General features: G+C 37.7%; 1 protein-coding gene across 1 annotated transcript; it reads right to left on the bottom strand.

Moving 5' to 3' along the window:
- Positions 1 to 30,188: 30,188 nt before the first annotated feature.
- On the bottom strand, positions 30,189 to 30,992 carry POM121L12 (POM121 transmembrane nucleoporin like 12). Its single transcript, XM_045788538.2, has one exon. It carries the CDS (start codon positions 30,990 to 30,992, stop codon positions 30,189 to 30,191), a length of 804 nt encoding a protein of 267 aa, XP_045644494.1.
- Between the last annotated feature and the right edge of the window lie 41,097 nt (positions 30,993 to 72,089).

The following is a 72,089-nucleotide window of genomic DNA, read 5'->3' as shown; positions in this document are numbered from 1 at the left end:
GTTTCTTTTAATTTTTGATGGGGCACCATTCATTATCTTCCTTGTAGGTGAGTTCATCTATGAGATGAAGAGCCCCAAGACAGAAGAAGCCTGGGTCCCAGAATGAACTGATGAAGCAGAATTACCATACCGTTTAAAAACTGCTTCATTTTAGCTAAGTGCAGTCTACAGAGCAATGGCAGTCTGCACAGTGCTCCCAGCTCGCGATGGGAAAGTAAAACAAGTAAGAGTACTACATTTAGAAATGCTTATAGTCACTTGACTTCCCTGAGATATTTTTTATTGTGTTTCCCAAAGTGATCTTCCTGTGATGAATTGAAAAAAAAATTACTTGCTATAGTAGTTTAAGCAGCATTATCAATTGTTACATAAAAGAGAAAGACCCTTCTATATAAGGTAAGTTACTGTAATTTCAGGTCTCTATAGCATCCAACTGGATATGCATCTTAGCAAATACACTATACTAAGTGTATTTGATTTCCCTCCTTTTCTCCACAAAATTATTTTAATTGTTTAGTATCTTTAATTTTCCATTACTATTTATGTCCATACTCACTGTTAAGCTATTACCTGATTTTCTATTAACAGAAGTACTAGATCTCCCTCCTTTTCTCCACAAAATTATTTCAATTGTTCAATATCTTTATTTTTTCCATTACTACTTATATCCATACTCACTGTTATGCTATTACCCGAGTTTCTATTAACAGAAGTAAGAGGAACAACCTCTATGGAATCCTTCTCACTTTATATCATCAGTCACAGAAATAGAACTGCTTTGAAAACAATGTCATTCTAGATATCTGTATTAGTCAGAGTTCTCCAAAGAAAGAGAACCAATAGGATATATGTAGATATTTATAGATATATAACCAACAGCATATCTGAAAATTGATTATAGGAATTTAATATGAAAGCCAGAAAATCCCTTCTGGGATTTTCTATCTGCTGTCTGCAAGCTGGAGAATAAGGAGAGCTGGTGGTGTAGTTCAGCCCAAGTTTGAAGGTCTGAGAACCAGGGGAGTCAAGAGCTGAGTGCAGGAGAAGATGGATGTACTAACTCAAGAAGAAAGGAAATTTGCCCTTCCTTCACATTTTTGTTCTATTTAGGCCCTGAGTAGATTGGATGATGCCCATTTGCACCGATAAGGGGGATCTTCTTTACTCAGTCTACAGATTCAGAAGCTAATCTCTCTGGCGACATCCTCACAGACACACCCAGAAATCATGTTTTAACAGCTATAAACAACTAAGGAATAAACATCCTTAGTCCAGTCAACTTGACACATAGAACCATCACCATATCTCTTCTTCAGTCTGTGACTAATCCCCCCATTGTTGCCCTGGGATTGTCTCTGCCTGGCCTCTCTGTGCCTCTGTGTTTGAACTACATCCTACATTCCTCCGGGTCCTAGTTCATTCTATTTCATTCTTGGCTACTCCTTTCCTTTGACTTAACAATGTAATCCTAGCACTTCACTGAACCCAACTTCCTGAGAATGCCAATACTTTGGAATTAATCATTCCAATGAACACATTGGATCTTTATTTTGCTGGACCTTCCCACAGAACTGTCACTCTTGTCTGCTCTTGAGCTCTTGAAATAAATTCTTTCCTGGGGGCCTCCATCAGAGCATTCTCATGTTATTCTGTTCTGGGCACCATATATACATATATATATATATGTATAATATGTATATATGTATAATACACACACACACACACACACATACACACACACATATGTATATGTATATTTTATTTCCTAAACTATTCAGGACATTGCACATGCCTAGGAAATGCTTTTATCAATCTTCTTTAGTATTCTTCAAGTCCCAAATTAGAAGCCTTCCTGTACTTTCCTACACTGAGTTAGCAGCTCTGGCTAGGGACTTCCATCATAGACTTCACCTTCTATATAAGAGACTTATTACATTATCTTATCATGTAAGTTGCTTATTTTGTTCTGTTTGCTTCTAGACTGGAAATGGAACTACAGAAGGTCTGAGTCCCTCTGGTCAACTTCACTAGCTACAGTACTTAGCACAGTGCCTGGAACATAATATGGTTGATGAGTACTTGCTGAAAAAAAAATGCATTAATATTTTCAGAATTGAGCTGGGATGTGCACCCTAGAGTAGAGGAGGAGCTAGAATCTTAGAGCTGAAATGACTCAGGAGAACTGTACAACAAAGGAGATGCATACCCTTCCACAGCTAAATATTTATCTTATTTCTAATCATCCCTAATATACTTTTCATCACATCTGACTTATCCATTATATAAACCTGGTGCTTCTGGATATTATTTTCACATTGATTGAAAAGAACAAAATTTGTAGAAACAATATTACAGGGCTTTCCCAAAATTTTCTTTACATGAAAAAGAATGATCTAAATTTTAATGTTTTGATTTTAGAAGACACATCTTGTAATTGAGGAAGAAATCAGATGTGTTTTCTCAGTGAACACACAAACCCCTTGACCACAGATTTACTTCCTATTCACCAATAAATTTTTAAGGCAATTGTAAGCTATGGTCCAGTTGCTTTAGTCAGTAACATAAAATGAAAGATAAGATGTTTACCTAAGCTAGATGTAAAATACAATATGTGGATAGAAATGACCTGTAATATTTCACAGATGGCTGTGTACATTACATCTAAATGGGGATGCACATTCCCTCTGGCTTTGCTGTTTGTCTGGGGGATGCCAGGATGCACATTCCCTCTGGCTTTGCTGTTTGTCTGGGGGATGTTGGGAGCCAAAGGGGCAGATGCTGCATTTGTCACCTTCACATCTGTTTGCTTTGTCTCCATGACTCACTGCATCAGCTCACTGAGGAAAACACAGAGGGGAAAGCTTCCCAGTGTATGAGGAAATACTAGTGACACTCCCACTAGCCTTCATTCTTACAGCTGACATTTCCTAAAGAAGAGAACCCATCAAGAAGATAACAGCTGTGTTATCAATAGTGTTATACAAACCTATGAATTGGCAGGTTATGCTGACATTAAAAAAAAATCTCAATCCGACATTGCCTGGAAGGATTAAATACATGACCTCTTACCCTGCTGTGCACAATTTTAAATAATGTTCATACGAAACACATCTAAATGCATTTGTATCTTTACCAACCAATCTTACCCTCTGGAAATGTTTACAAATTGCTTTGGTAATGAGCTGATTTTTCATAGTTGGTCTTTGCAAGCATGTTTTCCATACATAGCAATCAATATGTAGAAATTAAATTATGTTAGAAGTGAAGCTCTTATCCTACTTGGCCATGCCCCAATAAGTATATTACATAATGTAGAAAATGCATTAAATCATAGCTATCATTCAAATGCTTATTGACTTGTATGGCACCTTATACAAGTTTCTTTTGAATGTGTATCAGTGGTATTGTTTTACCCCATGAGGAATGTTAAGTTCCATCAGACACATGTCTATTTTGCTTAATTCGCTTGCAGTGTGTTGTGTTACCTAGTACGATGTATGTGCTGAATGACAGTAGTTGGGTGAATAGATACATGTAAGAACAATTGCATCTCAAAAGAATATTTCCAGTTTATTTCACCTGATGTGCCCACAAGCAGGAAAATAGAAGTAATCTCTAAATATACGTGTTTTTTGATTCACAAAGACATGGAATATGGGGATCTTGTTTCCAGACCTGAATATGTCTGAATGTTGCCTCATAGGTTAGTAATGATTGTAAAGATCACATGAAAACATGTCCTCAAGGTTCAAAAAAAAAAAAGATGAGGTTATTAACAATAAACTGGAACGGACATAAGTTTTTAACACACATACATAGTATGAACATAGAGGATTTGAATAAACCGGAGCTTTTACATTATCTAAAAATGAAAAAGAGAAACAGAAACTTTCATAGGACAACATTTTTTACCTTCATGGTAAAGATATGTTTCTCAGTTGCGCCAGAGACACAGGGAGAGGCCGGCACTAGGGAATCCGTGTAGCTCTGACGTGTGGGAAGATGCTACCTGCGGTGGGTGGACCTGCGGTTACTGAAGTTGGCATTTGTAGATTGATTGATTGGTGGTTGATTGATTAATTTTTATTTTACTTTCTGCCTAAAGGAACCAGACTCCTTCAGAAGACTCTGAAGTCTCCCTCTCTGTAAATAAAATGGACTAATTTAAGATTTCATCTTTGAGCACCTGGGTGGCTTCATCAGTTAAGCATCTGACTTGATTTCAGTTCAGGTCATGATCTCAGGGTCACAAGATCAAGTCCCATGTGAAGTCCTGTGTTGGGCTCCATGCTCAGTGGGGAGTCTGCTTGGGATTCTCTTTCTCCCTCTCCCTCTGCTACCCCCCTCAAATAAATAAATAAATCTTAAAAAAAAAGATTTCATCTTAAATGTCACTTTTCCCCAAACTATTTGTATTTTCTTTTTTGTTGTTTTTTATTTATTATGTTCAGTTAACCAACATATAGTACCATCATTAATTTTTGATGTAGTGTTCAATGATTCATTAGTTGCATATAACACCCAGTGCACATCATAACACGTGCCCTCCTTAATTCCCATCACCCTGTTACCCCCTCCCCCAATCTCTCTCCCTTTCCTCTGAAATCCTCAGTTTGTTTCCCGGGTCCATAGTCTTTCATGGTTCTTCTCCCTCTCTGATTTCTACCCCTTCAGATTTCCCTCCCTTTCCCTATGGTCCTCCATGCTATTCCTTATGTTCCACATATGAGTGAAGCCATATGCTAATTGTCTTTCTCTGCTTGACTTACTTCACTTAGCAAAATGCCTTCCAGTTCCATCCATGTTGATGCAAATGTTGGGTAATCATCCTTTCTGATGGCTGAGTAATACTCCATTGTGCATATGGACCACATCTTCTTTACCTATTCATCTGTTGAAGTGCATCTTGGCTCCTTCCGCAGTTTGGCAATCGTGGACATTGCTGCTACAAACTTGGGGAGCATATTTTCACCCACCATTTGGTCTGTCTGTTCTACAAATTCTCTGAACTGTTTTTTTTTAAATAAATATTTTATTTATTTATTTGAGAGAGAGTGAGAGCATACATAGAGGGAGAGGGAGAAAGAGAAGCAGACTCCCTGCCGAGCAGGGAGCCCGACACAGGGCTTGATTCCAGGACCCTGAGATCATGACCTGACCCAAAGGCAGACAGTCAACCGACTGAGCCACCCAGGTGCCCCTCTGAACTGTTTTTTATGCCCTGGTCTTGCTTCCTCAATCATTTTGCTGATTCGTTATACTAACAACAGACTATATTTTATGTAGTCGTTTCAGGTTGTTTAACGAGGTGCCAGTTCTTAGGCATAGGATTCAAAGCCCCTGCATCCCTTTAGTTAGTTCCCACAGAAGGCCTGTCTTTCACCATGTACCCCCAGCATGCTTTGTGTCCCACCCACACATCACATGCCATCTCCCCTCTGGGTGATTCCAGGTACACCTGCCCCTTTGGAATGGAAGGCCTCCCAAATGACTCCTACTTACGTAGCTCTCTGTCTATGCATACCCTCTGTCTAAGAGTATCTGTTTGGTTCCACATCATAAAATAGTTGTATTCTACACACCCATTATTCTAAGTAATTTTGGAAATAATTAACAACGGCTCTGGTAGAAGTCTAATTATCGTAAGATTTAGAAAATGGTGAATCTATAGGCCATTTTCCAAGGATCCATGAGGAAGTATCTAGTTAAAGTAGTTTCTAATTGGAAGCAAATATAGCTGAAAGGCTCACTGTAGGATACCTGGAATGGGGGCAGGGGATCTTAAGCACATCTTCATTATGGGATCATTTGCATTATTCCATAATTAGCCCTGTGCTTTTACCTTAATGAAAACAGGTGATGTGAATAATGGTGTTAATGATCCCTTTCCCCAAAACAGATTTAAATCTAGTCCCATAAATCTAGTCCCACAAGAACTGAGTGATAAAATCAGAAAAATAACAAAACAGAAGTATAAAAGATAACAAAAGTCATAAAATCATGACTAATACATATTATATATTATATATATATATATATATATATATATATATATATATATATACACACACACACACATGCATAATATATGACATATAAGGATTTTAATTCTATATTGAGGAAACCAGGCAAGTTTACCAGCAGAGTCAAAGGATAAGTCAGAGAAATACATGTACCTCTATGCAGATATACGCTTATATATCCACATATAGATATGAATAGATATAGATACAGAGACACAGGCCGATTCACTGAAAATCACATCACCCACACAGAGGAGCCACACAGAGTCCCCACTGCCAGCCTCTCCCTCGGGACAGTTTTACGTCTCTTGAATAACTGAGAAACGTATCTTTACTGTGGAGGTAAACAATGCTGTATTCTGAAAGCATCCCTCCTTCTCTCTCTTTTTGTTTCATATCTCTATACGTCTATACTACATCATCTATATCTATATACAGAGAGAAGAGGATATGCATTTTTCTGTAGACTCAAAACTGACTTTTTTGGGATATAGGAGAAGGTTGAGGGATACTCCTGGATGGGAGGGTGAATAGAATCTCCAAAGAACAAATTAATTTATAAGTCCATAGCAAGAATTATATTGCATTGCCTTCGGTTATTTACACAAAATTATAAAATAGCTCAAAGGTGATGAAAGGCAACCTAAAAACGTATGCCCTAAGCAATGAATAATATCCCATTGGAGACATCTAGTGATCTTTTTGGCTTATAACAAACTTCCTTATAGAAATAAGAAAGTTACAATTTAATAAACACATTTCAGAGATCAAAGAATTTTCCAGCTCCAACTGAACTACATTAAAAGATGTTCCTGCTAATTGCTTAACAACTCACTGATTGTATTGTAACTAGCTTCAGCTTCCCCAAATTTGAACAAAGGCTGTTCAGGAAAGAGTGCTAGAAAATTGTGTTCCCTCCTTAAAGAAGTCACAGCAAATTGGGCATGACAATATTTTAAATACAACTGAGTAAATATGTGTCAGTAAATGCATGGAGTTACCATGCCTCAGAAAGAAGATGGAAACATAAACATATTGTTTACCTTATTTTTGTTTTAAGAAGTGGGAACACATGCTCATTGTCCTCAATGAAAAACCTCCAAGGCTTACCTGCTCTTGTCACTCATAAAGCTTGGAACTGTGATTTGCAGCCCTGAAGGGAACGTTCCCTGGAGAGGCTTTCCACTCCCTGGGGGGCCTACCTCACGATGAAAGTCTCTACAAGAGTTCACCAGCAAGAATGTTGCAACAGCACTCTCCTCCTGTTAGATTATTTGTAGTGGAATGAGCAAAGATTGACAATTACGGTGCAACATAACATTTCATTAAAACCAGAAATAGACAAAAAACAAAAAAATCCATTATCATTGTTGATTATCCTGACAACACTTTTAAGATATTAAAGCAATGCAAGCAACAAGGGTAAGAAATTTGTCCAACCTCATTAATGAGCCAAACATTTAAATTGAAATGTGATGCCATTGTTTGTCTATCAAGTTAGCAGTTTCTTGTTTGTTTATATGTATGTATTTTAGATCATTTAAATGAAAATATATAGTATTTCTTTGAGTAATTTTTCAGATACAGTTAGGGAATTATAAAGAATTCTGGTCCACTCCTATGAATTCTTTTCCTCTTTTTGTCTCTTCATTTCGGTTAAAGGAATATCTAAGAAGGCTACAATCAGTGCTATAAAATATTAATATATGAGGATATCCACTGCGAAATCATGCATAGCAGTTATAAAATAGAAACACTAGCATGTCCAAATATATTTCACTGGATGAAAAAGCCAATAAAAAGTCACATGTTAAAAAGAATACGAAGGCGGTGCCTGGGTGGCTTGATTAAGAGTCTGCCTTCAGCTCAGGTCATGATCCCAGGAACCTGGGATCAAGTCTTGCATTGAGCTCCTTGCTCAGCAAGGAGCCTGCTTCACCATCTGCCTGCCGCTCCCCCTGCTTGTTCTCTCTCCCTCTCTCTCTCTGATGAATGAATAAAATCTTTAAAAAAAAAAAAGAATATTAAAACTATGGGAATGTTCATAAGACAGTGTTAAGAAGAAAAAAAAATCAGCTTCACTCTAGGATTCCAAAAATGCGTTATTGAAGAGAAGTTGAGGACTATCATCCCTGAATCCCAGTCCTCACATGGACTAAAGGTCGGACCGTCCAGGAGAGCTGAGCTGCACGGTTTCCGAGGTCTCCAGTGGTTTGTAGGCCAGGTCTGGGAGGACACCTGCTTCCCATATGCTGACCAAGGAGGTTGCTGATGTCTTCTGGACCTGCTGCCCTGCAGAGCTTCCTGTGGTTATACAAATCTCCAAGTCCCTTTTATTACAGCCTTTGTTTTCTGGTAAACATAGAGTGGCTTCTATGTTGAAACTCTGATGATATCAGGATAACAAAGGTAATCTTAATTAAATGTGGGCATTCAAGAAAAATTCACCTTCCACATTTATTATAAATAACCCTGATGAGTTTCAGGGCATGATTAGAATTTTATGGGAATCGTTCTCCAGCATTTTCCGAATTGAATCCAGAATTTCTTTTCATTCAAACATTCTGCCCATTTTAGTTCCAACAACCTCTGAATTGTTTAAAGATAGTCTGTTTCGGGTGATTTTGCACATTAAAATAAATTCTTTATCCTTTATATTTTATCCCCCGGATTTTCCTCAGGATAGAGAAATATGTGAAGGACGGAGGCACAATTTCCCCTTATGACAGCAGGAAAGAGATACCTGCTAGGCTTTCTATGGGCATTGATTAACAATCTTGGTGAATGGCTGTGTTGACCATGTGGGGAAAATCCACTTTCTTCCATTGTTGGGGATGGCTTATTGAAAACTTCTTGCTGGTGATTTGGTCGTATCTTTATATTATAAAGACACGTGTCCTTTACCTTACCAATTCTACTGCTTCCAGAAATTTAGCCTACACTTATACAGTATGGGCAAATATCATACGAACACAAGTATCCCATCCATCATTTTTTTTAAAGAGATGTATAAGAAACAAACTACAAGTAGTTAAAAGAAAACAAAAAAGTAGCTATGGGAGATACACAAGTAACATACAATTCTGATTGCCTCTAGGCAGGGGTATTAGGAGGTGGGGTGCAGAATCAGGAGGGGGAATTTTATTTTTATTATTATTTTTTTAATTCCAGTATAGTTAACACACAGTGTTATATTAGTTTCGGGTGTATAATGTAGTGACTCAACAATTCTGTACATTACTCAGCGCTCATCAAGATAAGTGCACTCCTTAATCCCCATCACCTAGTTCACCCATCCTCCCCAACCCACTTCCCCTTGTTAACCCTAAATTTGTTCTCTATCATTAAGAGTCTGTGCCTTGGTTTGTCTTTACTTCTATATTTTTCCTTCACTCATTTGTTTTGCTCTTCTTAAATTTCACATACGAGTGAAATCATATGGATCTCATTGTCTGACTTATTCTTTTTCCTTTGGCTTATTTTGCTTAGCATTATACTCTCTAACTTAATCCATGCCATTGCAAATGGCAAGATTTCATTCCTTTCTATGGATGGATAATATTTCATTGTGTACATATATATATACCACATCTTCTTTAACCATTCCTCAGTCGGATGGACACTTGGGCTGCTTCCACAGTTTGTTGTAAATAATACTGCTATAAATATAGAGGTGCACACATCCCTGTGTATTAGAGTTTTTGTATTTCTTGCATAAATACCCAGTGGTACCCGGTAATTATTGGATCATAGTGTAGTTCTATTTTTAACTTTTCTAGGAACTTCCATACTGTTTTCCAGAGTGGCTGCACCAGTTTGCATTCCCACCCACAGTACATGAGTGTTCCTTTTTCTCCACATCCGCACCAACACCTGTTGTTTCTTGTTTCTGATTTTAGCCCTTTCGATATGTGTGAGGTGGTATCTCACTCTAGTTTTAATTTGCATTTCCCTGATGATGAGTAATGTTGAGCATCTTTTCACATGTCTGTTGACCACCTGGATGTCTTCTTTGGAAAATGTCTGTTCAGGTCTTCTGCCCATTTTTTAAATTGGACTATTTGTTTTTTGGGTGTTAAGTTCTCTGAGTTCTTTATATATATTGGCTACTAACCCTTTATTGGGTATGTCATTTGCAAATATCTTCTCCCATTCAGTAGGTTGTCTTTTAGTTTTTTAATTGTTTCCTTTGTTGTGAAGAAGATTTTATTTTGATGAAGTCCCAATATTCTATTTTACTTTTGTTTCCCTTGCCTCAGAAGATATACCCAGAAAAATGTTGCTACAGTTAAGGTCAAATAAATTAATTCCTATGATCTCTTCTAAAATATTTATGGTTTCAGGTATCACATTTAGGTCTTTAATTCATTATGAGTTTATTTTTGTGTATGGTATAAGAAAGTGGTCCAGTCTGATTCTTTTGCATGGAGCTGTCCAGTTTTCCCAACACCGTTTGTTGACGTGACTGTTTTTTCCATTGTATATACTTTCTTGCTTTGTCAAAGACTAATTGACCATATAATTATGGAGCTATTTCTGGGTTTTCTATCCTGTTCTATTGATCTGTGTGTCTATTTTTGTGCCAGTACCATACTATTTTGATTACTACAGCTTTGTAGTATCACTTGAAGTCTGGGACTGTGATACCACCAGTTTTATTTTTCTTTTTCAGGATTGCTTTGGCTATTCAGTGGCCTTTTGAGTTTCCATGAAAATTTTAGGACTGATTGTTCTAGTTCTGTGAAAAATGCTGTTGGTATTTTGACAGTCATTGCATTAAATGTATAAATTGCTTTGAGGATTATAGGCATTTTAACAGTATTTGTTCTTCCAAACCATGAGCATAAAATGTCTTTCCACTTTCATGTGTTATCTTCAATTTCTTTCATCATTCCTTTATAGTTTTCAGAGTGAAGGTTTTTTTTACCTCTTTGGTTCTGTTTTATTCTTAGGTATTTTATTATTTTTGATGTAATTATACATGGGATTGTTTTATTAGTTTCTCTTTGTGCTGTTTCATTATTGGTGTATAAAAATGCAACAGATTTATGTACACTGATTTTGTATCCTACAAGTTTACTATATTCATTTATCAGTTCTAGTAGTTTTTTGGTGGGGTCTTTTGGGTTTTTTATACATATTATCATGTCATCTGCAAGTAGTGACAGTTTTACTTCTTCTTTACTAGGTTGGATGTGTTTTATTTCTTTTTGTTGTCTGATTGCTGTGGCTAACACTTCCAGTACTATGTTTAATAAAAGTAATGAGAAGGGACATCCTTGTCTTGGTCCTGACCTTAAGAGGAAAGATATCAATTTTTCCCTATGAGTATGATGTTATCTATAGGTTTTCTCATATATTGCCTTTATTATGTTAAAGTACGTTCGTTCTAACCCTACCTTGTTAAGTTTTTTTTTTTTAATCGTGATTGGATGTTGTACTTTGTCAAATGCTTTTTCCTGCATCTATTGAAATGCGTATGTTTTTTATCCTTTCTTTTATTGATGTGATGTATCACATTGATTTATGAATATTGAGCCACCCTTGCATCCCACTGATGAATGATTGGTGATCATGGTGAATGATTTTTTTTTTTAATGTATTGTTGAATTCTGTTTGCTAGTATTTTGTTGAGGACTCTTGCATTTGTGTTCATCAGAGATATTGGCCTGTAATTATCTTTCTTTTGTGGTGTCGATATCTGGTTTTGGTATTAGGGTGATAGCAGCTTCATAGAGTGAATTTGGAAGTTTTCTTTCTTATATTTTTTATAATAGTTTGAGAAGAATAGATATTAACACATCTTTAAATGTTTAGTAGAATTTACCTGTGAATCTGTCTGGTCCTGGACTTTTGTTTGTTGGGGGTTTTTTGATTACAGATTCAATTTCATTGCTGGTTATTGGTCTGTTCCTGCTTCAGTTTTGGAAGATTATATGCCATTCAAAAAATATTCTCTTCTAATCCTTTGTCTTTCTATGATGTTGGTTGTTATTTCTCCTCTTTCATTTTTGCTTTTGTTTATTTGGGCCCTTTCTCTTTCTCTCTCTCTCTTTCTTTCTCTCTTTATTTATTTGTTTGTTTATTGATTGATTGATGAGTGTAGCTAGAAGTTTATCAGTTTTGGGGCTTCTGGGTGGCTTAGTCAGTTAAGTGCCTGCCTTCAACTCAGTTCATAATCTCAGTCCTGTAGTTGAGCCCCATGTCAGGCTCCACGCTCAGTGGGGAGTCTGCTTCTCCCTCGGCCCCCCCCACCACAACTTGTGTTCTCTGTCTCTTTCTCTTCCAAATAAATAAATAAAATCTTTAAAATAAAGTTTATCAATTTTGTTCATTTTTTGGAAGAACCAGCTCCTGATTTCATTGATTTGATCTATTGTTTTGTTTTGTTAGTTTCTATATCTCTTATTTCTGCTTTAATCTTTATTGTTTCCCTCCTTCTGCTGGTTTTCTGTTTGTTGGTTCTTTTTCTAGCGACTTTACATGTAAAATGAGGTAGTTTGTTTGAGATTTTTCTTGTTTTTTGAGGTAGGGCTGAATTGCTATAAACTTCCTTCTTAGAACCACTTTTGCAGCATTCCAAATATTTTAGACCATTGTGTTTTCCATTTCATTTGTGTCCATGTAATTTTTTATTTCTTCTTTGCTCTCTTGGTTGATCTAGTCATTGTTTAGTAGCATGTTACTTAACATCCATGCATTGGTGGTCTTCCCAGATTTTTTTCTTGTGGTTGATTTCTATTTTCATAGCATTATGGTCAGAAAAGATGTATAGTATGACTTCAATCTTTTTTAATATATTGAGACTGGTTTTGTGGGCTAATATGTGATCCATTTTGGAGAACGTTCTGTGTGTATCAGAAAAGAATTTATATTCTGCTGTTCTAGGATGGAATGCTCTGAATGCATCTGTTAAATCCATCTATTCCAGATGCCATTTAAAGCCACTGTTTCTTTGTTGATTTTCTGTTTGGATGATCTGTTCATTGATGTAAGTGTGGTGTTAAAGTCCATTACTATTATTGTGTTACTATTGATTAGTTCCTTAATATTTCTTATTAACAATTTTATGTATTTGGGTGTTCCCATATTGGGTACATAACTATTTACAATTATTATGTATTCTTGTTGGATTGTCCCTTTTATTATTATATAATGTCCTTTTTTGTCTCTTGTTACAGTCTTTGTTTTAAAGTCTAGTTTGTCCTATATAAATATTGCTACACTGACTTTCTTTTGACATCTATTTGCATGATAAATGTTTCCATTCCCTCACATTCAATCTGTAGGTGACTTCAGGTTTGAAATGAGTCTCTTGCAGGCAGCATATAGGTCTTTTTTTTTTATCCACCGTCACCCTATGTCTTTTGATTGGAGTATTTAGTCCATTTAGTCATGGACTAAATGTATTTACTGCAATTTTGTTACTCATTTTGTGGTTGTTCTGTTCTCTCTGATCCTTTCTCTGCTTGTTCTCTTTCATGGTTTATTGTCTTTCTTTGTGGTGTATTTGGATTCCTTTCTGTTTATACTTTGAATATCTATTATTGGCTTTGATTTGTGGTTGCCATTAGTTTTGTATAATGTCTTGTGCATTTAGCAGTCTATATGAAGTTGATGGTCACCTAAGTTTGAACCCATTCTTTACTCCTCTCCCCCATCATATTTAAGACTATAGTGTCATATTTTACATTCTTTTATTTTATGAACCCCTTTAATATCTTTTACATAAGTACTTATTTTTACTGCTTTTGTGTTTCTTACCTTTCATACTCTCATTTATGGTCTTCCCTTTCCACTCAAAGAATACCCTTTAACATTGCTTGTAGGGCTGGTTTAGTGGTCATAAACTCCTTTAGTTTTTGTTTGTCTGAGAAACTCTTTATCTCTCTTTGTATTCTGAATGCTAGCCTTTTTGGATAGAGTATTCTTAGCTGCAGATTTTTCCCTTTCAGCACTTTGCATATATCCTGCCACTCTCTTCTGGCCTGCAGTATTTCTGATGCTAAAGCCTCTGACAGCCATATGGGGTTTCTCTTGTATGTACTGTCTTCTTTTGATTTGCTGCTTTATTGTTTTTTTTCCTTATCACTACTTTATGCCATTTTAATTACTATATGTCTTGGTGTGGACACTTGGATTGATTTTTGGGAGTGCCTCTGTGCCTACTGGATCTGGATATCTGTTTCCTTCTCCAGATTAGGGAAGTTTTCAGCTATTATCTCTTCAAATAAATTATCTGGTTCCTTTTCTGTCTCTTCTTCTTCTGGGATCCTTATAATAGCAATGCTATTATACTTGATGTAGTCGGTGAGCTCCCTAAGACTTTTCTCAATTTGCATAATTTTTTTCTCTCATTTGCTCAGCTTGATTACTTTCCACTACTCTATCTTCAAGGTCATTAAGTTCTTCTTCTGCTTCCTCTAGCCTGCTATTTACTCCATCACATGTATTTTTGAATTTCACTTATTGAGTTCTTCATCTCTGATTGGTTCTTTTATGTTTTCTATCTCTTTGTTGAGAGTTTCATCGATGTCCTCCACTCTTTTTTCAAGTCCAGTGAGTATCTTTATGATCATTAGTTTAAATTCTCTAACAGGCATATTACTTATATCTGTTTCCTTTAGGGCTTTTGCTGTGATTTTGTCCTGTTCTTTTATTTGAGTCATATTTCTCTGTCTCCTCATTTTGTCTAACTCTCTGTGTCTGTTTCTATGTGTTAGGAAAGTCAGCTATATCTCCTGCTCTTAAAGGTAATTGCCATATGAAGAAAAGGCTCTGTAGTGAACTTCAGTACAGTATACCCTGTTCCCCAGAACCTGGCATTCAGGGAATGATTCCTGTGTGTATTGCATGTGCCCTATTGTGTTCTGGCCACTTTTTCCTTCAGTCCTGTTGTCTACAGTGGCTCTCTTTACCTGTTTTGGGGAGCGTGTGGTCCCCAGCTTGGACAGTGTTTGAACAAAGCATGCACCAGACTGTTTGCTTAATGAAACCCTGAGTCACTGCTGCTGGAACCAGGCTGGCCTTCACAGATTTGCAAATTGCATACAGACAGGGCATGCACTTTTAACAAGGTGTGCCTCAGGCTTCTGCAGCACCGACCATGGCCGGGAGCCAGGCCCTGCAAAACACAGGGGTCAGGAGACATGGTGTTGGTGGGATTTGAGTCAGTTTTCTGGAGGTGGGAACTTACAGCACTAGGACTAAGGCAAGCGTGACTGGAAAGAGCAGATCCCCCAGCGTGTGGGGGAGGCAGGGCAGGCAGTGTTAACAAGTTAGTTAGGTAGTCAGTGTTAGTGATGTTCTGGTTCCCACAGTTGTCCAGTTGTTTCTGTTGGGGGATGGATCTGACAGCTCCTTTGTTCCTGGAGGGTTCTCTCTGAGATCCCTGTCTGTCTGAGACAGGCTCTGAGATGACTAAATCGCTCTCCCTTCCATGTGCCCCAGGTGTTTTTCAAAAAACTACTGGTTCTAGGCCATATCTGTTCAGGTTGTTTGTCATGCTATCTCTTTAAGGGTGGGACTCAGTTACCCTGCAGGCTCTCCCAGAGATTTTTAAAATTCAAGGCTTTAAGTCCTGCTGGTGGTAAGAATTCACAAAATTAGGCATCTTTCACTTTCAAAGCCAAATGTTATGGGGTTCATCTTCCCAGTGTGAGTTCCCTGGTGTGATCATACATTTCTCACTCCTCACCATGATCCCAGCTCCTCTTGTCCATGGTCCTTTTAGGTCTTAAATCACGTCTCTGCCTTTCCCACTTCACTCTATGTGGCCTCTTCTCTTTCTTTTGGTTGTGGAGTTCGTTCTGCCAGTCTTCAGGTCACTTTCTGGTTTAGTCATGCTGCCATGTTATCTAGTTGTATCTATAGTACAAGGTGAGTTTTGGGTCCTCTTACTATCTTTCTAGCCTCTCCTTGGGAGGGGGACTTTTAGTTAAGGCCTTTCTATCTTTTTAATTTTGAATTGCAAAAATCTATTTCCCTGTTGAAAAGAAATTAACTGAAAAATTAAAAACTTATAAAATTAAAAATAAAATTTCTCCCCAGTGTTCTCCCCATAGAAGGGTCTTGTGGTCACAAGAAGGAGAAGGAGAAGGAGAAGGAGAAGGAGAAGGAGAAGAAGAAAAGGAAGAAGAAGAAGAAGAAGAAGAAGAAGAAGAAGAAGAAGAAGAAGAAGAAGAAGAAGAAGAAGAAGAAGAAAGAGGAGGAGGAGGAGGAGCAGGGAGGAGAGTGATTCCTGACTACCATGTTCTAGTGTCATCTGTTTCTTAAATAATCTTTTAGGCTGAAAGACACCGGAATGTCCTCCTTGGCCAACTGTCTTCTATGAAGCTGGCTCGTTCGAGATCAGGAGCAGCATTTAAACAAGAGGCAATGTGAAATGAATGGGTGGGACTGTGTTGCAATAGCAAGCAGATTACCCACAGCGTTACCAACTCTGTCCTCTAGGTACCCTTCCAAGTATTAATATGTGAAGAGGGTAGGGAAAGAAATTCAGGAAGGTCCCCATATCAAAAGTCTAGCTTTATTATTATTATTATCTTGTATAAATTTATAACTGGAATATTAAAAGCTAAACATTAACTCTTCCTATTTGAATTCATACATCAATAACCATAAACTTTCCTGAAAGAAATGGATGTCTCTGGGCAAACAAAGGAAAATCAATGTGGAAAAGCAAAACGTAATAGCTCATTTGTCCATTTCGGACTGTACTATCTCTTTTTTTATTCAACAGCTTTGTAAAGATACAATTTGGATACCATAAAATTCATTCATTTTATGTGCATAAATCAATTATTTTGAATAAATTCATAAAAATCAACTTTAGGATATTCCCAACAGCTCAAAAAATCCATGCTGCCCATTGGCAGCCACTTCCTATTGCTGCCTCTTCCCCCAGGCAACTGCTAATCTACTTCTGTCTCTATAATTTTGACTTTTTTGACATCATTTTATATAAATAGATAATCTAATAGATGGTCTTTGTCCTCTGCCTTCTTTCACTTGGCACAATGTTTGTGAGGTTCATTCATGTTTTGCATTTATTTGTTTATTTGTTTTTATTTCTGAATAGGATTCCATTGTTATGGATACACCACATTGTGTTTATCCATTCACCAGTGGGTGGACATTTGGATTATTTCCAATAATCCATGAGCTGGAATAGTAGGTACTGCCCTTAGTCTTCTAATTCTTGCTGAACTAGGTCTTTTGGCCATTATATAACCATTCATGTGCAAGTCATTGTGTAAATCTGTGTTTCATTTATTTTTAATAAAAGTCTAAGGGTCAAATTTGCTAGGTCATTTAGTAATTTTAAATTTAACTGTCCAAAAACTGTGAAAATGTTTTTCAAGATGGCTTTGCCAGATTGCATCTCCAGTGGCAATGTATGAGGGTTCCAGATTCTCTACCTTCTTGCCAACACTTGCTATTGTCTGTTTTATCATTTATATTCATTTTATAGGGAGTGTGAAATGGTATCTCATTGTGATTTGAATTTTCATTTCCTAATGATGGATGGTGTGTAATTTATTTTGTTCCGTGTTTTGAGAGAGTTATATGTATCTGAAGGTATATTAAAAAAAACTGGAGAATATAGCAGTGGTTTTCTGTGGATAGTAAAAGCACAAGTGATTTATATATTTTAATTCTTTTTTTTCTATTTTAAAATTAAAAAAAATTATATAATAAAAAGAGGTTGTAATAACAATCTAGTATAGCTTTCTTTTCACCAGATTATAGAATTTCCTGTTAAAAGCTAGTATTTTTCAAGATGAAATTCTAGAATCAGCTATCATTCTCTATTGACAGTTGATACGCTCAGTTGTACCCTTTCAGGACATCCATTAATAATGGCCTTAGATTTTTTGCCAAGTCTTAATTTCTCAATTGACTTTGATTCTATATACTTCAAGTATTTATGGGTCAGGCTCTATGCACTAGTTCTGGCACTGATCCCAGGTATTTGATTCTTTCCCAAAGTCTATATACAAAATTATTGCCAAGATTGGTAGTTGTAATAATGATCTTTTATAGACTTCTGATTTTATATGGAGTTAAACAAGGGTAACTTATGACCCTTTGTTTTGAACCAGTTTGTAGGAGAATTGGATTCTTCTCTCTACCCAATTTACCCCAATCTTTCAGTGTATTTCTCTTACTAAAGAGTAATTTGGAAGCTAGTGTAGGAATATAAAACAACAGGAAAGTATAGTCAAGGAAAGATTGGGGGAAGTTAGAATCAGAAAACTATTCTAGTTAGAGAAGAAACATAAACATACTTTTATTATACTCCTTCTTACATTTAAATTCTTATAAGACACAAACACAAAATGAGAGGTGAAAATTTTGGTTGAATTTATCAAGGAAGTATTGATAATAAAACTAGAAGAGTTGTGGGCTTTTTTCATCTTTTTATTGAGGGGGCAAATTTTAACTACTGTATATTTTTTCTATATGTATTAAAGGTCTTTTGAGGCATCTGTGATGCTTTCAGAAACAAGTGTGGTCCTGGGTACCTGGGACATAAACATTCACATTATAGTTCACATCTGACTATGGTCCAGGAGAAAATAGTGAGAACCTTAAATTCACACCACCAGGTCAAGAGTGGAAGTAGGGGTTTACATAGAGCATTTTTCAGAACATCATTGTCCATTTTGGTATAATTTCTCATGTCTTATGGCTTTTGGGCCCTGGTTCTACAGACAGGCACAAGAGAGAACACTCCCACAGTGCAGTTACCAACAGAGACTGAGTTTGGTCTCAAAATGGCGTTAAACCTCTTGCAAATGACTGTTAGAACACTCAGTCTCACTCACAAAACTGTTTGAATTTTGAGTTTTTAAAGATGAATTTTAAAGGGTCTTATAGCTGCTGGTAAAGAAAAATCCAACCTAGTTTTTCCATGTGCTTAATTATGACTCATTAGTTGCCCAACACAAAACTTCTTATTAGTTAAAAAACAAAGGATGTTGTGAATTCTTTAGCTCAACCGGTGTGTGTTTATGTGTCCCTGTTTTATCTCTTTTAGATATAAATAACTAGTTCTTTCTGTTTGTATGCTCTGTGTCTCTACAATATTAGTGACCTGTGGATTTCTTTTGCCTTTAATCATCTACTTCTTCTTGGCTTATGCCTTAAAAGAAAAATCTATATGCCACCTCTGACTAGAGTTTGTTTTAGGAATCCAGGCAATTCTTTTTAAATCATAGTAAGTATGCTCTTACAGGCTTAGCTGGCATGAAGAGGCATTAAGATGGCTGTCAGACCAGTCTCTTCAAGATCCCTGCAGGCCAGGCACAGAGACATAACATAATCAAAGGGAGAATGGCAACTGCTCAGGAATACAAAGGATAGCACAGTTCTATGGATCCATTCCTCCTCTTTTCTTGTTCTGCCTTCAGGCAAACTGGCCTGCCCTGAACCACCTTATGTGCCTAAATAAAAAGGTAAGTTTATCACTTGAAATTGCTCGTTACTTGATGACATAATACAGCTGTCAAATAAAGATACTGTTGCAGGAGCTGTCCTTTTTCTTCTATCACAGCAACATAAGGACAGGAGTGATAGCAATGTGTGTTTGTTGATAACTATGTAAATACAGACAAATCTCAATAGCTACATGTATCTCTGACTATATGGGCATTGACTACTGGGTGCAGGCACTTACATACTATTTGAATTTCATCTTTAGAACACTATGATTTGAATGATATTAGGCCTGTTTTTTGGATTGGTAATAGGAGACAATCAAGTTCAGATCTCTTTGCTTAATCATGATATATCAACGAATGGTCTCTGGGATGCATCTATACCTTTGATTTTTCTCTCGATCTCTTTTTTTCTCACTACACACTCTCACACGCACACACACACAAGACACAACTCACGTATCATTCTGCCCTTGGATATACAGTATTATCCAGAGAATCTCTTCATGTATGCCTCATAAGAACATCTATCTCGCCCACCCGAAATCAAAGTATCAGGATTCCTACTTATTCTTCCCACTTGCGGTTGAGTGAGCCCATCCCATCAGAAATCAGATCCATATCCTCCATAATATGTACAGAGCACAAAAGTTATGCTTTCTTAAGAGTGTGCATATAATATATCAACCAAATCAAGACACTTTTGATTGAAAGGGAACACGTATTGGTCAGGCCTAAGCAAGGTCACCTGAGACTCTCCCCAGCAAACCCTCGTGTATTGAACTATCCCAGCTCAGATCTGCAGATTTGTTTGTAACATCAACACTGCTCCCCCCCACCCTCATAGCTATTTAAACTTTACATGGTCCCAAATTAGGTCTTTGTCTGTTTTCACCCTTTTCCTCTCCACATCATTTTTCCCCAGTTAACTTCTACTTATTCTAAAAGTTTCAGGATTTTTCCCCCTATATTATCTACAGCTAAAACTTCAAGTTTTTTATACATTGACGTAGAAATTTGTGCTTGCCTTTATAATAAAATTTGTCAAACTGCCTTGAATTCTCTTTCTTCTAGCTATCTTCCCACAGATCTGTCATTTCCTTTGTGCCTTAGTGGCCATCATGTCCCTAGTGCTTAGCAAAATACTCAGATCAATATGGACTCTCAGTAAATAGTTTAGGAACACTAAACAAATGTGGTATTGACTGCAAGCAGGATGATACAATTGTCCAGATACTTAAATTCCTTCTACAACCTAAATTTTAGTTTTCTGCTGGACTTAATACAGTCCTGTCCCAGGGCGGCTTTCGTTCCCCCACCACCCCCATCAATGGTAATGCCTTGCTCTCTTACGCTGGTATCCCTCACATTTAATAGCACCCTTTATCCTGCTTTCACACTGAAGCAGAATGAAAGATGCATGATAAAAACACAAAAATGTGATTATAATTTTCTAAACCACACTTCAACTAAAAATTGCAAACCATGAAAGTCTTTTTGTAATATCTTCCTTCTCCAAGATATCTTGAACTCACTGTAGCTTTTGGAAATGTTGTTTTACCTAGAGACATTTTTCAAAACTGCCAAAGGCATGAGAAATATGAAAATACTGAGACTATCTCAGGTTGGAGGCATCTAAGGAGAGATTATGACTTAATGCAATTAGGTACATCAGATTGGATCCTGAAAGAGTAAAGACACTGATGGAAACACTGACGAAATCCAAAGAAAGTCAGTAGCTAAGTTGAAGATATTATACCAACGTTACTCTCTCAATTTTGATAAACATCCCATAGTTCTGAAAGATACTAACATTAGAGGGTGCTGAGTTAAGGGTAAGTAGAACTTCTTCTCTAAATCTCAAATTATTTCAGAATAAAATTTTAAAAATGTGGGCTACCATTTTTGCTTCAGAATTATGGACTCCCACCACAGGCCAGATTACAGGGCTGGACACTGGACAAGCTGCACTGAACTAAGACAGGCAGAGTGGAAGCCCTCCTAGTAACTGAAGTCAGAAGACAGTGTGAATGAGCACTGGTGAGGCAGAGTTAGAGTAACAAGAGATCCATCACCAAGAGGCAAAGCAAGGGACACTCACGCCCTACCAGGAGAATATTTGTGAGAATATGGACCTACAATCTCAACAACAAGTTATCAGACCTGCGATAAGAAGTAGAATTTGAAAGCAGACCATTTGAAGCCATTTCTCAGGTAAGATTTGCCTTTATCAATGTCCTTCTGGGGAGGAATTAAGTCACAGTTCTGGAGGAGAAATGCACCACCAGAAAAGGGCAGCGTTTTGCCTTTCCCTGCAGAACATTCTTTCCTTATTCCTTTTCTGTACTTTTTATAAGTTGATCATCTGATAATGTCCCTATTTCAAGGACACTTAACATTGATCCTGTGTGGATTTGGAGATGACAAAATGCAAAGAAAAAAGAACTTTACTGCTGAGCTCTCTGGGACCGATATGTTAGGCTAGACCTCTGTCCACATTTACTCACATTTGTCAATTACTGGTAGTGCAGAACTGTTGAGAATAAATGGATAAAGAAAGACAGAAACTCAAGGAAAGCAAGACGATATTCTATAAAAAGACCGTTGAGTTAAATTAAATTGTACCTTCAAAAATAATATGTTCCAATCATTTTGCTATATTACCTTAAATATCCCTCTTTTGAAAGTTTAATAAAAATATTTAATTGAGTATAACATAAGATGGTAAGCCTGTGATGTGAGCTATTATCATAATTATTATTTTCCAAAATCAGGAAATGTTGAGGGTGATAATTGCTTAAGTGATTTTTATTACTTTTGCTATTCAATATAATAATTTCACAATCTCTTAGAAAAATGTCACAGACTTAACTAAAAACATCATATTTTAAGTACATGTGAAAGAAGTCATTCTTGATATGAACTGTTTTTACATTTTTCTAAAGTATAATAATGTTTTGGGTTTTTTTAGAACTTTTGTTTTTCCAGAGAATGATAAAGCTGGGATTTAAAAGTTCTGCCAAAAAAAGAAAAAAAAAAGAAAGAAAGAAAGATAGGCACCTTCCTGGAATGTAAAATACTACCACAGAAATGTGCCTATTTAGGACATAAGTAATATTGAGGTTTGCTCTATGGTCACCAGTGGAATGATTGAGTATGACAATAAATATATGCAGGATACCATCATCTTATCATTTGAATTAGAATAATTAAAAACATGACAATTAAGCCAATTCTGAATTAACACCATTATGAAAATTGAGATTTTTTTTTGCTGGGTTTGTTGATTTCAATATAATTTTCTCTTAAACATTAAATATTTGAGGAATATTTGGTCTTAGCAAACATGTAAAATCCAAAGAAAATTCAAAATAAATTTTTAGATTTGGATGTTAAATTTTCTTTATGAAATATTGTTATCCATTTTTTGTCCAAAACTATAAATAATCACTGGAGCCTTATTTTGCCTATACTGACTTTTTTTTTACTTTTATTTTTTTTCTTATCACAGCATACCTTATCTCTCTGTAAATATTCTTCCTTAATGAGCTAATTTAAATCTGTAGCTTGGACTATCCATTTACAACCTGATGAGCTGAAATTTGTTATTACTCTAATGTGTTAATGGACTTACAGTCTATATTTATATCTTGAATGCATGTATGTGTATGTATGCTTATAATACATATTGCTATATATAATAAGCATGTACATACCTGTATCAAGAACACTCTGTGTATACATGTATTTCAAAAACATGCTATCTGTATGCACAGATGTATATGCATATAAATATCAGAGTTTATTTATACATATATATAAGAATATAGGTACACGACTAGCACTCAATTCTCCTTTGCTATATGCTCTTTTTATATATTTCTCCAGTACACTAATACTTTGGTCAATATAATTACACTTTTACCATAAATTCATTTGAATGTGTTACCAGATCAGTCGACAACAAATTTACACTTATATACTTCATCTACTCATTTCATAAAATGTTAAAGTATAAGTGCAGAAAGAGAGCTGTTGGTTTTTTGAATCTAATAATTTGGAAAGACTTGAGTTGTCCAAAACAGCTCTTCTAAAGTAAGTATGAGTGAGTTATCTGTGAAACACCGGGGGAAATCTGCAAGTAACGTGTGCTCATACCGTCACTCATACTGTTTGCAAATACCTAAGTTCTGGCTTCACCCTACAGAAACCACAATAGAAAATAATGATGTTGTCGTGTGGGTACGGTTGATGCAGAACTATCAGCAGACTCTTGTGCAAAGACAAACCTGGAGTTCTCATTAAAAAATTGACAAATATATAGGCATAGAGATTAGAAATTTAGACAACAGAGGTGCCTTGTGGCTCAGTCGGTGAGGTGTCTGCCCTCGGCTGGGGTCATGATCCTTCCTTTCCATCTTCCCCTGCTTGTGTGCTCGCTCTTTCTGTTTCTCTTGCTCATTCTCTCAAATAAATAACATCTTAAAAAAAAAAAGTTTAAACAGTATGTTATTTTCGTGATTCCTCTACACACAATTTTACATATATACACACACACACAAACATACACACACGACACACAAACATACACAGACACTCATATACATACACATATGTGCATAACATGTATGCATATGTACACATACAAGTGCATATATTATAATGTATATGTATACATATACACACACATTCCAAGCTGCATTGTTTTAAGTAATACTTTATGAAATTTTAGATAGTCTGCAGTAAAATAATACTGTACCTCTTCTCATTTGAAAGGAAACGCCTTAATCTTTGACACCATAGCAGACAGGGACTGGGGGAGTGGAGTTGAGGAGTAAAAGAATTAGGTGTTTAACTCGAGACAGGTCTCCCGACTCCACCTTTTCCTTCTGTTCATTTCTTTGGCACTTTTCTTTGCCTGGACCATCATAGATTGATGCTAAAAGTACCATGTGGACTTGGGAAAAAACCAGAGGACCTGGGAATAAATAGTGGGGAGAAAACAAGTCCTTGGGGTTCACATGTAGGTTATTGAATCAAGTTCTTTCAAATTGCAAACTTCCTATTGGCTTTGACCATTTATGTTCCATGTTATACATTTTTTTGTGCCAATGCCTACGTTATAAAGTGCCTATCCTTTTTGTTTTTCTTCTTTTTCTCTTGTTTACTTTTTTAAAAAGATTTTATTTATTTGACAGAGATTGAGACAGTGAGCACAGCAGGGGGAACTGCAGAGGGAGAGGGAGAAGCAGACTCCCCTCAGGGGGGTGCCCAACGTGGGGCTCGATCCCAGGACTCTGGGATCATGACCTGAGCCGAAGGCAGATGCTTAACCAACGGAGCCGCCCAGGTGGCCCTTTTCTTGTTTACTTATTTGTTTTTGTGACTAGATCTCAAAGCTATGCTATTACCTATTTCATGGCTCATATCTTTACAGCATATTTCATAATTTATTAAAATTAAATGAAATGCCAAAATAAAAGAATAATTACCAAGTTACACATAATGAGAATTTATAGACTATCAGTCTCATTAATTTACTAAATTAACATGAGATTATTTTTCCTACAATCTTGCCAATGATGGATACCTTTTTTTTTTTTTTTTTTTGGCTATGATGGGTATAAATACCATGCATGGATAGGTAGCTACAGGTATAGATACGGATATAGATATATAAATTTCTCTGAATAATTAGGACACATTGAATATTATGTATATATTTATTAACAATTTGATTTCTTATATGAGCTGTCTAGTTACATTTTTATTAATTCCACTTTCTTCTTTCTTCCTTTCTTTCTTCTTTCTTTCTTTCTTTCTTTTTCTTTCTTTCTTTCTTTCTTTCTTTCTTTTCTTTTCTTTCTTTCTTCCTTCTTTCTTTCTTTCTTTCTTTCTTTCTTTCTTTCTTTCTTTCTTTCTCTCTCTCTCTCTCTCTCTCTCTCTCGATATTTAGTGATTCCTTGTATTTGTGGAATAACGGAACCCTGCTATGTGGGTTACCGATGTAGCCTCCAACCCTGTCACTTGCCTTTGAAATATTTGTTCTATTATAGGTTAGGTCTTTAAAATATTAGCTATTACAAACTTTCTGTTTTGGTTTTGGGTTTTTATCCGTCTTAAGAATGCCAAAGGAGGAGATTGGTAGAAGGCTTTTAACATTATGCGTAAAGCTTAAATTTTCAAAATTCATTATGTGTGTAATTAAACTTTAATTCATTTATTCTTGGGAAAAAAATATATCCTTCGAATTTTCAACTATTTTGTAGTTTTGATGTTTACATTTATGTTTTACACGAGAAATAGAGAGCTGTGTTCTATTTCCCAACTGGAAAGCTGATAATTGCAATTCACTGTTTCTAGTAGTTCATTATTTTCACACAGATTTTAAATGTTAGCATTATCATATATTAAATGTTTACCCATCTGCTTTAGCAATCTCTGCTCTGCCCCAGGGACTCCTTGTCTTTCCATGTCCCATACTGCTGGGCCTCCGTGATGCGAGGGCAGAAGCCTCACTTTGCTTCGGCTGGTCATCCGTCGCTGTAGGTCCCTGTGAGGCTGGTTCACAGGAATAGAGTCTCTGTGCTCTTGGTAACTCTGTTTATACATTCCAGACTAATAGTCCATCCTGTAACTTGACTGATAGACCACATTGCCCTGAGGCACTGCTGTGAAAACCCCATCAGGAATCTCTTCCCAAGCCCCCAACGTCCCAGCTCCTTCCCATCCTGTGTGCCCAAGCCTTGCAAGCCTCTGGAAACTCATGATGAGATGTTAGAAAATCCCCACACAGCTGAGATCTCTTCACCTTCCTTCCCCCGTTGATCGTGCATGTGCTGCCCCTCAGCTGGAAGCAAAGCCGCTCTTCCCCCCACGTTTCCAGACGCTTATGGGGTGCACCAGCAAACGGGGCACTCCTGCTCATGTGTGCTCCTCCCACACTATGATTTCTCTTTGCTCTTTTAAAAATCCCCACTACTTTGAAACTCATAACATCAGAAACCATGTGCTACCTTCCTTGCCCTCATGAAAATTTGAATTCCTTCCTCATGATCTTCCCCCTTAGCCTTGTTCTGGTCACTATTCGTAGCCCCTTTACCCTCCATCCACCAAGTTTCTTGACCTCCTCTAGGACACTGATTGATTTCTGTTCCCCTCACCTCATTCTCAAACCCCTGACACCTGTCATTAAGAGTCCAATAGTTTTCCTGGAGTTCTCATTACCTAGGTCCCTCTCTCATCAAATTCTCTAACAAGTTTGATTCTAAAATCCACATTAAAATTACTACTTTAGAAACACCCTGTCAGGGCTAGCTGTATATGACAACTTGACTGGGTGACAGGGTCCCCAGATGTTGGGTTAAACTTTATTTCTGGGTGTGTCTGTGAAGATCCTTCTGGATGCACTTAACATTTGAATTGTTAGACTGCATAAAGGAGATGGCCCTCCCCAATGTGGAGGAGCCTGAACCAATCCCTTGGAATCCTGGGATAGAACAGAAAGTCTGAGGAAGAACGACTTCTCTCCCTGTCTGACTGTCCCCCACCCCAGGGACATTTGTCTTCTCCTGACTTCAAACTTGGACTGGAACTTAACACTCATCTCTCCTCGGTCTGCAGCTTGGGACTTCTCAGGCCTCATAATCACATGAGCCAATTCTTTTTTTTTTTTTCCTTAAAGATTTATTTATTTATTTTAGAGACTGAGACAGAGAGAGCATGAGTGGGAGGGGTGGGGGAGAGGGAGAGAGCATCTCAAGCAGACTCTGAGCTGAGCGTAGAGCCCTATGGGGGGCTCAAATCTCACGACCCTGAGATCATGACCTGAGAGGAAAGCAAGAGGCAGATGCTTAACCTACTGAGCCACCCAGGCTCCCCGGGCCAACTCTTTATAATCAATCAACCTCTCTCTCTCTCTCTCTCTCTGTGTCTACACAGGTGAGTACAAATGCCCCCCCCCCCCCGCCCACGCACACTCTCTCATATTGGTTCTGATTCTCAGGAGAACCCTGTCTAATACACACCTTAACTCCTTTGCTTCCTCTGTCTTTATTAAATTCTTTTGGACTATATTATTAGAATATTGGTTAAAATGTAATGGTTAAAACCAATAGTGGACTCAATCCTCACTTGTATATTAGCTCAGGTAAAATAAAATCTGAAAAAGATTAATGTATCATTTTTCCTTGTTTCCCATTTTGTTTAAAGAACCCAACCCTGAAATGAACATTTGATATTTTTCTCATAATTCTACTACATTCTCTAAGTTTTTCCCTTTTCCCCAATGGAGAATTCAGTTTCCCGTATTCAGCGGTTTTGTCAAACCTCGAACATTTCCCTCCTGTCCTCTCTCACAGAGATTGCTTTGTACTTCCCTGGTAGAGTGGAAGATGGAGAACTGATGTTCCCCAGGGTCCCAGACCCCCCTCCCTGGTCCACTCCACACCACAGCCGCTGCCCCCAGACCCTGCTGTGATTGAGGATCAAGTGTCTGAGAGCCACCTCACCCTCCACAAGCACTTAGCAATCCATTCCTCTTGATCCTCCCAAAGATCCCTTTACTGCTGAATATATTTCCTATTTTTTTATTATGTTATGTTAGTCCCCATACAGTACATCATTAATTTTTGATGTAGTGTTCCATGATTCATTGTTTGCATATAACACCCAGTGCTCCATGCAATAAGTGCCCTCTTTAATACCCTTTACCGGGCTAGCCCATCCCCCCACCACCCTCCCCTCTAAAACCCTCAGTTTGTTTCCTGGAGTCCATAGTCTTTGATGGTTCATCTCCCCCTCTGTTTCCACCTCCCTTCATTTTTCCCTTCCTTTTCCTAATGTCCTCCATGGTATTCCTTATGTTCCACAAATAAGTGAAACCATATGATAATTGTCTTTCTCTGCTTAACTGATGTCACTTAGCATAATCTCCTCCAGTTCATCCACCCTATGACCCAACAATTGCACTACTGGGTATTTACCCCAAAGATACAGATGTAGTGAGAAAAGGGCCATATGCACCCAAATGTTCATAACAGCAATGTCCACAATAGCCAAACTGTGGAAGGAACCGAGATGACCTTCAACAGATGAATGGAGAAGGAGGATGTGGTCCATGTATACAATGGAATATTACTCAGCCATCAGAATGGATGATTTCCTATCCTTTCTCAAACTAAAATTTCAGAACAAAGTAAAACTTTCTCCCACATTCCCATTTGCCTGCTCTACTTCACAACAGAATATCTACCACATGGCTTCTCCAGACCCTGCCTCCACATCCACTCCTTCTAATATCTTCCAAATTAATTCAGGCTTTACTTTCAACACTCTAAAAGGATTCCTCATTTCAAAGTCAGTGGTGAAATATCTCTTAACTTCTTAGCGGCAGCCGATGTGGGTGATAAATTCCACCTTCTAAAGCTCTCCCCTCAGCGTCCCTACTGTTTCTGACTTGTCTCCTACCTCTGAGGCCATGTTTTCCCAGGGTTCCTCTCTCTTTAAACAGAGCATGATAAGGCTCATCCATAACCTTCTCTGTCTATGCTTTCTGCTTGGTGAACTCCTGTAGCCTCTGGATTTTAGCACCATGTACATCAGTGGGCTTATGTGTTCATGACTTCTACATTGATTTCTCTGACTTCAAACTCTCCACTGAGTGCCAGACTCATGTTTTCAACTGCACAGGTGACAATTTCACTGGGATAACAAATGAGTGCATTGAGGAAACATGACCAACTTAGAACCCTCAATATCTCCAGTTATGTTCTCTATTAGTGTTTCCCATCTCAATAAAAGGCACTGTCATCATGCAATTTTTGGAACCAATAAGTTAAGACGCTTGGATTCTTCTACTTTCTTAATGTTATCATCTGTTGCATTATGATGCCCCAAAACATCCACCTTAAAGACACACCCTAAATTCATGTGCACCTTTTACCCACATTCTCTTTCAGACCAATCTGCCCTCATCTGGTGCTTGAAACACAGCATTGGGATCCTCTTGCTTCTGTCTCAGTTGCTGACTTTGGATAATACTCTCTCCACACACGGCCAGAATGATCAGTTTAAAACACATCAAGCTGATTAGTGTTTCCTCTGCTTAAAACCTATTGGTCTTAGAATAAAACTCGAACTCTTCCATGGCCCCATTACTTTATATTACTTCATCTTTGTCTGTGTCACTAACCTCATATGTTTTCTCTCACCACTCTCTAGCTTTACTGGACTTCTCTTTGGGCCTCAAATAAATAAAAGTTATTACCAGTGCAGGGTCTTTGCCCTTGCTCTTGATAGTCTGGAACACGTTTTCCTTTTATTTTTATAGAAAAAGATCTTTTTAAAATATTAATATTATTTTTAATAAGAACAAATATTTATACAAACTGGGCAAATAAGGAAGGTGGGGAAAGAAGAATGCCTTCCAGTAAATGAAGGGAAAAGACAGGAAGGATTGGGCAGGCAGGAGGAGGCAAGGGGTTTAACATCAACAATCTTCAGTGTGGGCTCTCCAGAGTAAGGACAGGCAGGTCTGGGGGCTGCAGTAATACTGGGGCAGGGTCCCCTGGAGGGCTGGAGCATGGGGTCAGCAAGATGAGAATAGATACACAGGTTTGAGTTTTAGGAGGCAGGTAACAGGGCCCTGACTCTTAGGAAGGAGCCAGAGGAGCCATCGGGCTGGGCGCCCTCAGGGCGGGAAGAGACCCTCCTGGTGGTGTTCTTATGCACTGGGGGAGGGTGGGAGGCCCCGGGAGTGCTGCATCTTCTCCCAGCTCTGCCCCTGAGGCTCTGGGCGCTGGGCTGACACAGCCCCTGCAGCGGGGTGAGCAGCAGACAGTGAAGGCTGGGCATCAGGCTCGAGGTCGGCGTCCTCCCTGCAGACGCTGTAGCTCCAGGAGTGAAGGTTTCTGATCAGAGGCCCTGGCCTGGGCACGAAGGAAGGGACCACTCCATTTCTGATCAGGGGCTTAAAGGCAGATGGCCTGGGCTCCGGGTCCCGCCTCCTGCTAACGCTCTCGGGGATCTCAAACCACAGGGGCCCGTCAAACTTCCTGTTCCCCTTCTGGCACTGGCTGAGAGCCCTCAGTACGGTCTCCTTGGCACAAGGGTCTGGACGCTCCTCCGGGGGGAAAAGGCCTGCAGGGCAGGCACCGTGCCCCTGTGCCTGGGACACCCAGGGGCTCCTTCTGCCCTCAGGGGGTGCGATCTTGACCGTCACAGGGCTCCAGAGCCGCCGTGGGTGGCGGGCACTCCAGAGCCACCGCTTCATGTAATTCTCCCAGGCGCTGGAGAGATCCGGCCCCAGGACTGTCTCAGGAGGTGGCTTGGCGGGAAAGCGCCTCCACGCCTCGGTGACCACCCTCCTTGGCTTGGCGGGGTCCCAGTTGGGCGGCATCCGCGGGAGGCGCCCGGGGCAGATGTGGTGCCCACCGTCCTCGGCCTGGGCAGGCCTGGGCCGAGGGTTCGGGCGCCCTTGGGCGAGGGGTTGCAGCGCGGGCTTGGGTGTGCTCAGGTAGCTGCCCATGAGAGCGGGCGTCGGGGAGGGGGCCTTCTAGTGGGGATTCGGCTTCCAGAAGTTCCCAATGTCGCCGGGCACAGCTGCGGCCAAAGTGCCTGGAGCTCGGATGACCGTTGGCATCTGGGTGCACGGAAAGCGCGTGGGCCTGGGCGCTGGAACCCTCCACACCCCGCGGGCGCGTGAGGCTGGCAGAGGGGACACGGGAGAAGTCTGCAGGAGCGGCTGCAGCCTGCGTGTGCACGCTTATCTGAAGGTCACAGCCTCCAGCCTCTGTTCTTCTTGCTGCTGATAGCAAGAGTTTGGCTGTGGAGAGAGGCCTAGAAGCTCACGATCTCCACTCCCCAACCCCCGGCATCTTTATTGCAGTATCATTCACATACCATACACTTCACCCAAAGAGTACAGTTCTATGACTTTGAGCACATTCACAGATACATGCACCCATCACCATTTCCCTATTGCGGGCTTTCGTGTAAACGGGGTTATGTAATAGGTAGTCTTTTGTGCCTGGCTTCTTTCGTTCAGAATACTGTTTGCAAGGTCCATCCACACAGTAGCAGGTAGTGGCTTCCCACTCTGTTTGTGATCCAGCAATATTCCATTGCACGGATAGACCAGTGTTGTTTATCCTTTGCCAGTTAATGGACATTCGGGTTGTTTCCACTCTTCTGATATTATGAATAATGCTGTTATGAACATTCTTCGTGTATAAAAGTTTATGTGGACAAATGTCTTCATTTCTCTTGGGTGTATAGTGAGGGTAGAATTGCTAGGCCATACCTTAACTGTTGAACTTTTTTTTTTTTTTAAGATTTATTTATTTGAGAGAGAGCACATATTAGCTGGGGGAGGGGCAGAGGGAGAGGGGGAGAGAAACCTTATGCAGACTCCATGCGGAGCAGGGAGCCCTACGTGGGGCTCGACCTCATGACCCTGAGATCATGACCTGAGACAAAATCAAATTCCTAGGCTTCACCTATGGAGCCACCCAGTCGTTCCTTAACTGTTCGATTTTTTGAGAAATTACCGAACTATTTTCCACAGTGTCTGTACAAGTCTACACCTCCAGCAGCAGAGCTGTCTCTGTCTTTGTACTTGACTTTAGAAGGATAAGGTATAATAATTCTTGTAGTTCATAAAAATTACAGATCAGGTATTGACAGATGGCCATTCTCTTTCATTATCTTAAAAACTAAACATAATTCACTTGAATGCTCTTTTAAGGAAAAATAAATAACTAGTTTTTGTTTCTGTAAATGTGATACATGTTTTATTCTTCTAGAATGGTTGTTAATGTTACTTTCTGCAATTTGCTTCTTAAGGAAATGGTAGTAGACCATGATTTATGTTTTAGCCCCGACAACATTGGTTTTATGAAGACTGTCCTATAATTTAGGCTTCATGCATCATATATAGATTTTATTCCTCTTGAACGTTAATGCAATTTCTCTTTTTTTTCCATTTTTCCTGGGAATCCATGTGGCTCACATTTCCAACTAACAGTTAAAAAGAATCTGACTGCAAAAACAGTGTTTGAAGACACACACACACACACACACACACACACACACACACACATATATATATATATACATACATATATATATATATATATATATATTTATTTATAGTGATGGAGTTCGGAGGTCTGTTGAAGGTGGCATAAGGCAAACTGTCCTCCAGAATGTTTTCCTCAAAAGCACATGTGCAAGGTGCCTGTGAGCTAGCCAGTAAAGGTACAGAAAAGTAGAGGCTGGCAAAGTAAGTACCAAATCCAAGAGCAAGCAGCAGGGGCATTCCAATTCTGAGCGGCAAACAGGTGACTACTGAGGACATGACAAGGAGTCTCCTGAAGGCTTCACAAAGCTTCTGCAGTTTGGAAAGAAGTCACTTGTTGGAGAGGTAGGCATGCCATCAGCCAAGGTGTACTGGAGGATGAGATCCGTAACACTTCCCACTCACCAATTCATTTTCAATTCTTTTTTTTTTTTTTTTAAGATTTTACTTATTTATTTGACAGAGAGAGAGACAGCCAGTGACAGAGGGAACACAGGCAGGGGGAGTGGGAGAGGAAGAAGCAGGCTCCCAGCAGAGCAGGAAGCCCAATGTGGGGCTCAATCCCAGGACCCCAGGATCACGCCCTGAGCTTAAGGCAGATGCTTAACGACTGAGCCAACCAGGCGCCCCTCAGTTTCATTTCTTCCACATTTTTAATTTATTAATGATCCCACAGATTATGATTTTGAAAACAAGAACTTCCTATGCTATAATTTTCTTCTTAAAAAGACATTTCTTGATAATGATAGAAATGACTTTTATAGCTAAGAAGCCTCTTAAGATGATGATATCATTATCATCAGAATGGACCATTAATGCAATTGAATATAGATTTCTTAAAGTGTATCTCAACCCCCAGGATCGACAGAGTTTCCCACATCCTATTTGCAGTGTAATCCAGTGGGTGTCATTTTGGTTTGTGGTTAAACGATCTTCCAAAAACCACTGTCTCTCTGCTGGTGAGGCACAGCCAGCCACAAGTTAACCACTTCTACATGTATCTTTACCAGTAAATCGACATGTTTGCTGATTAGTTAAAAGTTATTTTCATAGACCTCAAATATGTCTGCTTCTTCTCCTTCTCACACATAAAGAGATAAGAGATTTCTTTTGGTTCCTTGACATTAATGTAAGTCAGTGGTTCCCGATGAGAGGCAGCTTTGCTGCTTTCCAAATGCTGTGCCAGGGTCATTAGAGAAAGTAGGCTGGGGATACAGGGTAAAGCCACGGGTGTTGCTGAACATCCGGTGGTGCCCAAGCCAGGCCCCACAGCAGAGAACGGTGTGGCCGTAGCCGTCAGCCCTGCAGGCACTGAGAAACTCTGCCCGCACAAGTTCCCTTCTCTTCCCTTAATGTTCTTAAGTTACGTAACTATGGTAAGTTTTCAGAACTATGAAATTAACTCCAGCTCAATGCTGTGAAACGAACCCCATTCTCTATTTGAATTTTACCAATTGTTCCTTTTCTTTTTCAGGAGCTAGTCCTTTCAGTCTGCTTGAGTCTATGAGAGTTTATCCATCTTTCCTGTTTTCCATGACCTTGACACTTCAGAAGAGTACTGACCAGGTATTTTTTAGGAATGCTTATTTTTTTTTTTTTAGCAACTTAATCGTTTTATATTTCCCTTTAATTAAATTATACATTCAGATAGCTTGAAGCTCTAAAGCATTCTAGAATTCTTATTGAAAACATTGCATATATATATAATGATATAACATATCATTAAATTCCTTTTTTCTTACAGAAATCTGGTTGTATAGCTCTCCATTTCTTTTTATTCATTTTTTTCCCTAAGTGCTGCTACAAATATGGCAATTCTTTTGCTGTGCCTGTTAACCTGAGCTTGGTGGTCTTTACGTTTATCTCATGCTGGTAGAGCTGACCACTTTGTTCCCCTCAGCAACTTGGGTCCAAATTGGGATCATGGATTTCATTTCTTTGGTTGTATTGTTTACTTGTACATATTAAGTAACCTTTTTTTTGAAACAACTTTATTGAGATATGATGTATATGCCATGCAATTCACTCATGCACAATTCACTGGCTTTTAGTACATTCATAAATATGGGAGTTTTAATATTTCACAAATATGGAAATTTAATTTTTAACTTAAATTTTAATTAAATATAAATTTTTTTAAAGATTTGTTCATTCATTTTGGAGGGGAGGGGCAAAGGGAGAGGGAGACGGAGAGAGAATCTCAAGCAGACTCCTGCTGAGCAAGGGGCCCGATGTGGGGTTGGATCTCAGGACCCTGAGATCATGACCTGAGCTGAAATCATAAGTCAGCCACTCAACTGACTGTGCCACAAAGGTGCCCCAAATTTTAATATTTCCATTATCTCAAAGAGAACCCTTACCCTTCACCTATCACTGTCTTATTCCCCCCACCTCTCAACTCTAAACCACCACAAATCTACTTTCTCTCTATATAGAGCCCCATATTGTGGGATTTCAGAAAAATGGAATGAGAGAACATGTGGTCTTTTGTGACTGACTTCTTTCACTTGGTAATATTTCCAAGGTTATCTGTGCCGTAGCGTATGTATCAGTGCTTTCCTCCTTTTTAGGACTCAACATTATTCCATATTGTGTGGACAGACCACGCTTTATCTTTTTGTTAGTTGGTGGACATTTAGGTTGTTTCCACCTTTATTCTATTATGAATAATGTGTTCTGAACATTCATATATAAAATTCTGTATAGGGAAAAACTTTCATTTATCTTTGATGTATATCTAGGAATCAACTTTTCTCAGTCATTCAATAACTCTACATCTAATCATTTGAAAAGTCGCCACGTACTTTTTTGCAGTGGCTGCACTATTTTATCAGCAGCATCTGAGGGGCCCAATGCCTCCCTGTCTTCTCTAGCACTGATCCTGATTTCCATTCTAGCCATTGTGGTTTGTGTGAAGTGGTATACCATTGTGGTTTTGACTTGCATTTCCTTGATGACTAATGGTTTGGGACATCTTTTCATGTGTTTATTGGTCATTCATACATCTTTCTTGAAGAAATGTCTATTCAAGTTTTTTTTTTGTTTTGTTTTTTTGGTTTTTTTTTTTTTACCTGTTTTTATTATTGAGTTCTAAGACTTTGTTATATATTCTGGATACAAGTGTCTTAACAAATATATGATTTGCAAATATTTCTCCCATTGTTTGAGTTGTTTGTTCACTTTCTTTTTGATGTTTTTTTAATGTTAAGAACAGCCAATTTGAAATTTTTCCCAAAACCGTGGTCGTGAATGTAGGTGATAGATAGATGATAGATAGGTAGATAGATAGATAGATAGATAGAAATATATAGCTATATGAATACTTACAGATGTACAATACACTCATAGAACATTATTTTAGCAGGTTTTTATTAGAAAAGGACTACAAGAACCATAGTCATAATGCACCCCTACTTATTGGGCAGGGTTGGTTACTTTGTTGTTGCTTGTTTTGTTTTCTCTCTTCCTTTCCTTTCCTTTCCTTTCCTTTCCTTTCCTTTCCTTTCCTTTCCTTTCCTTTCCTTTCCTTCCTTTTTGAGATCTCCAGTGGTTCATGAAGTTCAGAATTAACTTGCTACTTATTCTTCTTATTTAGATCATTAAATTCCTAACCTGATAAGCCCTCCTCCATAGGTCATTAGCTATTTAGAGAAAATATTTTAGAATTTTGCGTCTATTCAAATTTCACTCTTTATTTTAACGAGGGTGGGGGACTATGTCAACTGGTTCTGCAGCTGGAAATAAATATCCTTAATTATTCTGAAGACTGTCATAGAATTCCCTACAACTCTCGTTATTTGTTCATTCTGGGATTTCTCTGCATTTCATTTTCACCTCCACTCCAGGGTATGTGTGGATGTATTTCATGAATTATTGCCATCCATTTCTATCATCCAGGAATTCCTTGAAATATCTTATCTGCTGATGTTGCCCCATCTCATTTTCTAATATTGTTATCAAAATACTATTTTTTATATTTCTTTGATCTCATTTTAAGGGAATTAAATTTAAAATCGATATATTTAAAGTTAATAGTTTAGTTCATGTGTCTTTTAGAAAATATTTTTAACTTCTACATTCTGATTAGTTACAGTATTACAATGATTTTATGGGTTAGTGGTTCTCAGACATGAGTGTGCAGCCTCAGAATCACTGGGACGTGCTAAACAGAGATTGTTGATCCTGCTCCCGGGAATTCTGTACAGGTTCCAACAATTTACCTTTGTTAGAAATCTTCCCAGTTGATACAATGACACCTGCCCTGGGACCACAGTTTGAAAATTGCTGCTATAGGCTTAATTGTGTGTGCATGTGGTTTTAGGATCTAGCGTTTATTGCAGTTACACCAATTTAAGTTAGGTATTGAAGGGAAAGGAGACTATCATCTGATATCTAAATTGTATTTCCTCACTTGGGAAAAATGTGTGTTTTTTAGGAGCATTTCTGAAAATTTAATGTTCATTAAAATCATCTGTAGATGTTGAAATGTAGATTTTGGTTCAGTAGATCTGAGGTGTGGCCTATAATGTGCATTTCTAATAGATGACAAGCTGTCAAAGACTGGTGATCTCAGTCATACCCTGAAGGTTTGTTTGAAGCTTGGCCTCAGGTGCTATTCCGGATCAATCACCTCAGCATTTGAACATGTGTACTTTGAGAGAGATGAGAACAAAGTTCTCAGTCCTAGTTGCATGTTAGAATGACTCGCAAAACTCCTTGTCCTGCTATTTTGATTAAAATGGTCTGGAGAATGTCTGTGAATCCATAATGTAAGGTTTAAAAGTCCTCCCAGTGAATCCAGTTGTCAACTGTGTTCCGAAATGACTGGGCTGGCTGGTTTTGGGCTGGGCAACATGGCCTGCTGGGGACTCTGGCATCCCGCTTGTTGGTCAGCATTGATTTAGTTGACATGCCTGATGGCACAACTTCTTTTTTCTTTCCTTTTTTTTTTTTTTTAAGAGTTTATTTATTTATTTGAGAGAGGGAGAAAGTGAGCAAGCGAGAGAGAGAACAAGCCAGGGGGAAGGTCAGAGGGAGAAGCAGACTCCCCACTAAGCGGGGAGCCTGATGTGGGGCTCAATCCCAGGACTCTGGGATCATAACCTGAGCCGAAGGCAGATGCTTCACCGACTGAGCCATCCAGGCGCCCATGATGGTGCAACTTCTTCCTTCCATTTCGCTCCATGTTCATTTGCCCAAGGTTTTCCACTATTAGAAAATTACGTTCACTTACATACAGGTCTAACCTTTGATGAAGAGAGTTGCATGTCTGCTCCCTTACCATATATATGACTACATCTCAGAATGTAAGATAGTTCAAGCATTAAGTCCATTTACTGGACAATAAAGCCAGCACTGAGCATAGCAGCTGCCACATGTATTGGCACTTAATAAATGCTCACTGAAAGATTATTTCCTACATTTGTAAAGGTTCAGCTTTTACCTTCCACTCACGTATTTGGCTTCTAAAAAAAATTAATTCCTTTTAAGATTTACACTTCCGGAAATTTCAGAACATAATCCTATGACATTGCATTCTTTTTAGAATGATCTCCTATTATGTATCCAATAGTTTGTTAAATATATACAGAACAAAATGTGTGCCTTCTAATGTCCCATTCAGATATAATTCTATAATCAAAACTTTCAGGCCATAAAATGAAAATAGAGGTGGCATTTTATGCTGAACTATTTCTTCCTGAAAATGAAAGTTTTAAGGGCAAAAATGATGTCTCTTGAGTGCTGCTGTATACAATATCTTAGCGGCTGTGGATGCCCAACACTTGTAAAATGAGAAATTCACCCCAAGGTCCTGTAGTTAAAATTTTGATCAACTCACCAAAAAAATGAGCACAGATGACAGAGCGGAGAGCAGTGACAGTGGCTGCCTGGGAAAGCAGGATTGGCATGGTTAGCTGCAGGAACTGCCGCTAGTTTTGTTCTCGTAACTCTCCCAGATCCATAATTCAAAGTCTCACAGCTTGCGTAAGATTCATCAGACAGAAAACAGTAATTACAAAGACATAATGAAGGGGTGATTTCTAGAGAAGTCTCTTTGGAATATTGGATGTCACAGTGGGAAACGTATTTTCGTAGCTTTTAAGAAAGATGAGCTCCACGGGTACTGGCATTGGAGTGCATGCTCCTTGGTATCCAGGTCTTTTACTAGGATCATTTCTGCTAGTCTTGGGCTCGCCTGAAATTGAAAAGTCATCCTAAAATGTATTAAAAATAATGTAAGTCAAGAACGATTAAGCATCAGAAACCACGCATGTCTCTTGTTGACTTGACTACTAATAGGCATTCTCATGAATGATTCATTTGATGTAAAATAAATGAAATCAAATGAATGAAATGAAACGGTCCCACTGAGGAGCCAGCATGGGCTTTGCCTTGATCGCACTTAACTATTATGTCAACAGAGTCATGCTACTAAAAAAAAAATAGTACAGTCTTACAGATTGAACAATGTCTAAGATGTAAAGGCTCAGTAATCCGCAGCATATGGTATGTTACCATCTTCACGGTAATGACGGCAAAAATAAACAATGGAACAAGTACGTGCCAGAGTTCATGGGTTTATGGTTATAATTGTGTAAAACCTACAAACTAAGTAACTGGTTGACTGTCAGGCATTGGTTATATTGGTTTAATTTACCACAAGTTATTCTGAATGCCAAAATACTGAATATTGTATTCTTGGCTGAAATTACGCATTCAGCAATCTCAGGACAAAGTCATTTCCTGGGAAGCTGATTGGTTAAGCTTTGTTGACCAAATCAAATCTACTTGGAAAACGAATGTCATTTAGCATTCAAATCCATGTGACCAGTTTTTTTATTTTTCAAACTCATTATTGTGCCCACCACCTCACTAGTCTGATCTGCAGATCAATTATTTAAATCATGTTTGCGAGGTGACTTATTTACTGTCTCAACAGAGACAGCAATATGCTTATATTGAATTTATTTTTAAGGTTTTAGAGAGACATTTTTAAAATAAATTTTGGAAGATATATAGTGAAGGTGCCTGATTCCTGATCCAAAATAAAAAAAAATGAAATTATAGCAATCACTTAAAATTATAATTTCCATAAACCTACTTGGCTCTAAATTATTACTCCAAAGAACATGAGTTTGGATTTTTTAGTTAAGATAATGATTTTCAACCAAACTCTTACCATGTTTTGAATGAATTAAAATCAATCTTACAATGTATGCATTTTAAGAAGTATAAATTAATATATCATAAGCATTAGTTCTTATTAATAAATTATTTGTGTCTTGAGATGATTATATGAATTAATGTGATATATCATATTATATTAATCAATTATATTCACATCTTCATTAAGTTTGATTCATTATATTTTAAAATCAAACCTTGAAAAACTTTATTTCTTTTGTCCTAAAAATATTATGCCACAAATTAAATTACTGAGCACTTTGAATGAGATTTTAGGAATTCTACAAAAAGGGAGTGATGTTGGATGATGTAGTCTAAGAAAATATAGATCCAATTTCAAGATAGTAAAAATGTTCAGTGCTGTAAATGATAGGCTGATGAGTTTATTTTTGTTAATTGTATGAATAAGTAAATAAAAGCAAATATTAGCGGAAAAAAACTTCAGTCCACTGACAGAAGGCATGTCAATATAAATTCCACATAGGTGATTAACTTTATAGCTAAGAGAAAAGTGATAAGTATATTCTGTCTGGAATTCAGAGGGCCATGGGACAAGAAACTTCAGACTACGTCTTTGTATCTCAAAGATGACATAACTGTAAAAAATATTTGTCTTTTAATGAAATTAAGTCTGTGCATTAGATGCAAATCTAAGTATTGAAAACAAACAAAATAAACAAAAACAACCCAGGCCATGCAGTTAACAGTTTTTCTCAAATGGCTAAGGTGATGCAAGAAGGAATCTAGAATCTTAACATATGGCAATAGACAGGACATGTGGAAAGAGAAATCATGACACAGAAAGTTTGGGGAAGACAAATGGAAATTTACACCATTTGCATACCCAACAAAATTTTTTTCTTGATGAATACTGAGCTAAAGTCAGTTACATGGAAATATGGTTGACTGGTGTTTTGAAGATGGAGAATCAGAATAGTCGTGAATAATTCTGTGGGATAAATTGTGGGTCTAGGCTAAATCATCTTGAATATCCAGGCTTCATGCCTGCAGTGACACCATTTCTTTTAAACGAACACATCTGTGCCATTCAGTCTACTTACTTTACCTCATAAAAGCATTCCGGTTTTAGCAAGGAGGGTGCATGTATTTTAATGTGTCTTTAGTAGAGTTTAAACGGTATTAGAATAGGGTCAATGAGACTCCACACAGTAATGTGTAGTGCAAGGGACATAACAACATCAGTGTTCACAAGGACCAGAAAGATGAAGAATGAAAAGAGATGTAAAAAAGAAAATCATATGTATGAAAATGTTTCCCTTTATTCTCTACTATTATGAAACATGACAATGCAATTAGAAGGAAAATTGCACCTGACATTTCCTCAGCATCATCAAGATTGCACACCCCACCTAAAATGATAAATGTCATCTGATCCCATCAATAGCTGGCATAGAAAATGGAGCCAAACTGATACTTGGCGTCTGAACTGCAAGAGGAGCTAAATATTAAAGGTTTTATAGTAAATCTACCAATGTTGAAATGATGACTTTTTTTATTGCAAATTTCTTCTTTTTATTTTATGGTGTTTTTCTCATTCTAAATGGATGATCTTTCTCTACAATGAAGTGAAGTTGATCCCTATTTCTTTTAAAGATTGTTCTTTTTCTGTCCTCTATCTCCAGAATCAAAACCTTGTTTCCCTACTTTGTGGGTTTTCACTCATCTGCAATTTTGGTAAGAATAGGTTGTGTTATAGGATTCAAATTTCAAACTTACTTATCCACGTGAAAAGCCACTTGCAGTCTCATTTATATAATAATCTGTCCTTTCTTTCACTGGTTTAAATGCCACCACCATAGTTTTAAATATATTTACCCCTGTGTGTGTTTCCAGGCAAATCATTACATTCAGTCGTCGTGTATTACTTTGCTTTAGCATTTCCTTGCTTTTTTAATTACTATCGCTCTACCTGTTGTTTTGTGCTTTCTTGAATGTAAGTTCACCATCCTTATTCTTCCTCAATGCTGTCTTGGATATTCTTTTTTTTTTTTTTTTTTAAGATTTTATTTATTTCTATGACAGAGAGCAAGAGAGGAAACACAAGCAGGGGGAGTGGCAGAGGGAGAAGCAGGCTCTCTGCTGAGCAGGGAGCGCAACTTAGGACTCCATCCCAGGTCCCTGACATCATGACCTGAGCCGAAGGCAGACGCTTAATGACTGAGCCACCCAGGTGCCCCTGTCTTGGATATCCTTGACCATTTATTCCTCAGTAGTTATTGTAACATCTTTTTGCCGAAATAATGACAAAAAAGCCAGTGGCATATTGACTAAAATTGCAGTTGACTTACAGATGAACGGAGGAAACATTGCCATTCCTTGTGATGCTGTATTTTCTAAGTGCAATCATAAGAATACTCTCTCTTATGCGATTCTTTAAAGCCCTTTAATGTTTTATAATTTCTTTATGAAAGTCTTTTATACATTGTGTCAGATTTATTTCCATGCCTTATAATTTGCTTCTATTGCAAATGGCATTATTTTTCAAAATATTTTTGTCAGAATTTCCCTGTATATAGGAATACAGATATTCCTTGACTTACGATGGTGTTATGTCCTGATAAACCCGTCATAAATGGAAAACATGTAAGTCAAAAATATATTTAATACACCTTGCTGACCAAACATCATAGGTTAGCCTAGCCTACCTTAAATATGCCCACAACACTTACATTGGCCTACAGTTGGGCAAAATCTAACAGAAATCCTATTTTATTATAAAGTGTTAAATATCTCATGTGATTTGCTGAATACTGTCCTGAATGTGGGACACGGGATGGGAGTCCGCGTGTCGGTCGTTGAGCATCACGACCAGGGGGCTGACGGAGCCGGGGCTCACTTCCACCGCCCAGAGTCACAGGGAGGATTATACTGCCTATCGACAGCCTGGGCAAAGGTCCAAATTCAAAATCTGAAGTATTGTTTCTACTGAATGAGTATTGTTTTCACACCATCCTAAAGACAAAAAATGTAAGTTGAACCAACTTGAGTCATGGACCGTCTATACTATTGACTTTTGTATTAGGACCTTGCATTCAGCAACATTAATAAACACCTGAATTCTAACATTACCCCGTGGAGTCTGTTTTCTATATACAAAAACCACCTCCAAAGAATGTAAATTGTTTTTATTTCTATTCAATCTATATTCCACACGTTTCTATTTTCTTATAGTACTTGTTTTCTTTTACTTCTAAGAAAGCTACTTAACTATTGCATTGAAAATAGACATCATTTTATTCTTTCTAACAAAAAATAAAGTCTCTTAAAGTTTTATTATTATATAATATGTTTGTTATACCATGGGATACTCCTATCACATTAATAATGTTCCTAGTTTTCTAGGAGTATTTGTGTGAATGTGCACTGAATTTTATAAATATTGCTTGTGTATCTCTTGATACATTTATATATTTTTTCAACACTGAGTAGTAATTATGTTGATCTGCTATGTTTAAATCATCTTTACATTCTTTAGTTAAAAACTGTTTCACCAATGGATTTCTTATTTATCAATTCATTATCATATTGATATTCATCTAAAATACTTATATATAACCTTATAAGTTAAAATTGACTTTTAGGGTTTTTTTTTTTTGTTTTTGTTTTTTTTTTTTATTATCCTTGAAAGTTTTGGTGTCAAAATTATACTAGCATAAAAAACTGAGTCAGAGAGCTTTCATTCTTTTTCCATTGTCTGAAACATCTTTTATGAAAGATATGGAAATTTGAATCAAGTTCAAAAAATAAGTATAGATAATCCCTCTCATGTTTTCTATTTCTGCATGAATAAATTTTAGGCATTTATACCTTTTTTAGAACATCGACTATTTATCTATAATTTCTAAAATTGCATTTAATATTATTTTTGCTCTCTATATTGATATTTTTGGTTTGTTTTTCTTCTGTGGTCTTGATGAAGATTAAGTTAATTTTTGAAGTATTATCCAAAGTTTAGCATTTGGTTTTAATCTTTTATTTTCTATTTTATCATTTTCACCATTTTTTCCTTTTCTATTTTAACCCCATCACCTGTTTCACTCATTTCATCAATTTTTAAAAGATGTATTTATTTATTTGAGAAAGAGAGAGAGAGCTAGGGAAGAGGCAGAGGGGGGAGGGAGAAAGAATCTTAAACAGACCCTGCTCTGAATGTGAAGCCCAACATGGGGCTGGACCTCACCATCCTCAGATCACGACCTGTGCCAAAACCGAGTAGGATGCTTAACCCACTGAGCCCCCCAGACAGCCCCATTTCATCATATTTTAATTTTTATATTCAACACTGTGTTTGCTTAGTTACCTTCTTAACTTCTGTAGTTGAATTCATAACCAGTTTACTTCTACTTTTCTAACATATGTATTTTTCTCTTTTTTCTATTGAAGTGTAATTAACATACATTACTCAGTGCTCTAATATAGGCATTTTTAATCTATATATTTCTTTATACATAATTTTATCTAAAAATCCACAATTTAATATACACTTTATTTCTCAAGGTCACTCAAAATTTTTGTTTTCTTAAAAATTACAAACTTCCAAAAATTTAAATTTTTTTCATCTGTCCCATTTTATTGATTTCCAAATTTACTGCATTGTTGCCTAAATATGTTCTGTAATTTCATTTTATTTTGTACCTCAGAGACTTAATTTGCAGCTTTTCATTTGGAAATGTTTTTTGATAAACATTTTTTTATGTGTATAGAAGAAAATATATTACTCCTTATATTAAAATTTCTAATAGTGTCATTCAAATACTCCCTTATTTCATTATTTCCTATTTTTCATGCTATTATTTAGAAATGTATATGGTTAAAAATCTCCACAATGATGGGCAACTTATCAGTCTCCTTGTAATTCCATTGATGTTCATTAATTTTAAATAGTACATACTTAAATAGGATATTTATGTGCTTCTGATAAATTTTCTTTTTATAATTTTGAGTGACCTTTGTCCTCACAAACAGATTTCTTAACTTTATGCCTATTTTGTCTGAAAATTTTCTTCTGGTCAGTATATGCCTGATGTAATTTATTTTTCTCTACTTTTGTACTCAATTTTATTTTGGTTTCTCTATGTCTCATAAATAGCACACAGCTAGATTTTCTTCCTCAACTGAGACTTTCTTTCAAAGACCAGAATTGATCTCTTTACATTTATTTATTTGCTTATTTACTTAATATGTATTTATTTACATACTTACTTGCTTATTTTATACTTGATATATAACATTAAATTAGTTTGCGGTCTACAACATAACAATTCAATATTTGTATGTATTGCAAAATGATAACCACAGTAAGTCTAGTTACCATCCATCATCATACATAGTTACATATTACTTTTCTTACGATGAGAACTTTCAAGATCTATTGTCATAGCAGCTTTTAAATATACAATATAGTATTATTGGCTATAGTCACCATGTTTTCCATTACATCTCCATGATTTATTTATTTTATAACTGGAAGTTTGTATCTCTTAATCCTCTTTACCCATTTTGCCCACCAACGACTCCAGGCAACCATCAGTCTCTTCTCTGTATCTAGGAGTTTTGCTTTGTTTTGTTTTGTTTGTTTTTTCTTAATTCCACATATAAGTGAAGTCATGGGGCATTTGGCTTTCTCTTTCTTACTTATTTGACTTAACATAATGTTGTCAAGGTCCACCCACGTTGTCACAAATGGAAAGATTTCATTCTTTTTTATGGCTAGGGAGTATTCCATTGTTTATATATACCACATCTTCTTTATCCATCCATCAGTCAATGGACGTTTAGGTTTTTTCCATAAAATAATGCTTCAATAAACATGGGGGTACACATATCTTTTCAAATTAGTGTTTTCATTTTCTTGGGATAAATACCCAGAAGTGGTATTGCTGAATTATAATAGTTCTAATTTTAATTCTTGAGGAAGCCAAACTGTTTTCTGTAAAGGCTACACCATTTTATATTTCTACTGACAGTGCATAAGGGTTCTCTTCACCAACACTTGTTATTTCTTGCCTTTCTATAGTAGCCATTCTGACTGGCATGAGGTGATTTCTCATCGTGGTTTTGATTTGCATTTCCCTGATTAGTGATGTCAAGCATCTTTTCATGTGCCTGTTGGCCATTTGTATTTCTTCTTAAAAAAAAAAAAAAGTGTTTTTGGATCTTAAGCCCATTTTTAAATTCTACTTTTTGTCATTTTATTGTTGTTTTTATTGAGTTGTATAAATTCTTTATATGTTTTGGATCTTAACCCTTAATTTGTTATATGATTTGCAATTTTTTTTCTTTTTTACCATTCACTTGATAGCTTTTTAATTTTGTTGTTTCCTTTGCTATGCAGAAGCTTTTTGGTTTAATGTAGTCCCAGTTGTTTATTTTTTGCTTTTGTTCTCCTTGCTTTTGGCGTCAGATCCAAAAGACCAAGGCAGGACTGATGTCAAGCTTACCACCTACATTTTCTTCTAAGACCTTTATGACTTCAGGTCTTACATTTAAGTTTTGTTTTGTTTTTAAGATTTTATTTATTTATTTGACAGAGAGAGAGAGACAGCCAGCAAGAGAGGGAACACAAGCAGGGGAAATGGGAGAGGGAGAAGCAGGCTCCCAGCAGAGCAGGGAGCCTGATGCAGGGCTCGATCCCAGGACCCTGGGATCACTCCCTGAGCCGAAGGCAGATGCTTAATGACTGAGCCATCCAGGCGCCCCTTACATTTAAGTCTTTAATCCATTTTGAGTTAATTTTTGTGTATGGCATAAGAAAGTGCTCCAACTTCATTATTTTCATGTGATAGTCTAGTTTTCCCAGTTCCACTTATTGAAGAGATGGTTCTTTCTTCATTATACATCCTTGTCTTCTTTGTCATAAATTAATTCATTTATATGTAGTTTTATTTCTGGTATTTCTATTTTGTTCCATTGATCTATGTATCTCCTTTTATGCCAGTACCATACTGTTTTGATTAATATTGTTTTGTAATATAATTTGAAATCAGGGAGCATGATGCCTCTAGCTTTATTTTCTTTCTCAATACTGGTTTTTCTATTCTGGGTCTTTTGTGATTCCATAAATACTTTAGAATTGTCTGTTGTTCAGAATCTTTTCATTTGTTTGTGCTTCTTCAGTTTCTTAATCAATGCCTGATAGTTTTCAGTGCACAGGACTTTCACCTCCTCGGTTAAATTTATACCATGGAATTTTATTGTTGTTGATACAAATGTAAGTGCAACTACTTTATTTTTCTTTCTGATAGTTCAATGATAGTATTTAAAAATACAACAGAGTTTTGCATACTGATTTTATATCCTATAACTTCACAGATTTTTTTTCCTTAGTTGAAACAGCTTTTTTCCCCCCCTGAGGAGTCTTTAGGATTTTTTACATATAAAATTATCTTGGTCACAAATAGAGACAGTTTTACTTCTTCATTCCCGATTTAGAAGCTTTGCTTAACTTCTCTGATTACAACTTCCAATACTATGCTGAGTAAGAGTGGTGAGAACGAATATCCTTGTCTTGTTTCAGTTTTTCACCAGTGAGGATTAAACTTAGCTATGGTCTCATCACATACAGCCTTTATTATACTAAAATACGTTCTTGCTATACCTTCTTGTTGAAGTGTTTTTATCATACTATCATACTATCATTGAAATTTGTCAACTGTTTTTTCTCTCTTTTGAGATAAACATATGATTATCTTTTATTTTGATTGGTTTAAAAATATTGACCTATTTTTGCAACCCTGTTATACATCCCACTTGATCATGTTATATGATCCTTTACATGTATTGTTGAATTTGGTTTGCTAATATTTTATTGAAGATATTTATATCTATATTCATCAGAGATATTGCATTGGCCGATAATATTTCTTTTTTTTTCTTTTTTCTTTCTTTCTTTCTTTCTTTCTTTCTTTCTTTCTTTCTTTCTTTTACTTTCTTTTCTGTGTGTGTGTGTGTGTGTGTGTGTGTGTGTGTGTGTGTGTGTGTGTGTTCTTGTCTGGTTTTGGTATAAGTTTCATGCTGGTCTTCTAAAATGATTTTGGAGGACTTCCTCTCTTCGGTTTTTGGAAGAGTTCAGTGAAGGATGTACATTAAATCTTTGAAGTTTTGGTTGAATTCATAAGCAAAGCTGCCTGGTCCTGGACATTTGTTTGTTTGTTTTTGGAGGTTTTTGATTGATTCAATCTCCCTATTAGTAACATGTCTATTCAAATTTGCATTTTCTTCATGATTCGATCTTGGAAAAATGTGTGTTTCTGGGAATTTATTCATTTTTTTGGTTTTTCTTGATTAATTTGTTGGTGAAAATTGTTCATAATAGTCTTTTATGATCTTTGTATTTCTTTGGTATCCATTGTAATTTCTCCTCTTCAATTTCAGATTTTATTTATTTGAGCTTTCTCTTCTTTTTCTTGGTAAGTCTAGTTTAAGATATTTCAATATAATTTCAAACAACCAGCTCTTAGTTTAATTGATCTTTTCTATTATCTTTTTAGTCTCTTTATTTATTTCTGCTATGATCTTTATTTCTTTCCTCCTAATTTTGGGTTTTATCTGTTTTTCTCCTAATTCCTTTAGGTGTAAAGTTAGATAGCTTCTTTGAGATTTTACTTGTTTCTTAAGGGAGGCCATTATCACTATAAAATTCCCTCTTTAAAATGCTTTTGTTGCAGTCCATAATTTTTGGTATGCTGCATTTTCATTATTATTTGTCTCAAGGTTGTTTATTGTTTTTGTTGCCATTTTTTGATTTCTCCGTCAATCCTGTGGTTCTTTGGTAGCATGCTGTGTAATCTTCACATTATAACATTTTTTTCTAGTTTTATTTTTTTGCCATTGATTTCTAATTTCACACCACTGTGCTCAGACAAGTATATAAGTTTCTTTCTGTAGTGAGGCCAAGGTAGAGCCTTGTTCCTGGAGCCTTGTTCTGTAGCCTCTAGATGTGTGGTGAACCTGAAGGCCGTTTCTCAGGCTGAAGCTCCAAGACAAGTATATAGGCCTTTTTCACAGAAAAACTGGAAGTATGTTTCAGTCTGCTGTCTGTGTAATTCTCTGGGGGGTGATAATGTTCCAAAAACTGTCTCTCTGATTGTTTCAAACCTGTGGAGCTCAGGAAGCTCAATCTCCCATTGACCACCAGAGCCGGACAGGGCAGGGGAATGCCATTTGTGGACTGTAGCTGCCCACTGGCTTTGATAGGGTTGTAGGAGCTCCACAGGAGCAGGGCACTTATCCACCAGCCTTGGGCAGGTGCAAGAGCAACAGAGAGATAGGCATTCACCCTCCAGCTTCAGCAAGATAGAGGTGCAGGGTCAGATGCTTGCCTGCCAGTTTCAGTGGGGCTGTGTGAGTTGAACTGGGGTGGAGTGCTTGCCCAGCAGCTTTAGAGGGGCTGTAGTAGAGCTCCAGATGGAGTGTGCCCACGGGTGCTTGCAGGGTAGAGGGAGATTGCAAGAACTGGGCCCACCAGTGATGGAAATAATGAAGGACAAAGAGAATGCAAAGATGGTGCCCACCAGCACCTTCACCCTGCCCTCCACCAACACTTTAATATTAGTAATGAATCTCTTTCACCTATGGGCTAGGTGCTTTTCAAAGTAGTCCTTTTGTGCTGGGTTATGGGCAGGTGAGTCTATGTATGAGCCTTTTTTTTTTAAAGATTTTTAAAATTTATTTAACAGGGAGAGAGAGACAGCCAGCGAGAGAGGGAACACAAGCAGGGGGAGTGGGAGAGGAAGAAGCAGGCCCAATGTGGGGCTCATTCCCAGAACCCTGGAATCATGCCCCGAGCTGAAGGAGATGCTTAACAACTAAGCCACCCATGTGCCCCTATGTATGAGCCTTTAAGAACAAACTCTCTAGTCCCCACAGCTCCATGGTTCTCTTGGATATAAATGCCATTGGTTTTCAAAGTCAGACATTTTGGAGGCTTGTCACTCTGGCATAGCTCCCAAGGATTGGGGTGCCTGATGAGGTGCACAAATCCCTCTCCTCAGGGAGAAGCTCCTTATTTATGAGATCCTTCCCAATTGTAGGTTGCTGTGCTGGGAAGTTTTTAGCAAGACCATATTTCTGCTTCTTCTTCCCATTGCAATGTGACCCTTTTATCTTTTGTTGTGGTCCAGCTAGTTTTCAGGTCTTTTTCAGAGGAAATTGTTCCATATGGAGCTGTAGATTTATTGTGTCTGTGGGAGGAAGTGAGTTCAGGAACTTTCAACACCACTATTTTGAATTGCCTCTCCCAGGGCAATTTTAGATCTCTATTAAAGCTGTGTAAGAAGTACGAAAGTTTCCATATGCCCTCTCTACCTCTGTACAGAGTCTTCTATTATTAATATCCTGCATTAGGGTGGTGTATTTGTGATAGTTGATGAACCAACATTGATACATAATTATTAACTAAAGCCCCTAGTATTTCATAGTGTCTGTTGTACATTCAATGGGTTTTTTTTTTCTCAAATAACATGTATTCACCATTTCAATATCATACAGAATAGTTTCAGTCCCTAAAATCTCCTTCTGCCCCACCTTTTCATTTTTCCCTCATTTCCAAACCTGGCAAAAATTTCTCTTTTTACTGTTTTTACAATATTTTTTTTATTTATCTAGAGTGTTACATAGTATATAGTGTATAATAGCTACATTATACAATATATAGCCTTTTAAGACTGCTTAATGGTATGCAATTAAGGTTTCTTATATCTTTTCATGATTTAATAGTTAATTTCTTTTTAACACTGAATAATATCCCTTGGTACAGATATGCCATAGTTTGCTTAGTCAATTACCTATTAAGGATATCTTTGTTTCTTTGAAATCGTGGAAATTATGAATAAAGTCACTATAAAGATTCATGTACAAGTTTTTGTATGAACATAATTTTCAACTCATTTGTGAGAATGCCAAGGAACACAATTATTGGAATATAAGAAAACATTTAATTTGAGAAATTGCCCAACTATCTTTCCAAGTAGCTGTACCATTTTGCACACATACCAGCAATGCCTGAGAGTTCCTGTTGCTCCACATTCTGCCCAGTATTTGTTGTTAGTGTTTTCGGTGTTGTCTGTTCTAATAGGCGTGCAGTGGTATTTTGTTTGGTTCGGTTTCATTTGCAGTTCCTTAGTGATGTACAATGTTGAACATTTCATATGCTTACTTATTATCTGTATGTCTTTGGTGAGGTATCTGTTCAGATCTTTTGCCCATTTTCAAATTAGGTTCTTTGAATTTTAGGAGACCTTTCTACATTTTGTATTCAAATCCTCCATCATGTATGCATTTTATATATATATCGTCCAAGTCTGTGCCTTGTATTTTCATTCTCTCAACACTGTCTTTTAGAAGCAGAAATTTTTAATTTTAATAAAATCCAATTTAACATTTTTTTCCTTCACAAATCACAGTTTTTGTGTTGTACCTACATTGCCATGCCCAAAGTCACTTCAATTTTCTCCTATGTTGTCTACTAGCCGTTCATAGCTTTGTGTCTTAAATTTGGGTCTCCAAGCCAATTTCAGTTTGTTCTTGTGCCAGTTCAAAGTTCAAAAGCTGAAATTTTGATTTGAAAGCTCAAAGTCAATCATCATTACGGGTTCTTTGTTTTTTGGGTTTTTTTTTTTTTTTTTTAAGATTTTATTTATTTGAGGGAGAGAGAGAGCACAAGCAGGGGGAGCAGCAGGCAGAGGGAGAAGCAGGCTCCTCACCAAGCAGGGAGCCAGACATGGGGCTCAATCCCAACACCCTGAGATCATGACCTGAGCTGAAGGTAGATGTTTAACCAAGTGAACCACACAGGTGCCCCTCTATGTGTTTCTTATGCAGCCAATTCTTAGTTAATTTTACATCTAGGTTTTACATTTTACTATTTCGTTACTAACTGTATCTCACCCCTACAACCTCAGTTTATTTTCCTTCTTCCTTAGGTGTGTCCTTTCCTTGTTATTAGCAAGCATATATCAGTGATAAATTCTCCATGTTCGTTCTCTAAAATAGTTTTTATTTCACCGATACTCTTGAATGGTAATTTACAAAGATATAAATCTTTAGAATGACATTATTTCCCTTAACTTTTTCCCATTTCTTCTAAGCTGTTGAAAAGTATTCCATCAGTGTGTTTCAGGGGTCAGCAAGTTCCCTTTAAAAGGACAAACAATAAATATGTTAGGTTTTTCAGGCCTTATGGTTCCTGTCACAACTGCTCAACTCTGCCTTCGTTACACAAAAGCAACCACGAAAAAAATGTTCTTCACCGAACCAGGCAGTAGGTTTGCTGACCTCTAATTTATATATATATTTGCTATTTGATTTCTCATAGGTCACCAATTAGTAATGTTTATTTTGAATATAGTGTTGGGAATACTAGTCGCTGAGAAGGGTCCAAAGGACCAACAAGAACCAGTCTGGACAAGAGTAACACAGAGAACATAGGTAAATCATGATCCAGAGATCATGATGCTTTTTTTTTTTTTTAAGACTTTATTTATTTGAAAGAGAAAGAGAGAGATAGTGAGACAGAAAGCACAAGTAGAGGGCAGAGGGAGAAGCAGACTCCCCACTGAGCAGGGAGTCCAATGAGGGGCTTGATCCCAGGACCCTGAGATCATAACCTGAGCTGAAGATAGATGTTTAACCCACTGAGCCACCCAGGCACCCCAGAAATCATGATGCTTCTGAAAATAGCTGAATGCTAATTTGTTGGGCAATTCTATAGATGACCACGTTCCTGTTGGAATAAGTTGAATCCCACTGAGTGACAGAGTTGACAACTGCTTAGAGTTAGAAGCTTAATTCCTCTCCCCAAACCAAATATATAGATGGTGACTTGGGAGTGGGGTATGGTAGGTAAAATGATTAATTATCTGAGTTTAAATCTGAAACTACTCAGGAGAAATAAGGCAGAGTTGGCTAAGATCATATTTTCTGGCATATGACACACATTAAGTATGTAAAGATGGTATCAGACAACTGACAGAAAAATAAATTAGTTAAAACTTCTATACCAATATTTACAGCTTAGAAATATGTTATTCTGATATTTTTGATGAAAGGTTTAATTGTTTCATTAGGCATAAGTGTTTGAATATGTACCCTATTCAAATAATATAACTCATATTTTATACCTCTGTTTTATTTTTTATTTATATATAATAGGGACCATATGGTGTATTTATAAACATCATTAATTTTCAAATCAGAAGTGTTGTGTCTGAACCCTAATTCTGCCAATTATTATAAAAATGTCATCCATTCAACATTCATTCATTCATCCATTCAAAAATAGATCTTATAAACTCGTGCAAATGTGGCCCCAGCTCAGTGATCAGCAAAGGCTACAGCAATATATTAGACACCAAATTGCCTTCCTGAATCTTTATTATTAGAGGAAAGTGGAAAAGGTAATCAGAAATGGTACAGAAGGATAACTGATGGCTTTAAAGGGAACAATCAAGTTGTTATGGAAACATTTGGGACATGATCTCACTAACTGTTTTAGAGATTTTCTGAAGTAAGTGTCATCTGAACTGGTTTTGACGTATCATCAAAATTCATATAAAGATGGGGGGTGTTCAAAAGAGTGAGCTGTACGTACGAAGAGCTACAGATAAAAGAAATCATGGCATAGAACGTATTGAGTACTTGCAATTAAACTATTGAAATTTTCATTGGCCATTGATTTTTCAACAAGGAAATGACCTGAAGTGAATGTACATTTTGAATGGACATTCTGAGTACACTGTTGATAACCAATTGTGGAAGGCAAAAGGAGAGGTAAGGAAAGTGCTGGAAAGATTTGACAGTTTTCAGTGAGAGAGAACAATGACTGATGTGATGTTTAATTTCGTGTGTTCCTTTGGCTCTGTCATGGTGCCCAGATGTGGAGTCAAACATTATTCTGAAGGTTTCTGTGGAGGTGTTTGTGGATGACATTAACGTTTAAATTAATGAACTTGGAGTAAAGCACATCATCCTCCGTAATGTGGATGGGCCTCATTTGAACAGCTGAAGGACTTGATGATCAACAGACTGACCTCCCTCAAGCACGAGATAATTCTGCTAGCGGACAGCTCTTGAACTTGGGCTGCAGCATTGGCTGTACTGGGTTTCGAACTGCTGGCCCACCCTGCAGGTTTGGGACTTGCCAGCTTCCACAATGATGTGAGTCAATTCCTCAAAACAAATCTCTTCATGTGCATAAGTAGTACCTCATGTTGGTTCTTCTTCTCTAGATAACCCTGACTCAAGTTACAGAACTGAATAAACTGTGTGGACAATCGTATGACTGGTGATATGTGAATGCACGTAAGAAATAAGTTTAGTCTTACAGTAGGGTGCAAAGGTCAGGGGAAGAGGGGAAAAATGAAACAGGCAAAGGGATGTTCAGATTCCTGGCTTGGGGCAACTGGATAAATTGCAACCCTTTTCACTGAGATAGGGAATATAGAAGGAAATGAAAACAGCAAGCATCAGGGAAGGACGGAGTTTCCTCCAGATATGTGTTTAAGGCAGCCAAGGGACCTAGATATTTAATAGGCTCATGCAATCTGTGCCTGAAGACTAGAGAATTCTGAACGCAGCAGGGATTTTAAAAGTCCTTTGTGTACGGATCATAACTGAAGTAGCTGACATGATTTCAGGTGGTAAGAGACACGTTTTCGGCTTTAAATAGTTACAGTGGAAATTACACCAAACTTCGATGAAATTGTCATGGAATTTTGTCACTTTACTCTCACCAGCAACTTGCACCTCATTTTGCTGCTCACCGTATGTGTAAACACTCTTGGTGATGAACAGTTCACCTTTTGCTGTCATGCGTCCGGATCACAGCTTATCCAAGGACTCGTGGACAGGCCAACAGAGCAAATTCAAAGAAAAACACCTGCCAAATTGCAAAAGCCATGTAGCTCCAAGTTGTACTTTCATAAAATTTACTTATTCAAGCTTCAGGTGCCATAATGATGTGATTCTTTAAAATAAATGATAAACTCAGACAATGATTTCAGTCTTTTTAAAAGGAATTTTGATCTTGGTATATGGGGTAAGGAGATAGTCACTCTGATAGTGAAATTGATAGTAAAATCCAAGCCAATCACCATGCCCCTTTCTGACTGGAATGAGAAGCTGTCTGTACAAAGGGCACTGGATTCGGACAATTGCTGTCAGACCTTCACTAAAGGCCCCACCTACTGACTGGATGCTTGGGATTTACATTATATTGCAAACCAGTAATATCAAAGAAGTAATAGCACCTTGTTTGTGATACTAATCATCCATTCTTAAGGAAACACTGTGCATTTGCAAGTGATATTTGAAAGTGGGATTACCCAAATTAATGCATGATTCAACAGCAGTCGATGTACTATTTAGGCACCTAAGTACACAGTTTAATACATTATTTCATGAAATATTAATATTGTGACATTAATTTAAATTGATTTATATATACACACTCTAATAGGGGCAAAAAATTTAAATGTTATTACCAAATCATCATGCCTGGCTCTACGCAGAGCTGCTCCCAGGAATGTCACGTGTTCAGATATCATTTAACATCTTCATTAATGAACTGTGGCAGGGAATCAACAACAGATTAATGAAACTCTGAGAAAACTGTAAATCAGTAAATATATTTAGTGATCAGGGATGCACAGTACTAAAGGTCTTTGATGATGAAGACATAAAATGAATCAATCTCTAAAGGTACACAGAGAATATTAAGTCAAAAAAGATAGGAAAGAAAAGAAAGAAAGCAAAACACAACCGTAGTCCCAAGACTGCTTAACTACTGTCATGTAAAAATGTAGACTAGATTATACCACGTTCTGCACCTTTTATTTATATGTATATTTATTTTTAATTTTTTTAAAGATTTTATTTATTCATTTGAGAGAGAGAGAGTGCACAAGCGGGGGGAGCGGCGGAGGGAGAGGGAGAAGCAGGCTCCCCGCTGAGCAGGGAGCCCAGCACAGAGTTCGATCCCAGGACCTTGGGATCATGACCTGAGTTGAAGGCAGACCCTTAACTGATTGAGCCACCCAGGGGCCCCTTCTGTACCTTTTCTAAACAAGATACAAATTGTATAGAAAACATATGGTCCCATATAGTGTGATCTTAGTACATACACTTAGTACATACACTTGCTTTTCTGAAGTCCTGACTCATGTTATCCTTACATAGTCTATTTTCTTGGGGAAATGAATATTGTCCCCAATTTTCAGCCACTTAGAGTTTTTTTTTTTTAAAACAACGGAACAGACAAAAACTGGTTCTGTCTCTTACATGGCTTTGCTGTGGTTATTTGCTTCATCCGATGACATTTCTGTTTACTGGGCAAGAGCTCAGGTACTTTCAACTGTAACCTTGTTGAAACTACATTGCATCTGGTTAGTATTTATAGAGAAGAAACTTCCCACTCCTCATTGTGCAACATAGACACACCCGTGCACACACACACACACACACACACACACACACACACACACTCATATCCAGGAAGAGTAGGTTACCATTAATTGGTCTGGTTCAAGAAAGCCAATAGGGTTAAAATTTCTATACACAGATTTTGAAAGAAAAATTGTAAGTAAAATTTGAAACAAATCTCCCCTGTCTCTTTCTTAAGGTGTTTTTGTTGCTTTTTTAATCCTTCAGCTAACTAGAGTCACTGTGGGCTCTACTCCCACAGCCCTGTAGAAGCCAGAGATTGTTGTAGACATTCCTTTTCTACTAGATCTTTTATGCTTGTTATTTTTCTTCTCACTGGCTAGCATGTTCAGGGATCTTTTTTTAGAGTTTTGTGTTTTTTGTGTTTTCTTTTTGTTGTTGTTGTTTTGTTTTTTTTGGTTGGCAGCACAGTACCAAGGTTGGAAGTTCACATGCGAGGAAGCAAAACAAATATTTTGGACATGTCTAGGATTAGATTCCAGGGACAGCTTTTACTTCTGCCATAGAAAAATCTCCATATGGTCCACCCTAACTCTGTAGGATTTGAAATAAGAATTGGAAGATAGTTTCTATATCTCACCACCCATTGTGTCCTGTGCATATATTTCTTTGCCGAACTTTTTTGAGAAAACAGGCTTCTTAAAAATATGGTTAGGGTGTCTCAGGGCCTTTAGGTTAAAATAGCATATAAATCTCATTTCATTGATTTGGGACCAAATTTTTCTTGCTTACTGTTGAAGCTCTCAGATATTAAATAATCGAGATACTTAAATTTTGTTAGAAAATATATACCCTTTATATAATGTGATCAGAACAGATTTCTTATGAGCAGTTTTTATTTTTTTATTTTATTTTTTTAAAGATTTTTATTTATTTGAGAGAGAGGTAGAGAGAGCAAGTGTGCTTACAGAGTGAGAGGGAAAAACCGATTTCCCACTGAGCAGGGAGCCCAATGTGGGGTTCGATCCCAGGACCCTGGGATCATGACCTGAGCCAAATGCTTAACCAACTGAGCCACCCACGCACCCCTTATGAGCTGTTTTTAATCACTGTGTGTTTGAGATAAAAAATCATGTGCTTGGGAAAGCCAATACATTCACTGGGTGCATAGATATTCTCTCAGTTATTAATATATACTATGAAATTTCAGGCCATATTAATGTTGTGTTTTTGTTTTTGTTTTTGTTTTTTTTGGTGACTTCTCAGAGTTGACTAAAACATGCATAAAAGAAAATGCGCACATTGGACTTAGATAAATCATTACGAGGTGTACACACCATGTAATTATCATCCCAGTCAGGAAATAAAACATACCAGTCCCTCTGGAGATCACTTCTGTGACTGCTGCTGCTTGGTTGCCTCCCCCAAATGAGCACTATTTTAGTTCCAACACCATCAGCATTTGCGACTTTTTATTTTTACATGAATTAAATCCCACATTTTTGTCTACTTTCTTTTGCTTCATATTATGTTTACAACTTTCACTCATGCTGTTTCTCATGCATTTTCATTTTTATCATTGTACACCATTGTGTTGTATGAATATGTCACAATTTATTGATGCACTTTATTGCTGGATGCTTTTATATTGTCTACTGTTTGGGATGATTATGACTATAGCATCTATGAACATTTCTGAAAGTATCATTTTAAATACATACATACACATTTCTTCTGGTTTTATCACAATAAGTGGAACTCCTGGGTCATATTCCTCTTGAACAGATACTGCCAAATGGTTTTCTAGAGTGGGTTTATGAGTTTATGCGGTCATCAGTAATCCAAGCCGTTCCAGTTGCTTCCCATTCCTCACTACGTTGGGTACCTCAATCCTTTTAACTTTTGCCATTCTGCTGTGTGTGACGTGGTATCAAATTCAGTTTTAAATAATGTTTTCATGATTTCCAGTAAGCCTAAGGAGACTGAGCATTGAGCATGTATATGGCCTTTTTGTGAAGTGCTTGTTCAAGACTTGGGCTCATTTCTAAATTCTGGATATAATTCTTTTGTTAATTTCTCGAGCGACATACGCAGTCCAGTTCATAGTCTTCCTTTCCATGGTACATTTTGATGAACACAAGTTCCTCATTTTAGTGTAATCCTATGTAGCATCCCTCTTCTTTACAGTGTTTTTGGTGTGGTTAGCCATGGTTAAGACCTCTCTACCTACTGTATCATGATGATTCTCTTATATGCTATCTTTTCTATTGTCTTATCTTTCACACTTTCATCTTTAACTTAGGGGCAGCCAATTTTTGTTTTTGATATAAGATGAGGGGTAATTTTTTACTTTTTCCACATTAGCATTTGGCATAATTTATTGAAAAGAGCACTGTTTATCACTGGACCACACTGTCACATTTATCCTGAATGGAGCCCTTATCTGGATATATTTATTTCTCTAGACACTTTAATTTCATTGGTTTATTGGTTGTCTTTGGATCAATAAGACCCTCAATATTATAGCCTTATAATAAGTCTTAATATCTAGTGAAAATGTCCTCTTTCTTTTTTCTTCATATTAGTCTTAACTATTCTTAGTCCTTTAGGTTTCCAGAGATTTTAGAATCAGTTTACGATATCCATGCATATAAAGAAAGTAGCTGGGATTGTTATGGGGATAGCATTGTATGTCTAAAACAATTTTGAGAGGACAGACATTTCTACAATATTGAATCTTTCAATCAATGAAACATGATATCTACTTTAAGTCTGATTTAATATCTGTCAATGTAATTTTTAAGTTTTTTGGGTGCAATCTTGTCCATTTTTCATAAATTTATTCATTGACACTAGAAGTTTCTGAAGGTATTATGAATGGTGTTATTTATAAATATTTTTTGTATTAAATTTTCCAGTATCTAGATATAAATTTGATTTTTGCATATAAACCTTAAATACAATATCCTGTTAAATCCATATATAAAATTTTTCCCTTGAGAGGGGTACCTCTAAAATTTCAAATCTCTTGAGCTAAATTAAATGAAGCAGAAATCTATTTATGCATTTTTCAAAATTTACTAATATAGTATTTGTGTCATTAGAGAACATAGAACTATTTTAAAAAGCTTCTCATATATAATTGACACCAGTATGATATAATTCCCTTACAGCTATCATGAGAACTTTCTGTAATCACATAGCAGTTTTTGGTATTTTTAAAAAGTTATTTTTAGGAAAGTTGAAAGAAAAGCATAATTCTCCTAAACTTAACCAATAGTTAACATTTGACTATATTTGCTTTCTGATTAGACAGAGAAGAAGGGGATTATTTTTGCCAGTTATTTAGAAATGTTTTTATGAAGCTGCTAAAAACAAGAACTTTTACCTACATAGCAACATGATGATTTTCACAGCTAAGAAAAATAGTGTTAGTTAAATAGCATCTTCTAAGATAGTTGCATGTATTTCTTTTTAATTAAAGATTTTATTTGTATTAGAGAGAGAAAGAGAGAGAGAGAACACAAGTGGGGTTAGGGGCAGAGGGAGAGGGAGAAGCAGGCTCCCTGCTGAGCAGAGCTGAATGTGGGTTTCCATGGACCTGGGCCTAGACGTGGGTCTGGACCAGGGGCTTGACCCAGCTCCATGGGGGCTTGACAGGGCTTGCTTTGGAGCTCGATATCAAGACCCTGAGATCATGATCTGAGGCGGAGTTAGATGGTTAACTGACGGAGCCACCCAGGCACCCCCGTTGCAGGTATTTCTAAAATATTCTATAGCTGTTTTTTGATCCAATACACAATTATAATTTTAATTTCATTTGGCTTACATCTTTATTCCTGCTTTTTTAAAAAAACCTAAAATGGTTACTCCAATGCTTCTGTTTTTCTTTTTTTCCTGACAAATTTGAGAAGTGTGAAAACATATTTTTCTGTAGAAAATCTTATATTTTAGGTTTGTCTGTGATTATATGTGGGTTAAATATATTTGGAAAAAGTAAAATAGAAGTGGTATGTATTTCTTATTGAATCACATCAGGAAGCACACTGTATTAGGTCACTTATTTAAAATTTATGCATAGGTCCTTTTGACTATCTATAAAAGTATCTTCTGCAAACTGGGACACCATTGTTTCATTTCTTATCTTCTTGGGTTTATTCCATTTTCTTGTCATGTTCGGCTTATTAGAATCTTCAGTACAGAGTTGAAAACAAATAATGGTAGGAAGCATTCTTGTGTTCTCAACAGAAATGTATTACACCATTAGGTGGTACTTACTCTTCTTTTTTTCTTGTTTTGACTTTGTTTTGTTTTTGCAGATTAAGGATTCCTATTCACAATTCTACTTTGGTGGAGGGTTGTATTAATGTATAACAGGATAGTTGTATTTTTTTATTACAATTGATTTCTTATGTTAAACTAACCCCGAGTTTATAAAATAAAATGAACTTGATCATGACGTAGTATTTTTTGTATATATTAGTATAAAATACAAATTTGTTGTTATTACTATTATCATTATCATTATTATTACATTCTTATCCATTTAAAGAGCTGAAACTGAAAACTCTCTTTCTTGGAGTCTTGTCTGGTTTTGACGTCAAATTCTGTTATCCTCAGAAAATGAATTGGAGTGTCACTTCCTTTAATTTATAAAAGTATTTAAGATTTGCGTTATTTCTTAATTTTTAGTAAGATTCTTAAATTTTCTTTGAAAAAAGCTTTCTACTTGTGGTTTAAATTTTAATAATTTTTTTTAGTAAAAAATGAATGGGGGAAGGGGAGCGAGAGATACAGGTTTCCAGTTACGGCATGAAGTCACAGGAATAAAAGACGCAGCATAGGGAATAGAGTCACTGGTACTGTACTGGTGTTGTATGGTGACAGCTGGGGGCTGAACACAGAAGAATGTACAGAGAAGTCAAATCCATTCGCGCTATACCTGAAACTAATGTAATGTTGTGTGACAACTATACCGGAAAAAAGAAATTTTCCATTCATATTTTCTTTTGTTTTTCATGATTATTTTTCTAGGAATTTGATTTTTTCACTGAAAAATTCAAATTTCAAATAAAGTGAAGCATAATCTCTTCTGATTTCTTTTTTATGTCTTTAGGATTTGTAGTAATTATTTTTTCTATCTCATATTGCTTACTTCTGTTTTTCTCTCTTCATCTTCCTCTTCCCCCATCACTCTCTTGCCCCATGATATTGTCAAGTGTTATCAATTTTATTAGTATTTTCAAAGAATAAGTTTTTGTCATTATGATACCTTTATTATGTATTTGTTTTCTGTTTCATTATTAGTTCTCTTACCTTATTTATTAGCTTAGTGTTTAAAAATGATGGGCTCAGAAAAAATGAAATAAATAAAATAAAATAAAATACATGGTTAAATTTGAATTCAAATAAATATTTTTTTTCTGTGTATAAGCATACCCCCTGCAACAGTTGGGAACTGCTTATATTAAAAAGTTATTTGTTTATCTGAAATTAATATTGACATGAACATCCTGTATTTTATTTGGTAACCTTATTTAATACTACTTTTTAGATTTATGTTTTGTGTGTTATTTTTATTTTTTCTATTTAGATTATTTATTTTTAAACATTGTTCTGTTACATTTGCATATAAGTCTGTAAATTACATCTCAAAGTGGTTTAGCTGCGCCCCTCAATTTCTAACATGTCCTAATTTCACTATCATTGAGTTTAAACTATTTTGTAACTTACTTTGTAAATGTTTACAGAAAGATTGGTGAAAGCACATTCATCGCAGCACCATGGGAAACTACTCAAATATCTATTAATGGTAGAATAAATAAAGATCTATCAGTTACACAAGGCAATATTAAAGAAAAAATTAAAAAGGACAAATTACCTTTAAATGCCTCAACCTGGACAAATCTCAGAAGCTTTAAAGAAGCTGGAAGACTGTACCATTCTGACTGTGGTGCTATGGGCTAAAAAGAGGCAGAATAGAGTGTTTCAGAGATAATGGAGCTGTTCTATATCATAATCTTAGTGTGATCCTACAGATAAATATGTAAATTCTAAGAGTTGTATATTTAGAATTATACTTTGAATGTTTGAAAATTATATCTTTTTTTAAAGGCAAAGAGCAATAAAATGATAGGTTATGATTAAAATAGGAAATGTATTTGCAACAGCAATTGCTAATGAGAAAAAAAGAGATACCACATTAAAAACTTTAAGTCTTAGGATTTTCTTTTTTTTTTAACAGCTTGCTTGATACTATAAACCACAGTAAAAGTTAAGTTCGGATAAACTTATTAAGCCACTATAATTTAAAGCATTTTCTTTTCTTTTTTAAAATATTTTATTTATTTGAGAGAAAGCATGAGAGAGAGAGAGAAAGCACAAGCAGGGAAGAGGGGGAGAGGGAGAGGGAGAGGGAGAAGAAGACTCCCCCCTGAGCAGGGAGCCTGATGCAGGACCTGATCCCAGGACCCTGGGATCATGGCCTGAGCTGAAGGTGGACGCTTAACCCACTGAGCCACCCAGGTGCCCCTAATTTAAGGCATTTTAATATTTTATTGTATGTCCTCCCAATATACCCCTATATTTTATTGTTAAATACCAGTATTACATATAAAGAATAAAAACTAAAAGAAAGATAATTTGTTGAAGATGACAAGCTAAGAAGAGACAGAGATTTAATTCTATACACCTTGAATTCAATTCTAGGAATAATGCATTCATTCCACAGATATTAGCTGAGCATTTAGTATGCAACTGTCCAGAAAATGAGTTTACAGTTTTGAATAGACAACTATCTATGGTCATTTTCCCATTAAGCTTAGAGTCTATAAATAGTGTCAAAGACATTTAATATGACACTAAACACACAAATGGGAAGAATGAAAAGGACAAGACTTATCTTTACCTAGATTTAATACTTCTGTAAATAATTTCCCCACAGAAAATTTTGTAGGATAAAATTTCACTTCAAAAGGTACAATATCTCCAGCCTACTAAAATGCAAAGGCCAAAAATTATTTCCAAGTTTTGTCATGTTACATTCTTATTTAGTTGGATTTAAGTCTATGAAACATTTACTTAAGCAGTCTCTTACAAAAAGAAAGAAAGAAAAAGAGAGAGAAAGAGGGAGGGGGAGGGAGAAAGAAAGAAAGAGGGAAAGAAAAAGAAAGGGAAAAAGGAAGGAAGGAAGAAAGGGAAGGAGGAAGGGAGGGAGGGAGGAAGAAAGAAAAAGAGAAAGAGAGAGAGGGAGGGAGGGAGGAAGGAAGGAAAAAGGAAGGAAGGAAAAAAGAAGGAAGAGAGAGAGAGAGAGAGAAGAAGAAAGAAAAGAAAAAGATTTGTCAGTGTGGTCCTGTGGCAGGTGGCAAGGCCCAAGTGTTCTAATCTGTCATTGTACTTTTCTCAGCTTTCCCACCATCCTAAGTTTATTATTTAGCATTTTGACTTTCAGTTCTTTAGACCTTTGACTCTTGCCTGCCTCATTATCAATCAGTGACTTAAACACTAAAGCTTGTTTTTACTAGGAAGTAATCTGCCCCTGAGTTCATTGAGCTATATGATACCACTGTTGACCATAGTTATGTTCTTCCGATGATTTCCTTTTTTTTTTTTTTTCCCACAGCTTCTATGGAGAATACTTTTTATTATGCAGATATCATATACACGACAATTACCTGGGGAACGTTTCCAGCCATTTTCAACATCTATCCAAATGGACGGTCTCCTCTCTCTTGTGTTTTGTGTCCACTCCAGGCTTTATTTGTTTATCTGTAGCCAGAATAGATTGCAAAGTTCACCAATTTAATTGTGTCCTGAGTTAACATCTTTGATTACCCTTTGTCCTCATAGTCAACCAGATACATGTCACCCACAATAGTCCAACATTATTTTATTTTGTTCTTTTTGCTGCTTATCCTAAGCTGCTGTTGGCATACCTGTGATTATCAGATCCACCACAATTTCGTGCTATGCAACTTTGGCCATGGTTTTAGAGATACTTGGCAATGCTTTTTGTCACCTCTAATTGACTCATTATAACTCTTCTCTTCGCAGCTGTTCAAAATAATCTCCACTGTTTTCATATCCCCAGCCTATTTGCACACCGCACTCCGGGTAAAGGCTCTGGTTCCTAGTTCACTATGAAGATAGATGACATTCTACAAGCTACCATCTGTATGATGTTTCTAAAATTAAAGAAATAAATTAATCACATCATTCCTCTTGCCATTATCTGGCTCCAGCTGAGGTCTTTAGAAGCTTACAAATTCTACTGTTGTTGTTTCAATTTCTTCAGCTCTCCAACTTTGTCATGCTTTCTCACACTTTCTTGCCTCTGCTTCCCCCTTCTTCTAATTTTACTTACTCTTTTCTCCATTTATCTCTTTCCTGCACACCCCTTCAGATTCAGCTCAAATGTCATCTTCTTTTGGAATCCTTCCCCAAGCTAATTTAGATGCAGCTCTCCATAATGCCAGCCCTTGTTCCAAAACCAGCTAGAACGTGTCCCTATTATATTCGTCCTTAATATATTCTATGCAATTGGAAGGACAAGATGAGTTTACTTTTTATGACTATTTTCTTCAAGCCTGTCACCCTGTCTAATATATAATAAATATTCAGGAGGTTGCTAATATATTAAAATTTTAATACATTAAACCTGAACTTTATTGACAGCCATCTCAAAATGTATGAATAAGTTTACAAAATCCTTATTTCTTCTATTCCTCATTGTGTTTTTCTTTTCCTTTCTTTTTTTTATCTACTTCATTTTTATCTGCTTTCTTCACCCTCTTATTATAATAATGGCAGATCCTTATTCATTACTATAACCCTACAAATTACTTTTGGTTGAATCCTCTCCATAATATACCATGTCATTCTACTTCATATTCTTGATCTAAAAATATTTATACCTCCACTTCATATTTTCAAAAAATCCTATTTTCTTAATACTGCTTCTATCTCATATAATCTTTCCTTTGCTTTCTCTTCAGATATTACTTTTTTCCAAAATGTAAACTCTCCTTATCTTTCCTCCATCACTAATCTGATACTTAAGTAATGACAATCTCCCTCTTGTCATCACCATTCTAGTGAAATTGCTTTCTTTAAGTACAAACTCCTCTCCTTAGACATCCTCCTCAAGCTCTCTTTTCTCAAGAGACTATGAAACCCCAATGTTCCTTGATTAAATAGCCCTTCCACCCATCTTTTAAAGTGAGCATATGCTCACTTGTTTAATTCTTGGAGTCCTCATGACCTATTGGCCATCTCAACTTGCATGTCCTGCCAGCAATTAACTTCAAAGTACAGACTCTTCCCGGTCCATCTGAAAATGCAGACTTCGAGTCATTTTGATTTAAATAGGTTAGAGGTGATTGCCCCTGAGTTACAGTAGTGTGGGGCTGACTATAGTGTGGGTCATTGGCCACTGAATTTCTCAGGAAGAGTGTACGTCTTTCAAATCCCACCCATGATCTCTTTGCTATGGCTGAACCCAGCCTTTCAAACAGAGGAGCTCTTCCAGAAAACAGTCAGGCTCCTGCAAGCCTCTGGTCAACTGATTCATCAACTGATTGGTGCATAACCTGTTTTTTTGTGTGTTTCTGTTTATAGACACCTTATTTAATGTATACTATTGATTGATTAACTTAGCACCAACAGTGCTAGAAATGCTTATGCAAACTTTATTTGGTACTTACCTTTTCTCCATGAGGTACATCAGACTCTTTTGCCCTTAAAGACCTTAGATAACACTTCAGCATTGTGCTTCATGGCCATCATAACCAGGGAATCACTAATCACAACATAAAAATTACAAAAAATGGGCACTAAACAGACCACAAAAAGAACATTTGTTTCTAGTATGAGAGTTGAGACAATAGAGCTGAGAACCTGCACTTAAGGTGATTTAATGTAAGTTCATACACCCTTAGGAGCTTCCCAGGTGAGATCTGAAATCAGCCCCATTGGTGGATGGTAGGGGGAGACTGAAGAAAGAGGTGGATCACTCCAGATGGGCAGGTGGCAAGTATAATAAGGAAAGGAACTTACATACAATGTTTATCTTGGGTGCCACAAGATAAGAGCATCTCTGCCCCCGCCCACGATATCTTAAAAGCCTTAATTAGTTTCAGTCACGTGTACCATCCAGATGATTTCCAAACCACATTATTAGCTCAAGGCTGTGTGCTTGGGGCAGCTTCTGGGGCTGGGGAAGACAAATGGGATGCATATTACACAGACAAGGAGAGGGATGAGGACCCTCTGATTGCTGGGATCCAACTCAAGGGTCAACCAGTAGTCATATTTTCTCAATGACTTCCCCTAACAATAATGTTTTCCAGGGTTAAGGTGATGCTTCCTTGATAACCTCCCAATGTGTGATCTGCTCGTTCTTTCTTTCTTTCTTTCTTTCTTTCTTTCTTTCTTTCTTTCTTTCTTTCTTCTTTTTAAGATTTTACTTATTTATTCCTGAGAGACAGAGAAAGACAGAGGGAGAAGCAGGCTCCCCAAGGAGCAGGGAGCCCAATGCAGAACTTGATCCCAGGACCCCAGGATCATGACCCAAGCTGAAGGCAGATGCTTAACCAACTGAGCCACCCAGGCACCCTGTGACCTGCTCCTTCAATCTCATATGCCTCTGTCTTCTGCAGTGTGCCCTGTGCCATCAGGAAGGAGTTTCACTAGCATGGAGGTGGTTCCTTGGAGGCTGTCTGGCTGCACTGGAGGCAGATGCCACATCAACAATACAGGCACATATAAGATTAAGATAATGATTCCCAAACTTAGTGCAAACTTTTCCCCCTTAGAGTCCCATGGTCTGAATCACTGACTGATGAGGTCTCCTAACCTGGGGGGTCAGATCACTCAGAACTTTCACTTGTGTCCTCACACTACTTAATAAAGCTGATACATTAGCAGACTCATCACATATGAACATATAAAATTCTATGTGGATAATGATGTAGGTATTTCCTTATGAGGCAGTAATAATAGCTAAGGCCATCCTTAGCTATTGGAGGATGGCTTAGCTATGGAGGATGGCTTTTCTTATCAGAGACATTTCAGTGTTCAGTAAGAAAAAGCTTTGTCAGCTACCTTAGCTATGGAGGATGGCTTTTCTTATCAGAGACATTTCAGTGTTCAGTAAGAAAAAGCTTTGTCAGCTACCATTTAAGGCTAAAGTAGGGGCTTCTGTGTGTGCTAGAACAGATTCTCCCTTGTAACCGGGGGAAACCCAAGGTGTGGCAACCCAACCAATCAGGTGGAAGCCATGGCCAAGGATTTGTGAAACATAACCACTGGGGCCCATTCAAGGCTACCCAATGAATACCTGGGTGGTATGACCAGTTACTGCCGAGCAGTCATTACCCTTTAATATGAGAGAATGACCACACAGTTCCAGTGTTTTACATCACTTCTGGTACAATTGGGTTGGTTCTACTTAGAGGTTTTTCTTTTCCTGAGACAGGGGTGCCCAGGTGTTCAAATGTCCATAATTTGGAATAAGCCACATAAACCCGTTCCCAAGTCTGAGCATACACACACACATGGATCTGATAGTGGTATTTCTAGAACCTTTCCAGCCAGCAGTTTGATGGGCTGCCAGTGTAGTTTGACTGACAGAAAAGAATAGCCATGCCCAGTGTCATTGATAGTGTGTGCCAGTCCAGGTTTCTGGATCAGTATTGATAATAAGAGATGAATTAAAGTACTATTCCTAGCTTGCTCTTCTTTAATGTACTGCATTAGGACCTTCCAATCCTACCTTGGAGGAGAGATACCCACCATGACAATCCTGACAAGCTAGAGATGAGCAGCTAACTACATAACCAACAGTTGACTAATTTCTTTGTTGGCACACAAGTGGGCACACTGTAAGGTATTTCCATTAGGTGTCATCTTGTGGCCATGGGTGCAATAGATTTCTAATGTCAAAAAGGCAGATATTTGGTTAGAACTTGTATGGGGAGTTCTTCCACCTTCTGTAAGAATTACACTTACGGCCTAATCCTTAAATGTTAATGTGGTTGCAGCTTTGGGAATTTGACCAGGTTGTGCATACCATATATTTGGGCCAGGGGAGGCAGAGCATTGTCAGGTTTGAGGTGGGGGATATGCCAGACCAGAGTCCCCAACTTTTCCCCTTCTATGAACGGTGCATGTTCCTTTCTAGACATAGTCCATTTCAACAGGTCCAATTTGCAGCAGGACACAAAGATCCTTGTGGAGTCGTGTAACCTCCCTCTCCCAGAGGTGCAAATTCCAGTAGATAATTTCTCTCTCAGACATGATGGGGCTTGTTGTTCTCAGCAGAGCATAGCACATTGATCCGCAGTGACAGTCAGGACAACAGATTTCCTGACTTCCATACTTTTACAGTACTGGTGTCTCAACAAGGGTCCCCAGTCTGACATATGGGGCAATAGGGTAATCATTCAAATATATTAAGGACTGGACAATACTTTAGTTCACCCAACAAAGTTGATTTTACCTGTTAGTAATTCAATCTGCTGCTTTAATATTCTTTTGTTTCTAACCCTGCTGCTTATGGGTTATAGAAGAGATGGTTTCTCAGTTCAATGTCATGTTTTTTTAATGAGTTTCACACATTCTGGCCTTTGAAATGTGACCCCCTGATCACTATCTATTCAATGAAAGTATCCATACATGGTACATGGTTCTCTATTGCCCCTAGTGGTGGCAGCTTGGTTTGCACTGCAACAGGGATAACTTTGGTTCAGGCCAGATGCAGTGTCCACACAAACCAGGGCATAATTAAGCCCTCACTTTTTTGCCAATTTGCCAATCCTTCACCAGTTGAAACTTTGGTGAATGGTCCCAGACTCCTTGGGCTTGGGTATTGTTTAGAACACACAGAACAGGCTCTTTTTGCATGGACATAGTCACTGTATGTCAAGGGCACCAACATCCTTGGCAGTGTGCTGTCCCACCTGGCCACTGAGGTGGTCACTCCTTCTATATGCTCGATCTTCTCTATCTACTGAAGGGTCAGTTGCTAGGGCTTATACCCAAGCCAGGGAAACATCTTCCTGATTGCTAGGGGCATCAGTGTCTTAAGAGCAAGGATGTGGAAGACAATGAAGTCTGCCTCAGGCTCTTGAAGGTGGACCCAAATGGCCCCAAACACATCATGGCCCCTCAATGGCTTATTCATGATCATCTACCCCTTGGCTTCCTATTGCCCAAGCCCGAGGGTTAATCCTTTTAGAACAGCCTGTCTGTGCAGAGGGTTAATGGCCAGGGCTCATGGATGATCACCAGTCAAACCACTCTTGGGTTCATCCCACGGGCTGCTGAGGTTTGTTTCTGTTTCCCTCCAGATGGGGTCAGTGTTGGGTTGAACAGCAACTGCTGTCCCAGTAGGTGGGTTGCCAGAGTAGAGCCATCTGTATACCAGGCTAGAGCAGGATTTCCCCTGACCCTTCCCTACAAGTCACAAGGGCTGCCACAGGAATGGAGACAGAGGCATCTGGAGGGTCTATATTCTCTCCAGGGCCAGTTTGCACCCGCATTTCTAGAGACAGTGGATTGGGTAGACAGGGTGCTCCCGTGCTGTAGATAGGCATGTCACTTAGTCAAAATGGAGGTTTGAGCCATGCTATAGGTGGGTCAATGGAATATATTTTCAATCTATCCCTTAATAGGCAGGGAAGTTCTTGTCATGATATGCTGTTCCTTTGTGAGAGGCTCTACCTGGAAGAGAGCTAGGAGCTGTCATTCTGTGTCAATATATCGGGTTTCTGCCTCCTTCCGGAGCTGGGACCAAAACCCCAGGGGCACTCTCTCTTTCTGTTGTCTCTGCCACAGAGCCTGACCCATATCTTCCAGAGTCACAGACACATCTGCCTCAAATGGTAGCCCTGCTTGGAAGATGTCCAGAGCTTTAATCTGCTTCATTAGTATTTTTGTCTTCTCAAAGTTCTCCTCTGACTCTAAGTCCCACATGCCCTTTCTTTACCAGCTGTTATAAGGGACGGAGGCACTGTGTCAGGCGGGAAATAAAACTCCTCCAAAAATCTCAAAATCCCTACCATGTCTTGTATGTCTTTCACGTTCGTAGGGGGTGATTAAGCTTGCACTTTTTCAATCACAGCTTCTGCAGCAATGGCAAGTCTTGTCCAACCAGACAAATTTTAAAAACTTTATGGAAGTGCCTTTGAATTTTCTGTGGCTCACTTCCTGTCCTCTCACAGATGTTCCAGCAAAGCCTGTGGGGTGTCTGCAGCAGAGACAAGTCTTCCGTGTGGACGTTGTATCATCAATGTAATAGGCCCATCTTACTGATGTGGGAAAGGATAGGTCCTGGGCTACCATCCTGACAAATGGTGGGGCTGTGTAGATAAACTTGGGGAAGCACTTGAGAGGTCCGTTGTTGCCTTTTCACCCCATGAAGGCAAATTGATGTGACTCAGTTCCCCGGGGTATACTAAAAAGGCACTTGCTAAGTCCAGCCCAGCATGATACCCTCCTAGGAACATGGCCAAGTTATCTGAGGTGGTGGCAAGGTTGGGCACAGCCAAATGGATGGAGCATGGCCTTGTGCAGACTTTGACCTTGTAAGACATCCATGCCCAATATGTTCTTTGATATTAAAGAGATAAAAACCTCATAATCTCAGGTGGGACAGTGTCCAAATTGCAGTGTCCAAGGACCTCCCTCACCACAACTGCTTGCCTCCATTAATCATCAATGGCATTGAAGGGGCCAGAGAAATTCTAAAGGGTACCACGTGTTACAGTGCATCCAGCTCCAGAATCCACCAAAGCCACCACCTTCCGTTTACTTCTGGAGGACCAGAGAATACTGGGTTCCACATGAGGCCTCTAATCACCTCCAATTGCCCTCACCTGCAGGCAGTCCTGGCCTGGATCGTATCCCCCAGGCAGGGGAGGCATGTATCCTGAATAGGACTGTATTCCTGAAGCCCCTTCTGGAGCAGATAGGGCATCAGGGATGGTAGGCAGGGACAGATGAGGTCAGTCTGACTTACTGTTTAGGTTGAGTGCTTTTCGTGGGCCAACCAACAGTGTTGAGTTATTAGTCTGTACATTTAGGTAGGGGCCCCAACAGCAATGAGGTCAAATCACATTTACTTTCAAGTTATTTTTATCCAACACTTTACAGTTGATTGGAATAGCCTTTTGGCTTTCTGAGCTTCCTCTCTTTCTTGACTTTTTTTCACAGCTCATACCCATTCCTGGGATTTATCAGTTTCCCCCAAATCAACAGTCAATTGTCCGGCATCATAAATCTCTTATCTTAGGACTGTGCTCAGCATGGGTATCAGTGTCCTGTACCAGGTGCTGGAGGATTGTGGCTCCCATCCCTGCGGTGAGTATGGTCCCATCTGGGCCTTCAGTGACCAGGGGCCTGTCTCACACCCAGCTCCCTAAGAATTTGTTGTACCTCCCTATGGATTTCCAGGGTCCCACATGCCCAGGGAGCTCCCTCTCACTGGGCAATAACCCCTTGCAGGATAGAATAATCCAGTCCACAAGGGACTGAGTTCCATGAACTCATGAACCACACAGGTGCTGCCGGAGGGCAGGAGGTGACAGTGCTCATTTTCTCTGCCCCCTAACTGGTCAGAGAAATGGCATTGCCTCTGTGTCCCATGGCCCTGAACAGGGGCAGACCCACAGGCTGGGGTGGCTGGGGGCTGTGTTTTTGCTTTCCCCTGTATTAAGGGTCAGGGGGCTCAGGGATCCACCTGATTCCCTGTCAGGCACCACAGCACCCCCTTTTCTGTGTCCTCGCTTCCTCAGGGCTTCTTTCCCATGGTTTGCTCAGACAGTCCCTCATATGAGCACACTGAAGCAGCTGGAGCTGGGGGCACCCCATACTCACACCATGTCCACAAGCATGTGCCTCACCGGCCAACCCCCCACACCCAGCAGTCACTCTCCACTTCGGACTTCCCCGTGGAAGCCTGCTTTC

The sequence above is a fragment of the Ursus americanus genome, chromosome 3, assembly GCF_024610735.1.
Source record: "Ursus americanus isolate L20-20 chromosome 3, mUrsAme1.1.p, whole genome shotgun sequence".
Classification (NCBI taxonomy): domain Eukaryota; kingdom Metazoa; phylum Chordata; class Mammalia; order Carnivora; family Ursidae; genus Ursus; species Ursus americanus.
This window is presented reverse-complemented; position numbering and strand designations above follow the sequence as displayed.

Excerpts from the sequence above, each read along its gene's own strand:
- POM121L12 (XM_045788538.2), bottom strand. The coding sequence starts at position 30,992 with ATGGGCAGCTACCTGAGCACACCCAAGCCCGCGCTGCAACCCCTCGCC.